At 31.6% G+C, this 72,089-nt stretch overlaps 1 protein-coding gene, 2 long non-coding RNA genes and 1 pseudogene across 4 annotated transcripts; 2 read left to right on the top strand and 2 right to left on the bottom strand.

Moving 5' to 3' along the window:
* The first annotated feature begins 2,417 nt into the window (after window positions 1–2,417).
* Window positions 2,418–3,884, top strand: LOC111288487 (protein EXORDIUM-like 3 pseudogene; annotated as a pseudogene). Its single transcript, XR_016328966.1, has one exon. The product of XR_016328966.1 is annotated as a protein EXORDIUM-like 3 pseudogene (transcript).
* Window positions 3,885–23,541: 19,657 nt separating this feature from the next.
* On the bottom strand, window positions 23,542–26,686 carry LOC111274500 (uncharacterized). Its single transcript, XR_016328967.1, has 2 exons — window positions 26,168–26,686; window positions 23,542–23,753 (listed from the first exon to the last, which is right to left on the bottom strand). It is a non-coding gene; the product is annotated as an uncharacterized LOC111274500 (long non-coding RNA).
* Window positions 26,687–27,963: 1,277 nt separating this feature from the next.
* Window positions 27,964–28,926, top strand: LOC111274509 (uncharacterized). The gene is made up of 3 exons (XR_016328968.1): window positions 27,964–28,310; window positions 28,398–28,547; window positions 28,729–28,926. It is a non-coding gene; the product is annotated as an uncharacterized LOC111274509 (long non-coding RNA).
* A 3,695-nt stretch (window positions 28,927–32,621) lies between these two features.
* Window positions 32,622–34,165, bottom strand: LOC111288499 (MYB-like transcription factor ODO1). Its single transcript, XM_022879408.2, has 2 exons — window positions 33,859–34,165; window positions 32,622–33,253 (listed from the first exon to the last, which is right to left on the bottom strand). The coding sequence occupies exons 1-2, from the start codon at window positions 34,119–34,121 to the stop codon at window positions 32,716–32,718; spliced, it is 801 nt and encodes a 266-aa protein (XP_022735143.1). The 5' UTR covers window positions 34,122–34,165; the 3' UTR covers window positions 32,622–32,715.
* Window positions 34,166–72,089: the final 37,924 nt, after the last annotated feature.

The following is a 72,089-nucleotide window of genomic DNA, read 5'->3' on the forward strand; positions in this document are numbered from 1 at the left end:
ATATAATTTAACTAAGTAATAAAATCTGAATTAAAATTTTAGAATATTTTTCTTAGTACTAAGTCAATATCTTAATTAAACTTAAATTAAATATAAGGCAATCGCTGATACTTTAATAAAGTTTGAAAAAGACATTAACCCTTTATTCTTTAACATAACTTTTTCATTGTTCATCGGGTCTTTGCTTGTATGTTTTTTCTTGTATGAGCTTAACCGGTTCGTATTAACATCATTGGGCCTTTTCTCGTAATTTTTTTTGCTATAACTAGACATGAATAGAGATATAAATGATATATTAATATTTATAAATTATTCAAATTTAATTTGAATAAAATTTAAATTTGATTCGATTATTATCGAGTCGAATTCGAGTTCGAGTAATTCGATTCATTGATTGAATCGAGTTTGAATATTCTTATATCCGATTTGAGTAATTCGTGAGTGTAATTGAGTTTTTATATTTAAATAATTTTTATTATTTTAATTAATAAAATATCTTAAATTTAAGTTTAAGTTCGAGCATAAATAATTGAACTCTTAATAATCGAACTTATTTTTATATATTAATTGAGCTTAATTGAATAAATTTGAGTAGTTCGATTTCGATCATAAATTAAACTCGAATTAAAAAAAATAAAATTCGATCGAATTTAAATCAAATATCAAATTACAAGTTAAGAGTTAAATTTAAACTTAAATTTTTTATTATATTGATTCGACTTAATTCGATTATATTTTTAAACATGAAAAGATTCGAATTAAAAAAAAAAAAAGGCTGCAGCCATGAAACATCCTAGGCGTAATAGGAGCAGTAGTTAATAAATGTCTATAACGCTTTTATTTTAATTTTTCCTATGTTCTTTTTATAGAAATATATTAAAATTTTGTTTGCACGATTTTCGTCCCCATTTGGCCTTTCCCCCAAGACTCTCCATGCACAGTAAGCACTCATTTAAGCAGTGAAAATTCAAGAATGCCCCTCGTTTAAAGGATTGTCATGAAATATATATATATATATATATAGATATATATTATACATGTTAAAGACATAAAAAGGGTCCCAATCGTCGCAATTTGTACAGCGCAAAAGGCCATAAGGGGGGATGTCATAGTAAATTAAACGAAGAGTGTTGAAGGACTAATTATATGGACAGAATTGCCAAGTGGGCTAGACTCTGCTACGCTGGAGCCACAGTTCACATTTCGCTGTTTTTTTTCTTTATTGGGTGAATAAAAATTCGGTGGAAATAAGCTGCTTCAATTCCCAACTAGATTGCAGTGTGTTCGACCTCTGGTTTAAGAAAAAAAAAAAAACCCAACTAGATTATAGTTGTGCAGCTTCCTATCAATTTTATACCTCTTCAATCTTAGAAGTGTACTTTGTGACGTTAGTTGTTAGAATAAACGGTAGATGATAAAATTTACAAATGCTTCAACATTTGAAGGCTAAACATAATAGGCAGAAGGGGTTAAATTTATCTGTCTCTTTTTGTATTAGTATTCTTCATTATAAAACTGATACTCCTAATTGGCCAATAAAAAGCTAATAATTTTAAGTAACTAAAAATGCAAAGGAAGACAATAAAATAACACATGTGATAAATGCTTTGAAAGCATACAAAAACCCATCATATGCATGCAGTTAAATGAGGTTGTTTGCTCATAAATTGCACTCCCAACAACTACAAAGTAGTCATTCATGCAGATTTACGGTTAACATATTAGTTGTGTAAAGCATTACTGCTTTAAATATAGTAAATGCCGCCCTTTCTTCTTTTTTTCTTTTTAACTAAAATGATGTAGTTAAAAAAATAAAAAGTTATCTTCAAAAGTAAATGCATCATAGGTATAGATATAGTAAGATTTCAAGTACTTAAGTAAATTTAATATCACGAAGAGGGAGTTGAGATTATTAAATTAAAAAGTTACACCAAAATGATAAATCCGAATAACCATGTGTCTTCTTTTGGTACACTTGATTTTTGAAAACTAGCAATAATATGTTTGTTCCGCCTTGGGAAAATATGCTCTCATTCTAAAATATTTCAATTTTAAGTTCAATCATCTAATCTAGTAACCAATCACTAATGAATTCACTGAACTAAAGTTAAACTAAAGCCTCTGTTCCATTTTAGCCTCGTGACCAAGCCATAGACAAGGATGCATCTGTGGTTGGTAACTCGATAAAACAGTGTTCATCCCTGGTCCCTCGAAAATCCAAACAACCCATAAAAACTATTTCTCAATCCCCAAACTACACTTACCCGCCATATTTCAATGTGCTATTAGTAACAAAAAGTTGAACAGATCAGATGATGACGACCACCCTCGTGCCCTCACTATGACCCCGCAGGCCCCAGTTTGCCACCCTTACCCCTCTTCCCTCAACTCCCTCCTCTCTTTGGTCTTCAGTCGTCACTTTAAAGAATCTATCTGTCCTCCATTACCCGCAAATCAACAACACCATAAAAATTCGAAAATCCCTTTTCTATTTTTTCCCTTTTCAAAATACCCTCAAGCCCCAAAGACCAATTCAAATCAATGTCTGAATTCCCTCTTTCTCTCTATATATACTCCTAATCGCCACATACACTTAGTTCTCCAGCCTACCCCTTTTTTTTTTTCCACTCTTAGAATCCACTTAGCAAAAATGCATCGGACTCCGGTGCTTCTCGGACTCATCGCAGTGGCTACACTGCAAATAGTGACACCGGTAATCGGATATCGTCCATGGCCCCACTTAAAACCCAACAGTTCTGATTTAATGTTCGGAGGCTCCAAGAAATTTGAGGGCTCATCAGAGTTCGTCCACATGAGATACCACATGGGACCAGTCCTCACTGCCAGCATCACCATCCACACAATCTGGTACGGCCGGTGGCAGAAATCCCAAAAGAAGATCATCCGCGAGTTCATCAACTCAATATCGGCGGTGAATGCCAAGCACCCTTCGGTTGCCGGGTGGTGGAAGACCGTACAGCTTTACACTGACCAAACAGGCTCCAACATCTCCCGGACGGTGAGTTTAGGGGAAGAGAAAAACGATCGTTTTTACTCGCACGGAAAGTCCCTCACACGCTTATCGATACAGTCCGTCATAAAAAGCGCCGTAACAGCGAGTACAAAACCGTTGCCGATAAATGCCAAGAGTGGGCTCTACCTATTGCTCACATCCGATGACGTGCACGTCCAGGATTTTTGCGGCCAAGTTTGTGGGTTCCACTATTTCACGTTCCCATCCATAGTGGGCTACACGCTCCCATACGCATGGGTGGGTAACTCTGCGAAGCTTTGCCCGGGATTATGCGCCTATCCCTTCGCCGTACCGGAATACATGCAGGGGTTGAAGCCATTAAAGTCACCCAACGGTGATGTGGGAATCGACGGGATGATAAGCGTGATCGGACACGAGGTTGCTGAGCTGGCAACCAACCCATTGGTGAACGCTTGGTACGCGGGGCAAGACCCCGTGGCTCCCGTTGAAATAGCGGATTTATGCGAGGGTATTTATGGAACTGGCGGTGGAGGTTCTTACATGGGACAGTTATTGAACGACAAATTTGGTGCCACGTATAACATGAATGGGATCAGACGAAAATACTTAGTTCAGTGGGTTTGGAATCATATTGTGAGTTACTGCACTGGGCCTAATGCGCTTGATTAGTAATTTTTATTTTCATTTTCTGTTAAAAATTTTTGAATTTATGTTTTTGATTTGGTATTTTAACTTGTCTTTTTTGTTGTTGTTGTTTTTTTTTTTTCCCCCTTTGGATATGGGTTTTGGGTGGCTGTTGATGCATATGATTAGTTAAGGTAGTTAAGTTTGTTAAATATGTCCTTTTTTTGTAATAATTATTCATAATATACTTTTTTTGTATACCGAATAGATTGTGCTTCAATTCAATTCCCTCTTTTTCAAGTTTCTTTCATTTCTCCACCCCCAATCTTCCACTTCGCCTGGAAAATTATCATGCCCAATAGAACCCAACTTTTATGGTTAAAGAAAAAACAATATGCACTTGACTATCCAACTTTTTCTTTAATTTTTTTGATAGTAATACATTCTATAACTAAGTTCAATTATTTTATGTACTTATTTTTTTAAATGATATTAAATAAATTTAAAATTTGGTATTTGTAATTTTTTATATAAAAATTGTTAAAAATATATGTATTCAATATATTTTTTTCTAATGTAAATGCTAACACAATTTCCCTGGTTAATTTTCAGCTCATCAAAAATCATTTTTTAATTTGATTCTAGTAAAAGATTTTTACTTGTCAGACAGTAACATTTTGGCTGTGGCAATCTTGAAGTTTCTGAGAGGCAGGGTTTTAAGCACATTTGATAAGCGACATTGCTGTTTTCTCCAGAATATGTGCTGCCCTTTGCCACTGTGCCTACAAAATGACCCACCGTTGTTATTATTTGTTGACCCTTTTCCTAAGGAACTTTATTGGATTTGCGCCGTGAGGCCTACGATGATGTACAGCTCCTTTTTCTTTTCTATTTTTTAAAGTTTTTAAGTGTACTGTATTACTTACGAAGAAGAATTTCTGAACGCCTTTGCTTTTTCAGTTTACGGTCTTGCTTCGATGCATAAAGTGATTGGCGGGGGGGGATTTCTTCTTTTCCCACTGTGTCTTTGTTTGAAATGAGTGACTGACCTATGATTCTAGTATGGCATGGGTGTGCAATGATTGGCTGTTTGGGGTGAAACGTACGTATTGCAGAAAAATGAAAATCGTAAATTCCTACTCGCACTCAATTATCACAAGTTTTCATAAAATGTTATTTCTTTTCTTAATCTATTTTTTAATATTCTAAAATTATCTTTTTTTAAAATATCTAATATTTACTTTTAATATTTTAAAATTTTTATTTTTTATTTTTTACCTTTGAAAATATAAAAAAATTTTAAAATTTAATGTTAAATATATTAAAATCAAAATTTTTTTTTATATTTTATAAAAATTAATAACATTCAAACAATTTAAAACAGTATTTTATTTAACACCCATTTTATGCCTATCCATGAAAACCAATCAAAGGTGGCATGATGCTAGGCAGGATTCCGAGAGTGCTTCACTTTTCTCTTTTTGATAGAGTACCGTATTTTAATTTCAGTGGTCAAAATTTAGTTTATACAAAACTCAAACATAAAAAGTTTTTGTTATTGCTTGAAATAATTAAGGCTATATATTTTATTTCATTGTAATTTATTCATTAAATCTGAAAATAAATGAACAAAAATTTAATTATTAAAATTATTAAAATATCATTTTAAAATATTTATAATTTAATTCATCAAAATAAATTTAGGTAAAAAATCCCTATAAAATAAACCACACATCCAAAAGGTTGTATTGAAATATAAAATATTTGGTAACCTCAATTTTTATTATGTATAATAAAATACAATTTTATATATTATTTCATATAATAAAAAATTTAGAATTTTATTTTCAAGTGAAATTTTTTTTTTATCATTCAGGAAATAAAACTCTACATAAGGAAGAGGGAGGAAAGTTGGAGTTCGAATCTCAATCTTAATATTTTTTTTTAAAATTATTTTGATCACTAAATTAAACAGTTAAATACAAAATTAAAATATTTATCTAAAGGGGCCCTTCTTCATCATTATTCTAACATTGTTTTTAATAATGAAGTCAAATTAAGATAACTTAGGTAAAACCAGCTGGATCTCAAATTGAGTGATATCAAATCTCTTTCAAGTTTCAGTTTTTGAGGAAAGACACGAATTTCACCCTCATTTCTTCAACTTTTTGGAATCACTCAAGAGAGTAGGTAAGAGTGGCTGAAAGTGGAAAAGTAGTAGTGGGCAACGGCGCATGAAGGCTTGATTTTTGACCTAAAACCCCTTAATGCCAATAAAATATGACCCATATATATATATATATATATATATATATAAATGGGATATGGTCTACAACGTTGTCTTGCTCTCCCTTAGCCTATTTTCATTAGGGAAAATTATGAGATAAAAATTGTTTCGGTGTGAACACGAAATTTTTCCTTATATCTTTAAGTCTGGACTTTTTTTTTTTTTTTTTAATAAAAAAATATTTTAGAGTTCCATTAATCTTATTTATTAGGAGCATGACTTGATCACCAAGCATTGCATGCGGCTTTATAATCTCATTCAACATATTTCATATATATTGAAAGGAAAAAAAAGTATACCTAAAGAAACAAGTATGTCTAAAATGGCAAAAAACAGTTAAAAAGAGTCAAATTTTATAAACTCACGAGGATTATCCTATTACACTATTTATGCGTGATATGCAACATGTTAAGGAATAAAGATGACTTTTGTATATGAAAAAGAGTTACATATTATATATATATATATATATATATTTGCATCTGAATGATCAAATCAAATTATCTTTCCATCATTTTGCTGAAGTGGTTGAAACCAGTTTCAAGCAAGTGCGTGGGAATACTCATTTGAAAAGTAAAGATAAGTCAAAAAAATTTAGGAAAAGGAATCACCAATTTAAATTGTTACTTGCATCTCTTTCTTTTCTTTTCTTTTTTTTTAAACCTTTATGGTCAATAACTATATGTTCTACTACTTGATTTGTTCTCCCATGTGGCCCTTGGAGGATGTTGTGGACTGCTTGTATTTCATACTTTTGGCTTTAATAATTTACCCTTTTAAATAATTAAGCTCTAAATACTAAAAAAATGGATAAAGAGTAGGTGCAAATTGATTAGCAATTGAAAGAGGAAGAGGAGCAATAATTAGGAGAAGGGGACCTACAAAGGGATCATGTCATGTCATCCAATTTTCACACAACTTTGGTGAAGTGACACAGTTAGCCTAACACTGCATCGGATTGCGAGCAACTGAAACCAACTGGTACGCGGTGAACGAACGATTTGGTAGTCCAAAAAGGCATGATCTTTTACAATTCAGATGGTTTTGAACATCTTTAGTTAATTGAGCACAAATGGCCATATCGAAACAAACAAGTAAATGTTCTAGTAACGAGTTCATCGATCTAATCTCCAGGTCGTTTATTGGGGGGTAAAAATTAAGCAACAATGCTTACTAGTTTCTGCAACACAATTCAATTTCATTGTGCTTGGGTGCTATCGTATCCATTACATTCTCAATCTGATACGCAATACTTTAAAGCTTCAACTATCGATTTAAGAGCTTAATTGCCCATCTCCAAACCGTCTTACCAGACTTAGTTGATCTTTTATTGTGCATCTCTGTTGCTTGTTGTAGAGTCATCAATCCTTTAATGTCCACCTGCAAACCGTCTGACCAAATTACTTTCCGACTCCTGACTAAAGCACCCTGCTCAACTTCAAAGTCTTTACATTCAACTGAGCCCACATCATATTTCCCCACAATCGTTTAACCGTGTCAAGGACAATTGCAAATTGTGAAAACTAAAATACGTGGACGATGAAGTAAAAAGTATCAGCGGACCGATAGAAACTCTGAAAAGGTTAAGTAATAAAAAAAATATATTTTTGTAATTGTAATGCTACATAATGTGTCAAATAATTTGACAATATCACAGGACAAATCTCAAATGACATGGCAAGCAATGTCATTCAGTTGTTTGTTTTCAATGATTGAGTGATAAAAATATAATTTTTTAAAAAATATTAGTGATTAAATTATGATTTTTTAAAATTGGGTAATTAAAATAAAATGTTACCTAAATTTGGTATGTATACGTGTAATTTACTTTTTTTTTAATATCACATATATAATATCTTTTACTAAATTTTATTTAATTAATATAATAGTTATTTATAAAATATGCTTTAGTGTTAAATCATTTACCAGCAATGTAGGTGTAACAAAGACTAATATTTATTGTCATAATGCATAGATTAGTAGACTTATCGTTAGATATAGATTAAAAGGAGTCGTCACCAATCTTTTTGGTTTATGTGTGATTTGTCACCTATTCAAATATGTCATATTTAAAGAATAGTCTTAATATTGATTTAGGTATCTTTAAATAGTAAATTTTGATCTATGAACCAAATTTTAGGTTCAGGAGTATGGTTATGTGTGATAAAGGTTATAGTACCTTTACAATGCCCATTCAAAGATGGTACCAGTTTGATTTCAAATTATCCAAGCCTTAAATACGTTTATAGTTTACCAAAATATTAAATATTAAAAATTAATCCTAAAATTACTCCAATAGTTTGATAGCAATTTAAGATAATTCTCTCATGTTAGGAGTATTTATGGAGACTAGTGTCTTAACTTGAAAAAGCTCTATCATCATATTTATTTATGTATTTTTGTATAGAAAAATAATTAGTAAAGTCCTCTAATAATTTGGTAAGGTTTATTTTGATGTAGATCTTCTAGTAGTTTGTAAGATTTTATTGTAAAATATTTAAAAATTTCATTTTAGAAAAGAACTTATTAAATTCTTTAATAATTTGGTAAGATTTAACTTAAGATGCAATCCTCCAATAGTTTGGTAGGATAAAATACAAAATCTTTATTAAAAATATTTTTTTTTGAAAATTGATTTACGAAATTCTCTAATAGTTTGATAGATTTTGTATTAAATTCATGAAAAATTCTCTAATAATTTGGTTAGATTTATGAATTTATTTAAAAAGATTTTTTTCATTTTTTATATTATTTTCCAAAAATAAAAAAATAAAAGGAATTTTTACAAAATATTTAATAAATTACTCAATAAAATAAATAATAAAAAATCAGTGAAATAAAATAAATGATAAAAAAACTGCAAATAAAATAAAAAACTTAAAATATAAAATGATAAAAATAAAATTGAAAAATAAAAATAAAATGAAAAAATAATCTGCGATCGGGTCAAATCGTAGCACGGATCGACACGCGGGTTAACGGGTCTAGAACAGATCTGGGCTCTTCAGAACGACATCATTTTGGCACAGTATAAAAGTCACACCCTTCAAACTTTTTTTAGAATCCTTCTATCCCTCTCTCTAACTAAAAATTTCTTTGACTTCTTTTTAAAAAAAACCTAACACCAATAAAAAACTGGACTTAGTCGTCGGTTTTTGGAAAATTGATCAGAATCCTACCAGAAACTTCAAACCTTATTGAAAAATTCAATCGGTAAATTTAAATATTCAAACAGAAACCTAGATTTTTCAAAAAAATTTCAAAAATTCAAACTTCTCCCAGAAACTTCGATCTTTCAAAATTTGAACCCAAAATTTGCAAACCTAAAATCTTAGAAATGTACAATCCAAAATTTTAAACCCAAAATTTTTCCTTTCAAAACCAACTGTCAGAAACCCTAAATCTAGCAATCCACTCTTCCAAAAATTTACCATTCGTGCATTTCTCTATAGTATTATGTCCAATTCATAAGCTGGTTTTGATAGAGAATTTAGCAATTGGACAGAATCAATCCAGGCTTGAATCCTGAGATTGGATTTTATCCACCGTGATATTAGGCCTAGGTCTGGCCAGCTGTTTGATTGATTTGATTTCAGATTAAAAGTCCTTTGATTATGCAAATCGATTTCCTTTTGTTTCAATTGACTCTAGATTCAGTTTCCTTATTCAAACCTAGATTAAGATAAAAAGAAAGAAAATAATAATAATAATAATAATAATAATAATAACATAAAAAAATAACATCGATTGACCCTGACCATAGATAGACGTCTACAACTGCCCCTCTTTGCACATTTCTGTTAGACAGGGATGATGTAAAGACCTAGACATCCACTCTATTTCATCCTAAAAATAAGGGTCAAATTAGTAAGCAAAAATGATCGGGACTGAGCCCTAAGTCAGAAAAATAATTCGGATTGAGTCGAGATTGAATAATCGGGATTGCATCGTAAGTAAAAAAAATGATCCGAGATCAAATATCGAGAATGAATCGTAAGTTAAAAAAATTATTTGGATTAAGTCGAGATTAAACAACTGAGATTGAACTGTAAGTCTAAAAAATTGACCTGGACTGAGTCGAGGTCAAAGCTAGGTGACCGTGGTTAAACCATGATAAAAAAGATGATCTAAACAAAGCTGAGATCAAAACGAATAACCAAGATCGAATCACGAGTCAAAGAAATGATTAGGTCTTGAATCAACATCAATATAAATGATCGGGATTAAACCGTAAGTTAAAAAAATGACCTAAACTAAGCCAAGATCAAAACAAGTGATAATGCAATGATGCACATGCATGCCTTATCTATGATGCAAATGAAATCTCAATTGTGATATTAAAGTTCCAATAACTTTCTTCTGCATTCTTATTTTTGCACACTTCTTGCAAGAAGATTACAAATCATTCTTTGTTACTCAAGCATCCCAATAGGAGCTCTCACAATCAATTACTTATATCATACTCTAAGGACTTCATCTTTGGCCCTCGTCCCTTTTAGTTCTTTTAAAGTAATACATAATCTCTTATGACATTACTCAATTATTAATCATTATCCTAATTTCAAAATATGAGATGCGAATTATGCACTTCTTCTAGTTATGGCAAAGTATAAAAAATGGAAAAGCAAAATTGAAAATGGAACATAAATAGGATGAAATGAATATCATTTATTCAGAAAAGGAATAAGTTACAGATGGTGGAAAAGGAACAAAATAAAAGTGTATAAAGATGGCTATTTGGGATAGCAATGCCCTAAGATGAACAATCAAATAATCATGACAACAAATCTTGGACTTTTTCAAAGACTCAACCATATGATGCCTTAACACTTTAGAGCTTTTTGAAATTCACTGATTTAGGTGTGCCTTTCAAGTGATGCTATATCCTCCTTATTCAAGTCACCTTTGTAGGTTTTCAACTTAGATAATCCACATTTAGTTCAAGCCGCCCTTTTGGGTTTTCAACTTGAACTATTTTTTTTTTCTCAAGCAAAGATTTCTTGATGAGAATTTATGGGATTAGGAAGATCGTCTCCATCCATCTCCGATAGAATTAGAGCTCTTCTTGAAAAGGCTCTTTTCACAACATACGATCTTTCTCAATTTGGAGTCTATTTCATCTATCATGTTGAATTGGGAGACCTCTTTTCAACACCAACTCTTTTTTTTGAAATTGATGAGGTCGAACCTTTTTATCATGAGCTCTTATAATTCTTTTTTGGTATAATTGGCCATGATAGAGTGCTGCTAATCTCTTTTTCTCAATGAAGTTCAGTTGCTCATAGCACTCTTGGGTCTATTCAGCTTTTTCTAACCCCACATTCCTTAAGACCATTAGAGATAAAATTTTTACTTTTACTGGCAATACGACTTTCATCTTGTAAACAAAAAAAAAATAGAGTTACCCTGGTGGAGGTACGTACTAACGTTTGGTAAACATGTAAAGCAAAAGGTAATTTTTTGTGCTAATCTTTATATGTTTCAGTCATCTTTTACATAATCTTTTTGACATTCTTATTTGTAGCATCTACTGTCTTATTCATTTTTGGGTGATATGGAGCTGAATTATGGTGCTTAATTTTAAACTGAGCATATACTTCTTGCATCATTTTACTGTTCAAGTTCTTTGCATTATTTGAGATGATCCTTTATGAGAGTCTATATCTATAAATTATATCTCTCTTAATAAACTTGCAGACTCCTGATCAAGTTACAGTTTTGAAGAAAGCTACTTTGACTCATTTGGTGAAGTAATTAATTATCACAAAAATAAATTTAGTGCCATTTGATGCCTTTAGAATGATAGGACCAATGACATCTATTCCCTACATAGAAAATAACCATGGTGGTGCCCTAACATTTAAAGTAATGGGTGGAGCATGAATCTTGTTGGCATAAATCTGACATTTATGACACTTTTAAGCATAATTAATGCAATCCCTCTCCATTGTTAATAAATAATATTTGGCTTTCATAATTTGTCTTGCCATCATATGTCCATTTGTATGTGCTTCACATATGCTATCATGGACCTCTCTAATGATCTTTTTGGCTTCAGACGCATCTACACAACACAGTAATACTTAATCTCTACTTCTCTTATATAAAACTTTCCCATTTAAAAAGAATCCCATAGCCAATCTCCTTAAGACTTTTTTATCATTCTTTGTTGTTTGATATGGTTGCTACTAATCCTTTAGATATAGCAGATGTCATGATACCAAGAATTTTTATCTTCTTCCTCCTCTAGACTGGCACAATGCATCAACATATTCCTAACATCTAACTTAATGGTTGAATTTTGACAATATTACCAATTCGCACCATTGCAGCCAATGTGGCTAAAGCATCTTTAATCTATTTTTTTATGGGAAAAATGTTCAAATTGGATTGTCTCAAATTGCTTGCAAACTCTAAGATGTATTTATGGTATAAGATGAGTTTTGAGTCCCTTATTTTCCATTCTCTCTTTAATTGATAGATAACAAAAGTTGAATCTTCAAACACCTTTAATACTTCAATTTTTTTTATCTAAAGTAGTGTGCAATCCTATAACATAAACATCGTATTCAACTACATTATTAGTGCAGTTGAAGTTCAATCTTACTATAACAAGTTAGTAATGTTTTGTTAGAGATACTAAAATTACTCTAATCCCATGCTCGATGGCATTAGTTGTCCCATCGAAAAAGATACTTCATGACTTTTTATCATCACTTTCTTATTCTAACCTTGAGATAGCCATTAATTCTTCATCTAAAAAATTAAGTTTCATGGATTCATAATCTCTGGCAGCTTGATCTACAAAAAATTTGATGATGTCATTTTCTTTAATCACATTTTAGCTCACATACACTATATCATACTCTGAAAGCATCACCTGCCATCTAACTATTCTTCTTGATAACGATGGCTTCTCTAAGATATACTTGATTGGGTCAAGTTTGGCTATAAGCCAAGTTGTATGGTAAAGCATATACTGCCTAAATCTTTTAGCTGTCCAAGCCAAATCACAACACATCTTATCTAATGATGAATACTTAGACTCGTATTTTGTAAACTTTTTACTTAAGTAGTAAATAGCTTTTTCTTTTTTTCAGATTCGTTCTACTGTCTTAACACACATTCCATCGATTTTTTATGTACCATTATATACAAAATCAATGGTCTTCTTGAAATAGGTAGTGCTAATATAGAAAGATTTGATAAGTATTACTTAATTTTATCAAAAGCCTTTTAACATTTCTCATTTCATTCATCGAGATTATTCTTTTATAAGAGTTTAAAGATGGGATTGCATTTGAAAGTAAGTAAGGAAGTGAATTAAGAGATATAGTTTAATCTGCCTAAAAAATCTCGAGCCTAATTTGGTGTACTTACGAGGATAAATTTTGAATGACCCAAATTTTATCTGGGTCAACTTTTATTTCCTTTTCACTGACTACAAAACCCAATAGTTTCCTTGATTTGTCTCCAAACGTACATTTAGACAGATTCAACTTGAGCTGAAATTTTCTTAACCTCTCAAATAATTTCTTAAGGTTAGCTACATGGTCATTTTCCTTTCGAGATTTTGTGATCATATCATCTATATACACCTCAACCTTTGTTATATCATATCGTGAAAAAGTGTCACCATAGCCTTTTAATAAGTTGCCCTAGCATTTTTAATCCAAAACGCATAACCTTGTAACAAAAAATTCCCCTCATAGTTATGAAAGTGATATTTTCCATGTCATTTTTAGCTATCTTTATTTGATTATAACCAAAGAAACTATCCATAAAAAAAAAACACTAAATGTTGGGCTGTATTGTCCACCAATGTATCGATATAAGTCAAAGAAAAATTATCTTTCAGGCTAGCCTTGTTCAAATCATGATAATTCACATACATTTATACCTTTCCATCTTTTTTAGGGACAGGTACTATATTAGCCACCCATTTAGAATATTCTGCTACTTGCAGAAAGCCCACATCAAATTGTTTTTTACCTTTTTTAAATCTTTAACAGCATTTCAGGTTTCATTCTTTTCAACTTTTATTGAATCCACTTACATTCTGGCTTCAGGGATAGCCTATGTTCTACTATCTCAGTGCTGAGCTTAGACATATCTTGGTAGAACCAAACAAACATATCTATAAATTTTCAAAGTAGATCATCTAATTATTATCTATCAACCACTGGGAGTGAGGTATTGACCTTAACTTCTTTTCTATTCTCGGCATTCCCCACATCGATCATCTCAGTAATTTTTTGATGAAGCTCAATAGATTTATTTTTTTTGCTCAATTAATCTCATTAAATTTGGAGGCAAAGTGTATTTTTTGAAGTTTCTTTCAGTGTCAAGTTCATCGATATTAATAGAGTTTTCAAAATTAAATCCCTGATCATTTTTATGATTATTTTTATATTCATTTGGGGACCTGAAATTGAGTGAAATAGGAAATATTGGCAAAGTGCTTTGATGAAAAAATGGATTGAATAAAAGACATGGATAAGATGTATGCTCATATCTTTTATTGAAATAATAAAAAATAAAAGGCCCAAACATAAGAGACCATCCACATGCTTATGGGCATAAGCAATTAGGAATTGTAATTACAGTGAAAGAAAATTAAAGATAGTAGGCATCTGAGTGACATTTTAATTCTTCAGCTCATAGTTTAATGGGCATGGGTAAGCCAACACTTCTTCCTTTTGGCTATCTTCGCTTACCATATGAATGGACAATTCAGCAAAAGCTTCTTCTTACCTTGGTTCTTCTTCAGTGTTCTTTTTAGCTCTTGGATACATATATCCTCCAAGAATAAATATTTTATACAAACGGGGAATAAACATCGACCTATTTCCTGCCTTCCACCTATTATCTTGTATTTCTTTCATTTCACAGCCCAAACCTAGTCTTCTGCTATTGGCTTCAATCACTGGTGGTTCTTTTATCCCCCGCAGACTTTTATCCAAAACAAATCTAATATTTCAACCCTTATTAATTATCTAATTGATCATAATTTTATTGAATTGAAATCCTCTACCTACTGCATTGACAAGTTCAACAGATCAATAAGAGCATTCTAATGACTTTTCTATAGCTTCTACATATGAGGCATTTATAGGTTGAATTACCAGCAAATTTTCTTCCCCCGTTACAATCTCCAATTGGCTTTCCACATTAAATTTGATATTTTGATGTAATGAGGAAGGAACAACATTTATCTTATAAATCCATGGTCTCCATAATAAGCAACTATAGGATGGAAAAATATCCATAACTTGAAATTTTATATTGAAAACACAGACTAATTTGCATGGACAATTCAATGTTCCCTAATACTTCACACCTGATCCCATCAAATGCTCGAATCACCATATGGCTACTTTGGATATGGTACATATCAATGGGTAATTTGGTCAGAGTAAAAATAAGCATGACATTAATAGCTAAACTATTATCAATAAAGACCTTGGCTATTATATGGCTTTTACATTTAATAGTGATATGCATAGCCTTAGTAATCCTTTACCCTCGGGTGAAATCTTATCATCATTAAAAGCTATATGATGTGGTACCACTAAACTCCTTGCTAAGTGGTTCATATATTTTACAGACACATTATGTGTCATATAAGTCTGATTCAACACCTTCAGTAAGGCATTGTGATGTAATTCTGAATTCAGTAGAAGTAATAACAAAGAGATTCTAGTTGACATTTTGTTTAACTACTCCCCCATAGAATATTCAATATGCTTCACCAACTTCAAACTCTCACAAGCTTTTTTTTCTGGCACGGACTTTGGGATGTCTTTTTTTAGGATCAATTCAGGTTTGGTCTGCTTTTTCATCACCTTATCCTTCTTTGCTTTCTCTAATGTCTTCGAAGTATAACATCTTTCATTTTTTGTCATGCCACCTACATTGATTATGTTGGCAGTCTCATATTTTGAGATAACATTTTCTTACCCCTAGATTGTTACCTCACAATCATATTTTCATGGTATAACCTTCTCATCTTTGTAGGGGAATAGGCTTGGGACTTTAAAGATTACTGGTTTGGGGAAAAACTTATTCTTAACTGATTTTGGCTTCTCATTACAACGGATGGTGATAGGCTTTGGCACCCATTTATTTGTCATGGTCACTTTAGCATTTTCTAAGGCTTCTACCTCTTACTATAACTCTATCTGGTAGGAATCTATTAACCTTTGCACCTCATTATGAAATTACTTGTAGGTGTTAATAGAGTGCCCTAGAGCTCCGTTGTGATACTTGCATATTTGATTGGGGATATATCTCTCACGATCGGTGTATGAGGCTACTGATTGTATCATCTCAGCCTCATATAGAGCATCATATAATTGATCGAATGACATTTTAATCTTTTTCACTCTTTTTTCATATGACTTCATCCTTATTCAAGGTGTTGATTGCATGATTAGGTGAGGGTTCCCGTTAACATTAAGTGCTATGTTTTCACTAGTATCGAAGCTTATTAGCCATTCTTTAATTAGATTTTGCACCCTATGCTTCAAAGAAGTGTAATTCTCAATAAAATGGCCAACCACCCTATCATAGCAATCATAATAGGTAGTGAAATCATACCATTTGGGATAAAGAGGTTTAAGCTATTTAGTAGGGATGAAGGGCAATCAAATGGTTTTTATAAAGCTCTTGGTAGAGTTCTATATAACTTATGAGAATAGGATCAAATGTAGGTCTTTCCAAGATTCATGATTCTCGTACACCATTTGTTAGGGTAATTGGATGAATAAAAGGCCTTGTTATGGTTGAATAAGAAGGTTATATGGTCGATTGATAGGAAAAAATGGAAGCATAGTTTACAATATGATGATATGTGGGATAGATCGACTGAAGGTAGTTTCTGAATTGTTGTTATTTGAAACTTATAGCTTGAGCTTCATTTTTTTTTCATTTTAGGCACCCTTTTAACGGTAGAAGACTTTTCTCTTTCAAGTTTGCCATTTTTATAGCATTTTCAATTATTTCTCTTGAGATCACCATATCAGTAAAATTTTTAATCGCATTCCCTATCATTTTCTCATAATATGATGACTTTAAAATACTTACAAATAACATCATTATTTTTTCTCTATTAATGGAGGCTGTACTTGAATAGCGACATCTCGACATCTTTGGGCATATTCTTAAAGAACTCTGTTGCTTTTTTCTCCATATCTTGCAACGAAAAATGATCGAGAGCCATATCTATAATGTGATAGTATTGGTTGATGAAAGATCAAGTTAAATCTTTTCATGACCTTATGTGAGTCATATCCAATTGAACATACTACCTTGTAGTAGATCTGGTTAAGCTGTCCTGAAACACATGCATGAGTAATTTCTCATTGCTAATATGTGCTACCATCTTGTGACAATATATTATGACATGTGTTATAGGATATTTAGTACTATCATACTTTTCAAACTTCGATACCTTAAACTTTGATGGTATCATCATATTTGGCACCAAGCAAAGCCCCATAGCATCCATAGATCCATACAAGTCAATACCTTTTACAGCTTGTAATCTTTCTTTAATCATGCTCATTGTTTGATCAGTCTTAGAGTTTTCTAAGGACGCAGCCATATGCAATTTCACTTTTTCTTTTGTTTTTTTTAGATTAAAAATTTAGATTGGCTCGACTACCTTTTCAGTGAAGACAAGATTAGTGTAACTTTGAACATTTGCCTGACTAGGTGCATAGGACATTCTTTGGTAGCTATAACTTGGGAACATGGTTTGCTGTGGCTGAAAGCTCGGAATGGTTTGGGTCTGATGTGGATTGAAACTTGAAAGATATAATGATTCAGTAACTTCATACAAGATATCTTCCTTCATCGCTTTTTCTTTGTTTATTTTTTTCAAAGCCTCAAGAATTTTGCTTAGCTTCCCTTCAATTACCTTTTGCACCTTTTTTAACTTTTCAAAATGGTTTGCATTGTCTTGCTTCATTTTTTTGGCTCTAGCCTAGGTGTTATACGGATGTGGAGCTATTCTTGCACCTTAGTACCATAATTTAAAATTGATAATGATAATATGTTTGACATGAATGAATGTAATGCAATGCTTGAAAAAAAAAAGAAGAAAAATATTTTCTGTTTTAAAGATTTCAACAAAAGTGAACTTTCATTTATTCCATAAAAGTCTGTTTTACATCAAGTTTAAAATTTTTCTTTTGTAAAAGTGCCTAATTTGCTTATGCTAATCCTTAACTTCTTCAATAAAGTTTAGTAATCACTGTCCATACTTTCTTGCTGGCATGACCAAAACTTTCAATATCTCAGCCTTTTCTGCCATTTCTTTCCTTTTAATCACTGCCTTGCTTATCTGGGTTGTAAGATGCATTATGTACATTTGTCTTCCCAACCCTTCTCTTTTGTCGAACTATACCTGATAAGATAATTCTTTCTACTTTTCTTTGAGTGCAATTATATGATTTCTCTGGTCATTCAACTTTTATTTTAGTGTTTGGATGTACTCTCTGAGCATCTCATTTTCATGTTGAGTTTCAACATAATCATTCTCCATTTGGGAGCATTCTCTTTTTAGCTTTTCATTTTCATAAGTCAAATCTGTGTTGTTTATTTCTTTGACTTGCACTTGTATGCACAACCTCTAGTGTTCTTGTTGTAGTTCCACAAGCTCCTTAAAGGCATAATCTCATTCTTTGATAACTTTTTGAGTCTTGTTGTATTCTTTGAAAATTTTGTGGACTTGAATTTTTTTAACTTTTTTGCTTTATCTTTCCACTATTTTTTTTTCTTGAAGCCTTAAAATTTCTTCTTTCGATTTTTTTTCTCAACTTCATGTTCCTTCCTTGTAAGTTCTAACTCTAAAGGTACATTATCCAACTCTTGATTCACTAACTGGAAATAGTCTTTAAACACAGGTGTAACCTTTTTGCTTCTCTTGGCTATCCAAATCAAATACCTTTCAGTGGCTTTATCAGTAAATAATCTAGGGCTTACCCTTATGGGCTTCTTCCATGCTTTGATCATGCCATTAATTTTTTGAAAAATTTTAGGCTCTCTATATACATAGTCAAATTGGTCAAACTTATGTGTCATAGGAGTAAATTGTTTAGCTCCATACTGTATTTTTACCATCAATGGTGTATAACCTATTGACCCTTATAAGCCTAAAAGTGAAACCCCTATCTTATTTTCACATTGATACAACATAGGTTCTCGATTCATCCATAAAGCTAGCCATTTCACCTAACAAACTATGAGCTTCTGTAACAGACATTTCTATTCTTTTCAAGTCTTTGCTTTTGGCCATTCACTCTCATGAAATTTCTTAATTGGATTTCGATTACAAAAATATAGTTTGGAGACAACACTTTTTTTTCATTCAAAATGACTCTTCATCCGTAAATACAATAGTGGTGTACAACTTAAAAAATGAGCCTTATCATTATGTCTACAAAAATTCAGAGATTTGATGGTTATTGCCAATATCGCTGGTGCAAGATTACATCCCCTTTCAATATGTTCAAATAAATTCACCACCTTTATCTCAATGTGGCCTAAGATCCTACGGAAAATGACCATCCGATATATTGCCAAAGCAAACACCTTCATTTCATGATCATCATTTGGATGTTTGACAATAAAGTTTCAAAGAAACTCTCATGGAATACCCTTATGTTTTCTTTTTTTTTCTTGGATATGTGAATCTATGAGCTCTTTTTCCATCCCTAAAATATGCATTAGATTTTTACAATACCCTGATTTTTGCTTCTTTACATACATCATGTCTGGATACTGAAGATGCATACCCACCAAAGTCGAATATTCTATTATTGTTGGCATCAAATTGACCTCATTAAAGATGAAATAATGATAGGAAGGATCCCAAAACTATACCATCACCTTAATGAGTGAGTTTTCAACCTTCACTAATAAAAAATGTGCAATATGCCCTAACCTCTGTCAAAAAGCTCGCTGTCTTGAAGGAACCATGCTATTTAATATATCTAATAGGCTTTTCAAATCATTTTGTTTAAGGAGCAAACAAACTTCGTTTGGCAAAGTAGAGATATAACTGAGTGGTAAACAATCCCCTTTTTCCCACTATTTTTTTTTTACTTTATCTTTCATTTATGGGTGAATTACATTTGAATGACACAAACGATGCGCAAACTTGACGCTTTATGGGTTTCATGAAAACTTTTGTTGAAAATACTTTCAGGGCAAAAACAATATGCAATATGCATGTATGTTTATGAATATGCACAAGAAGAAAAAAAACAAACAAGATAAGAAAACCAGTTAGTCATCTCAATATAAAATAAAAAATAAACATTTCAAAAACAAGTAAAATAACAGCATGACTCTAGATTTTGGATTAACCACAGAGGGTGGAAGGATACAGCTCTATCTATGGGTTAGGCTTTTAAGGTCAATTATATGTGGCTTAGATTAGTTCTAAAAAGGCTCTCAAATTATTTCTTACATCATTATCTATCATAGACTAGTAACACATCTTAATCTTCACCCACCATAGGCTACAAGTGAAAAAGGTTCAATCTGAGTGTGAGAATTTTGCTAGCCCAGATGGCCTATGTACTTGACTTCTTCCTAATGGACAAAGCTTGGGTGTAGAGCTTATGTTATGCACATGTAAATGAATAACAGATATATGAAATAAATAAATAAATAACTAAACACAATATAAGCAAAGAAAAAAAAGAAAAAAGAAAAAAGAAAAAAAAATAAAAATAAAAAATCTCAAGTTTATTAGGCAAGGCTTGGATAATAAAAAATCATTTACTGGCCTGACTCTTAACTTCTCCAGTGAAATTGTCAAACTGTCATAACGTATAAATTCGTAGACCTATCACTAGATATGGATTAAAGGGAGTTGTTACCAATCTTTTTGTTTAGGTGTGATTGATCATCTAATTAAATCTGTCATATTTAAAAAAGAGTCTCAAGATTAACTTAGGATCTTTAAATAGTAAATTTTAATCTACAAAATCAGATTTTAGATTTGAGAGTATAGTTACATGTGAGAAAGGTTATAGCACTCTCATAACGCTAATCTAAATGATGGTGTTAGTTTGATTTCAAATTATCCAAATCTTAAATATGTTTATAGTTTACCAAAATATTTAATATTAAAAATTAATCATAAAATTACTTCAATAATTTAGTAATAATTTAAGATAATTCTCTTACCTCAAGAGTATTCATAGAGACTAATGTCCCACCTTGAAGAGGCTTCGTTATCGGATTTATTTATGTATTTTTATATAGAAAAATAATTAGTAAAGTCCTCTAATAATTTAGTAAGATTTATGTAGATTTCTCAATAGTTTGATGAGATTTTATTGTAAAATATTTAAAAATTTTATTTTTGAGAAAAACTAATTAAATTCTTCAATAGTTTGGTAGGATAAAATATAAAATCTTTATTAAAAATATCTTTTTTGAAAATTTATTTATAAAATTTTTCAATAGTTTAGTAAATTTTGTAAAGTTTAAATTCATGAAAAATTTTCTAGTAGTTTGGTAAGGTTCATGAATTTATTTAAAAAGATTTTTTTTTTTCATTTGTTTTATATTGTTTTTCAAAAATAAAATAATAGAAGGAATTTTTAAAAAATATTTAACAAATTACTCAATAAAATAATTAATAAAAAATTAATAAAATAAAATAAATGATAAAAATAAAATTGGAAAATAAAAATAAAATTAAAAGAAAAAAACCTGCGATCAGGTCAGGTCGTAGTGCGGATTGGCATGCAAGTTAATGGGTCTAAGCGCGGATCTAGGCTCTTCAAAACGACGTCGTTTTGGCATAATATAAAAGCCATGCCCTTCAGGCTTTTCTTAGAATCCTTTTACCCTTTTCTCTTTAGCCCAAAAATTCTCTAACTTTTCTCTAAAATAAATCTAAGAACACCCACTAGAAATTGGACTTGGTCGCCAGTTTCTAAAAAATTGGCTGGGATCCTATTGGAAACTTCAAACCTCACTAGAAAATTTAACTGGCAAATTCAAATGTTTAAACAAAAACCCAGATTTTCTAGAAATCTTCCAAAAATTCAAACTTTTTCCATAAACTTTGATCCTTCAAACATTCAACCAAAAATCTATAAACCTAAAATCTCATAAACGTATAATCTAAAATTTTAAACCCATAACTTTTCCTTCCAAAACCAACTATCAGAAACCCTAAACCTAGCAATCCACTTTTCCAAAAGTTCGTCATTCATGCCTTTCTCTGTAGTATTGCATCCAATTTATAGGCTGCTTTTGATAAAGAATTTAGGAAATGAACAGAACCAGTCCAGACTTGAATTATGGGATTGGATTCTGTCCACTGTGATATTAGACCTAGGTCTGGTAAGTTGTCTGATTGATTTGATTTCAGATTAAAAGTCCTTTGATTATGTAAATCAATTTCCCTTTGTTTCGGTTGACTCTAGATTCAGTTTCCTTATTCAAACCTAGATTAAGAGAAAATGAAAGAAAATAATAATAATAACAACAACAACAACAGCATAAAAAAGACATTGATTGACCCTAGACATAAATGGGTATCTACATATAACTATATATATATATATTTAAGTAGCTTTTAGCTTAGGTTGTATTGTAACTCAATTTGTTGTTATGAGCCATTGCTTTAGATATTTTGTGCAACAGCAGTGGTTGCCCATTTACCAATATTATTGTCTTACCAGGAACACAAAAAAGGACTAAATTTTGTTTCAAATATACAAGCGCACAATTGTATGTCATAGGCTCATGATCATCACTGAATAAAGTCTACCATAATAAAATGTTGTCTGAACCAACTGAATGCATTATGCAGCAGTCTAACCTGTAGATTTTATTGTTTCGAAAGATTTAAAACTTAAAGGTCATGTTTAGTGTATAAGATAATAGATAAGATATAATGCTAATTATTTTATATTATGTTTAGTTTGTGTTTAAAGCAAAAGATAGGATTATAAAAAGGATTAATCATTCTCTTAGTATAGGATGATTCAATCATTCCAAAGTAGAGAGAATTATTTTTAATTCATGAGATTGAACTTACAAGTCTTATTATATCTTTAAAAATTATATCGATAATTTAAATTTTATAAATTTTGAGGAAAGATAATTTTGACCAATAAATAAATTATACTATCTTAATCCTTGCTCACTTCAAATAAAAGATAGGATGATATTATTTAATCTAATCCTATTCATAATATCATCTTATCCCATCCTATCATAATCTTGTATATCAAACACATCCTAAAGATATTAGGACTTAAGCATCTTCATAGCTATGTGCTAGGATCAAAAAACAGGAGAAAGGATAAAAAAGAGCAGTCAATATGAGAAAAAAAAAAGGGGGGGAAGAAGAGAACTTAATAAATGAGTGGGGAAACTATTGCTCTAACCCATCATGGTGAATGTAAATATAAGAAAAGAGAAAACAGAGATCCTTCTTAAGTAGCCGGCATATGGAGTTCAATCATGATGAGACCTAATCAAACAAATGCTAGAGAGTCCATAGACTAACTCATCCAGAACAGTGAGAAACTTCTAATGATTCTAGGTTTTTAAGCTGTACACTAGAAAAGAGGCATTTGCGTATTCAAGAATGGATGTCTGTCAGAAGGGATGATATATTAAGTATTAAAACTCTTAACAGGTATAAAGCTCATTTCTAGATTGACGTCTAGCAATTCTATCATTTATTTCCTAATGTATGGTACCTGATGTTACCTATCAGGCTACCATCAGGAGATTGAGAACTTTACCTATAGTAAGGCATGAGCTTTCATGTGATCAACCCAAGGTGACTTGCATGCAATTGCAATGCTGTAGTCGAAAGACAGATTGAAACTTATCAGTATTTACAATAATATAACAATAGACAACAAATAGCGACTAAAGTCATAGTTAAATTAATAACAGAAAGAATGAAACATGATGTTTTCAAATACTCTTTTAAGAAAGATGGCAGTGGCTGCAAAAGAGTCCACTTAGTCAAAATTTTCATTGAGAAGAAGTAGAGATCTTTTCTCATTGCAAAATAAATCATGCAAAGCCAAACGATGTAAAAATTATATGTAAAATAATAAAAGATAAGAATTAACCAATCAGGCAATATATGCTTTATGGAAATATCAGATTATTCGAATGAACTATTCATTTTTGGTCTTTAAGTTTCTCATTTTGCAGGTACTTCAACACTCCATATGTAACAGTTACAGCAAGGTTTCAAATAGCGTATGTGTAACGGCATTGCAGCTGCTATTTTACGGTTTCGGTAGCCTCCGCCATCGCTACATACCCGAAATTAGGTTATGAATGGAATTCACAATCACAACGGTTGCGTTCCGTTCACAACCCAATTTGGAAGACAAAGATAGCGTGGATGAAACTTGGAAGAGGTTAGAAGATAGATGAAGAATGGGATATGTTTGTCGATTTTTAAAGAAAGAGTTGGGGGAAATTTTGGACACAGGTTGGACGTGGGTTTCTACCTTCCCTTTCTGGTTATCAAAGTTTGGGGGAAATTTTGGGGGAGAGGGGTGCTACACTGGGGGGGACGCGCGGGTTGAGTGAGGTGAGGTAGGGTGGGTAGGTGGGTTTTTATTTATTTAATTTTATAATTAATTTTATTAAAATATAAATTTAAAATTTTGTAATTTTTGAAATTATATATATATATATATATATATATGGATTTTAGATAAAAATTTTTAATAAATTTTTTTTGTATAAGTTAGATAAAAAATAATTAAAAGTAAATATTATAATTTGATTTTGTTATTTATTAATTTATGATTGTGTCTGAAATTTAATAATTTTTTGTTATTTTGGTATTTATATTGTTGTAAATTCTTTTGTTATTAGATTAATTCTTATTAATTTATAACTATAATTGATGAAATTTGAAATTATTATATTTTTAAGTTTATAATTTTATTAAATATGGATGTTTGGTATTTAACGTATTATGTTTAGTTAATATTTTGATTTGTCAAGAATTAATTTTGAATATGAACTTGGCTCAGGTAAAAATCTTGTTGCTAAATCAAATATAAATGTTTTATTATAATTTAAATATTTAGAAAATAAAAAACATAGATGTCATAAATTGTTTTAAAAAAAAACATTAAACAAAAATTTTTATAATTATAATTATAATTATTATATTTTATAACAAATTGTGCAAAATTAAAAAAAATTTATGACCGCAATGACTGTAATAATCTCGATTATATTCGAAAACGTAATAAACACGACGTGATCGAAAATGTGACTACGATCGATATTTAAATCCTTAGTTACAGCGAAAACAAGACAAAAGTTAGAGTGAAACATGGGTACAATTATACAAAGAACTTATCCCACTCCTCTAGTAGGAAGCCTTTAAATATAAAACAGCTAATAAGTTATCTGGTGGTCACAACTCATAGCTTTAAAACACTAACAGAAATCGTTTTCATACTTGGACATGTCCAACTTCATTGAATAGACTTCTTGTTTTTCATTTTGTAATAAATGAAATCACCATCCATTTATCATCAGAGGTTAAAAAGCCTAGGAAAGCAGTTCTGCAGGGTGCAGGCCCCAATTCTCTAATAAAGCAGGGGATTAAAAATTATAAACCTAATACAGGACAGAAAACAAAAAGTAGTGATGAATCTTGCATACATTTTTCTGAAGAACGAAGAACCTAAACATCCTTGTACGGTGTCAAATTCTTAGAAACCAGTAACCCAATTGGAAACAAGCACGTCAGCAGAAAAAAATTGTACCATTGATGTTTCTGGTTCATCATCTAATGGATGATGACATTGATGTGTGTGTGTGTGCGTGTTTTTTTTTTTTTCCTGAATCAAATGTGACCAGAGGCTTACAAATAGTGAATCTGTTATGGAATGATATGCTTCGTTGCCCTTACCTGGACAAGACTGAAGTTGTCTCTTGGTCTAAATAAACATGATGTATAGCAGTTTCGAAGGTTTAATTCAATCTCAAATGTGCTAATTTTGAGTTTTTGATCACAATAATATCCGCAATTGTTGTAATGACTAACGACCCAACAAAACTACTAAAACTTAACTTTCTCAATGTACGAATTTCTTAAACAGAAAGTATTCTTGAAAGCAGGTTCAAATGTCTAACCCAAATTTATACCAAAATGAAATCAATCTCCACAAAACAACTTTTACTAAACAGAAAAAGAAAAAAAGAACTATAGTATTAATTTCTAGACACACCTGAAGCAGCAAGAACAATGCATTCCACAGGAGTGATCCCACCAAGCCCCAACCTCGCCAGTAGAAAAGCGCTCTCATTTTTTCTCTGTTCCTTAGCTTTAGTTTCTCCTTCTTTGCTCACAATCGCAGGTTTCTCAACCGGCGGCCGCTTTATTATCCACGCGCTCTATCTTTTTCCCTTCTGCTCCTGCTTGCTGCTGCTTATGCTTGACTTGCCGGAGGGTGAGGATGAAGATGAGGAGGAACCAAACCCTTGCCCCGGTGAGGCGGGCTTCTTGGGCAAGGAGGTGCGTCCGTCGACGGTGGGCTTCTGGGATTTGATTGAAAGTTTGGGTTTTGGGAAGATGGAGTGGCGGTGATAGAGTCCGTTAGTGAAGAAGATGGAATTTGGATTTGAAGCGCCATTTTCAGTTTTAGTTCGTTAAACTGATGTGATGCCCTTCATCTTGTCTTTCTGGATTTTTAGTTTTATCTCTTGTCTCTCCCTTCAAATTCTAGTATTTATTCTTTCACCCCTATTATTTTCATTTTTTCCCCTGAAAAATTGAAAATTGCGGACAAACCACTTTTCTATTACGGTAACTCAGGAATCATTATTTCTTCTTTTAATTTCAAGAATTATCAATTTGATAGTAATAGATAAAAAAAATCCTAAAATTCATAATTAAATAATTAATATATTGATAAATAATTCTCAAATTTTCGAAATTGTTTTACCATATTTAGGTTATTCTGATGAAAAGCTGGAACTAGTTCTCTTCGCATAGGAAGATTTGAGAAACTCTTTGAAGGAACATCGCTCCAATTTGATGATCAGAGAGCTTGTAAAAGAGGTTATTTTCTATATTTTCTATCTTACATTTTTCCGTATCAAACAAAAATGAAAATGTCAGGCTTCTTTGACTCGTTTTTGTTAAATTATGTCTGAGGATCGTCAGGTGAAAGCTACGGATGTGTTTGTTGAGGAAGAGTTAAGACTACAAAATGCGTCAGATGATTGGAGTTGTCAAGGATGCATTGGAAACGTCATCGTCTTCAGACGGGATTCCGGACATTGTCATGTGGAGGACTGATGTTAAGGTGGGCATGTTTTCTGATTCTGTTAGTATTTGAATTTTTCTTACAGATCATTTAGTGAAACTCTTGCATTATACGTAAGGATAAATTTATTTGGTTTTTCTATTTCTCAAGTTTTCCTTGTATTCTTATAATGTGCTATGCAGAAACTGGAGGTCCTGCCTGCAACATATAATGGACTTTAAAAAACTTAAGTTACCACCAATCTCCCCTCTTCCTCTGGCAAAATTACCTGTTTTAGAAACCGAGTTATACTGGGGTCAAGTTTTTGGTGGTAGTTTGAAAAGCTATTAGTACTTAAATTTCTCCTCAGTTAGACTATTTTTAAATGTTTTCATGCATTAGTGATAGTTTGCAAAGGCATTATGGCTGTGGAACCTAATAATTGAAATATTAATCAGGTGCTCTGCCTACTTTTAGTGATCTTAAGGAATTTATCAAAGAGAAACCAGGCAAATAAAAAAAGAGTTGGAATTTGATGAAAGAGATGCCAGCTGAAGTCATATTGAAGGAGTATTTGTCCAAACCATCAGGAACCAAAATAAACAGTTTGAATGTCAAAATTATCGAGTGAAGGAGACAAGATAAATCTGTTTTTTGTTACGCAAAAATGTGACATTGTGGGTGGTGGTACAAACTCTGTGCTGAATGCATTGGCTGCATACCTGAGATATTTGGAGGGAACAGCTCGAGATGACTGGCAAGAGTATGTGATCGATTTTTACACCACGTAATTCACTTTACTTGTGCCTTGAGATTTTTGTGAGAATGTTTAGGTTTTCATGGTGTTTGAGCTGTTGAGAGATTTTAGGATATGCATAACGAATTTGTCTGAACCTATGCTTTCCTAGGATAGGCTGTCAGTTTCTATTCTATCTTTTACTTTACTTTTTAGACCTGCTTTTTGTATTGGCATCATATCTAGAAGGAGAGTGCATTATGAAGCTATCACATATGAGAAAGAACGAAATGCTGGATTCCTATCTCCGTTTGGATATTCTGCTGCCACTATTGCAGCAGCGGCTGACGCTGTATGCTCCATGGAAGTAATTGCTGCTTTACATTGGTATTTGTACAAATACTTAATTGATTATTCTTCTGAATGGTTTTATTCTTTGTATGATATACTTTGAAAGCTTTTTTCTCTTCTTAGGTCTGATATACAATTTTTAGTGCAAGGCTTCTGAAGCATTGCAGTTGATTTTGGCTGCAGTGCTTTTGGCTTTTGGCTCTAAAAAGTCAACTAAGTAATGAAGGACTGTACTCTGTAAGGATTTGGAGATGGCGTGGACATCTAATTCAGGTTTGCTATTGACAACTAATTCATACCTTTGGCATTTAAATATGTGGTGTAGTTTATTTTGTGATTAATTACTACTGTTAGGATAAGAGATTTTTTGCGTTCTTGATATACTTCAGTACTGTACAGTGTCTGGATTATAGATTTCTGTAACTTACCCTTAAGAACCAACTTTTTTATCCAGTATACAGTAGTTGGCAATGAAAGTCCTGCTACTCTGCTTGTGCATGGTTTTGGTTCCTTTCTTGAGCACTCCGTGACAATATAAATGGCATAGCTGAAAGTGGAAAACGTATCTGGGCAATCACAATGTTAGAATTTGGCAAATCAGAAATAATTGTATGCCGTTTCTATAACTTTTATAGATGAGTTTTTGTATCCCCACACATTCTAAATTAATTTATGGTTTTTTTTCTTTTTAATCTTCAAGCATTATCATATTGGTGCAAGTGGAATTCTAATTTGTCCCAGAGATTGAGGAAATATCGTTGTCTTTGTGGAAAACAAAATAGAAACTGTATAATTCTAATGTTGTATTTAACATCATTTGCGCTGTTATTACTAATGTTGTAGTCAGATGGTAGAATTCAATGGAGTTTTTATTTTCACATAATTTGTCTCAGCTGACTTCCATCAATTACGATATCGTTGTAAAGAGTGCCAAGGGATCAGTAAAGTCCCCCAAACCGTCTGAACCATGACTGTGGTTTAGCAAATATGTGTATCTGATCTCATATTTGTTCCTCTGTTCTCTCATGTGTAAGTTTCATCTTTGACACGAACGCTTTCATCTATGATTCCTTGACGAAGAAATTCTTTGACTTGAGAAGTTCAAGACGTGGTTCATCTGGCTCAACATGGGCTCCAACCGGAAGTGGAGCAGTTGATTTTTCTGATGACAATTTTATGCTGAGGGTGCATGCTAAACTGCTGTCACACTACAGGGATCAGTACAAATGAATTGCAAAATCCTGTGATAGTTCCACCTTCACATCCAATCCTGCACTCACCCTCTCCCATCCCCCCAGCTCCCTCCCCGATCCCCATCTTCACTTTCACCATTTTGTTTTCCTAATGTTATCACATTTTTATGTATGTATTTTTATGCTCAGATAATTAATTAAATCTCCACAAGCTTATGCTGGTAGTTCATTGTTAAATACTAAGCATATCTTGGTTTCTCTAAGTTGCCAGGCCGCAGAAAGCGATAGTGTAAATCTTCGCAAACATTGCAATTGGCTATTGAGACTCGCATGCTTTTGGAAGTGATGCACTAAGCAAGTAAGCATTTCATTACTTTAAAGGACATGACACCAAATTAAACACCCAAAATAGAGCAGTATTAATGTGATTCAGCATTCCACTTGGCCTTGGTTTTAGGGAGCTTCACCCCCACTAGCCAGGATTTATGGTTAATGGGTCTGTGATGCTTCAAGGCACCAAACATTATCAATCATTGCCATATTATAGAAAGTCCAAACACTGAGAATCAAGAGAAAATACATAAACAATGCCCAAAAAAGAAATTCAAGTGGCCATTATGTTATGAATACATCATGACAACGACTCTAGTAATGTGGGTGTACGTGTGTGTGTATATATATGTATAGGTTTTGCTATTCATGATTTTATGCTCAGCTGTGTTTTCTTATCTGTTCTTCTGCTGCGGATCCGTTAGATATTAATGTGGTTTTTGATAGGTTTCCGTCGACCTTTTTATATCCTTGCTTGAAGCAGGCACATCTTTAGTCCACGGAAACGCTGTTTGATCTGTCAAGATTTAGAGGGACCATCTGTAACATTGCCGTTGATGGCTTTTTGGATCTTCAATCTTCATATCCCTCTTTGTTTTGTTTTTATGTTCTAAATAAGTCAAAAGAACACGTTAGTTTAGGTACAGTCAGTATAAAAGTATAAAAGAGAGAATCAAATTAAACCTTTTTTCTGTTTTTTTTTCCTGGAAGAAGTCTAATACGCTCTCTAACTTAACCTTTAACAAACTACTTTATCACCGGATCAAGAATAAAATCAACATATGCATACTAATTAAGGAGGGTTTCAGGGCAACATGATCTTTTACATGTCAGTTTATTCTTACTGCTATCAGATATGTTCTTTTTATCGGGTGTTGTAACCAAACTCTTTTATTTTATTACATAATCCAACTCTATTGGGTCCATGAAACAAAGGTGAATGAGCATTTGGAGCATTTGTAGCCAGTGACAGTACAACTAATATTTTTGTGGATACTTTTAGGTAGCTCTACTTAAGGATGATGTGAACAGTTGCTGAGTTACTTCATGTATGTTAAAATCACCTTTAATTTCTTAGGCCAAAAGCAATGTGCTGGCTTGCGAGATCCCCAAATAGACACTAAAAAACTAGGGGACAATAGCTAGACTTGTTGGACGGGGCCTGAGGCATGCCATGATTCTGATATGTATTTTATTAATCATGATTTCCTTGAACTAAGAATGATCGGCTAATAGAGTTGTCTACTACATTTTTTTATCCCTTTCCCCCTTTATCTACTAAAAGAAGCAATTACCAAATAAAAGTACATAGATTGAGTCTGATTACTATCTGCTTCAAGCTTGCTCGGCAATGGCCAATGATGATGATGGAAGCTTAGTTTTGTAGTGCACATATTTTCAACTTTATTATTATAAATTGTTATCAATGTAATTATTGGAAAGTTGAAACCATATTGATTAATGACATCATTGATGATTTTCTAAGTAAAAGTGACGTTAGTTTCCAAGTAAGAAATTTCAAAACCATTGTTAATTTCAGGATAAAGAATTTCTTAAATTATGGTGATGTTGATGAATTAATACAAATTTTATATTTACTGACAAAACTTTTCAACTATATATAAAGTTAAGGGAAATATCATCAACAAAATTTTGATAATTAATTTTCCTAGTTTATCTTTTTGTCATTTGTCTTTAAATTCATGGCTTTTAGCTTGAATTAAACCCCAAATGATACTCAATGAATTAGACTATAATTTCAGAACGGCAGACAGTGATAACTAAAACAAATATTAGTGGGAAAATATGTATTAAATTATCTTTGTTTGGATGGTAATGTAAGACTTGATTAGTATTAGTCGACCAAAGTAAACGGTGATGTTAAATGTAGGACACTCTTTGACCGTGATCAAGGCCAAGCTCCCACGCCAATTTTTGCGATCAAGATGAACAAAAATTGACCCATCCACTGAGAGAGGAATAAGGTTTATCCATTTGGGTCAAGTAATTTTCACACCATACCATTTAGGTCATGTAATTTCATTTTCAAATAATACAAATTCTATTTTAAGTTAATTTCACTTATAATTATACGACTCTATTAATCTTTGTATAATTATATTATATACGTCTCTGATTCCAGCCACCTACAACTAACTAAGGTTTTGACCTTTTCTTTCAAGTACGTTGGTGTCGTAATACTTTTCTTGACAAAATAAAAATTAAAAAAAAAAAAAAGCAAATCTCATTGTTAGTTTGTTAGCATGAAAGCGGATTTCAAGACTGAGAAATTTTAAATTTCAATCGTAATTTAAAAGATGAAAAATAAAAAAAATTCTTAGCTTCATTTTATAATCGAAAAAGGGCATATGCTATTTATATAATTTTTATTTTTGAATAACCAAAAAAGATGTAATTACATAGCAGAAACCACTACAGTTTCTTTACAGAAAATGCTCTGACTTTTATCATAAAAAAGCTTTCAACCACACAGCTCTTCAAGGGAGTGGGGTGACCATTTGGTGGCACATCTCTTTCTACTATTTAATGCAATCGTAAACCCACAAGGCCACTGCAAGGGCACATCATAAACATCCATGGAAAACAAATTAAAAAGGCTGGAGATCCTTACTGTTTGGTAAAGTGACAGCACACCCACTTAGCCTGGATCCTTTTCAATTAAGGCAGTGGCCGGCTTAAAAAAAAGTTATCTATTTGGATCTTAAAAACATATGGCCTCTGGACTTATTTTTTCTTTTCTTTTCTTTTCCATTTCCCTTGCTGTTCTGAGATCCTAACTGAAGATAAATAATTTAACCGGAAATTAAGCTTAAAGAGTCCATTAATGGAGACCTATTGGATTTTTTTTTTTTTTTTTTTTTACATGAGTGCAAAGAGGCACTTCTATTAGGTGCATGCTAGTACTTGCCAAGGGGATTGATGTCAATTTCACTGAAGCCACCAAATCCGAAACTTTGATGATCATCTCCACTATTTTGATAGTCCAACAACCATGAAAAGGAGTTTTCCTCCGATGAAGAGAACCCAAGTTCACTGTATTCTAGTTCCCTGGAATCTGGGCAAGGGAAGTTCCATGTCAGGTCATTGAGAAATGCCTCTGACCATATTAAGTTTATCAAGGGGTCAACATCACTGCCAGACTCTGATGATGACCTGGATTCATCGGTCGAGAAATTCTCAGTTGGAGGGCTAAATTCATCAGTAGTTGAAGAGACATGGCCACAATCTTTAGGCAACTCTAGTTGTTTAGGATCAAGATTTGGCTGATCATTTGTTTGACAGGTTGCCTCTTGTGGGTTGTCTGGTTTCTGTAAAGGCTCATGTGTAACAGGATCAATTCCCATCTTAATAAGCTTTTTCTTGATATGGGTGTTCCAGTGATTCTTGATCTCGTTATCAGTTCTTCCGGGCAGTCTTGCCGCAATTTTGGACCACCTAAAGAAAATGAAAGCATAAACATCATGTTAATAATAATAAAAAAAATGGCAGTTCTAAACTGTTGCCCCCGCATACTACTAAGACATAAGCATTTTCTATTTTAATTTTTTTATTACATTTCCTTGTACCCATTATATTATTTATTTAGCTTTGGTTTTATTAGAGCCATGCTTTTCTGTCAGTAATTACTAGGAAAAGAACTACATTACTTTCAACTCTTACAGTGGACACTTTTCAATCACAATTCCTACAAGTACCTTCAATTAATCCTTTGATAGCAGGAAAACAATCCTTAAAAAAAAATTCATTCTAATTGAGTTTAGGATGGTACCCTGTTATCAACTACTCTTTTATAACATTTTCTCATCATTCCAAGGACGAACAGGAGAGAAAGAAAATGGAAAACTTCTCTCTAAAAAGAGTTCTATTTCATTTTCCCCTTTGTATGAATTTCTTTGCATCATTTTAGTAGATGCTGCATTATTAGATATAAGACCCCAAAAAGCTGTGTAAAGTGAATTTCTTGTCTTCAAAAATAAGCAAAACCAATATGGAAAAAGGAAGAAAAAATGATGCATGCTTCTAACGGGAAATTAAGTAACCTATTGCCAAGACGGGCATGCAGATCAATAACAAGCTGCTCTTCATCGTCATTGAGGAGGCCTCGTTTCAAGTCCGGCCGGAGGTAATTGGTCCAGCGAAGTCGACAACTCTTGCCGCAACGGCGGAGGCCGGCGAGCTTGGGGACGGCGCGCCAGCAACATTGGCCGTGAGTCAGAATAAAATTGACCAATTTTTTGTCTTCCTCGGCTGTCCAAGGCCCCTTCTTCACGCCTAGTTTGTCACAACAAGGCTGCCTGCCCATAACCAGTAGTTGTTGTTACGCCAATTAACTCCAACAATGCCAAAAGCCCCACTCACCCACCTATATATAGCAATGAATTTCACTTTCCTTTAGGTAAATCAAATGTTACTTTCAGAGGTGTCAGCAGCCTCACGTTTTTATCGTGCGCGTCTGTGTCACGGCCCTAAGAATCAAAGACTAATTAAATTACTATGACCTTTCTTGAATTTTGCAAATGACAGTGATACCTTTTGGTAGGTCTTCTATGAAAATGAAGGTAAAAAATAATGGTTTAACAATAATATTATGCATGACGCTGCTTTATTTATCTATTTTATATTAAATTGAAAACTTGTTCAAGTCTTAAAATCTAATTGAAATTCTAAACCTTTGAAGTAAATATAGAATAAGGATAAGCATATGTTTGATCAATAATCCAAGATGTCTTACTTTTGATTTTCCTATGAAAAATGAGGATCAATGGAGCAGCAAGATGAGGTAGGAAAACTAATGGAAAAAAAAGTAAAAAAATTAAGTGTGTTACGTCATTCATTTTCTTGTATACATTAAAAAAATGTTAAGTGGTATTATTCAAATATGTTAATTTTTAAATATTTTATAATTTTTATATTTAAATTTGATTTTTTCATCTGTAATTTTTATATTTAAATTTGATCTTTTATTTTATTCAATCAACTACCACGTAAGCTATTTACATTATGTCATGTCAACAAAAACTTGTTTTGCCACAGCATGTTTGCTATCACATCAGCAAGATGCCACGTGTATACCACACATGTCAGCAATTAATTAGCCACCTGTTTTGCCACTTGTTTTGTTATTTTTATCTTATAATTTTCTACTATTACTATTAATAGATAATTTTATATTTGGCTTACACATGATGAAAGTATATTAAGTGATGTTATTTTACATATATTAAATAAATTTTATGATTTTATTATTATCAATTGATTTTAAGTTTAATATTTTATAGATTTTATTTAAAAAATATTTTCATATTAATGTGAATCAGTGGTCAATAATCCGTATTTCAATCTTTTTATTATTATTAGATTAAAAATTATCCTTATAAATATTAGTTTTAGAAGTAAATTATATATATTTTTTATTATTGTAATAAATATGTTTCTCTTTTTTATTAAATTGTTGAACATACAAACTAAAGTGGTCAAAACTCAAATAGATTAATCCTTTGGTGAGATTTGAAAGCAAAAGGAAATAAACTAAATGGTAATAGGAGAAAACCATGCTATTTTTTCTTTTTTTTGAGAAAATAGTTGTTATCATTCATTCATTATAAAGATTATCAGCCTGAAGGGCATTACATAAAAACAACGGAGGTTTTTCAATCGAATACATGTCCAAACTAGCATTAAATCCTTAACTAGCTAGGATATGGGTAACCTCATTCCTTTTTCTTCCTATATGCATCACCTCATATGTTGTAAAACTCTTTATTTTGTTCCTTAGCCTTCTTAATGATTGTTTCTATCGAGAACATGTTTGGTTCCATTATTTTGAGTTTTTTCAAGATACCCAATGCATCTCCTTCAAGTGCTATGGACTACAACCCCATTTTTTTAACAAAATATAGAGCCTGCATACTGTTTTTGTATCGATTACAAACGAATCCTCTACTTTATCCATCCTAATAACACATGTTTTTATAAAAAGGCTATGTGAAACATGTATAATAACACCCACTCCTCCCTTTTTTTTTTTCTTCCCATTTAGTGCACCATTAAAGTTTATTTTGAAAATAATTGGCTTTAGGTGGCTTCCATCTATGCTCTGGTATTTCATTTGCTTGTTCCACTCGCTTCTAAGCTTTGTTGAAAACCCATATGTATGATTTAATAAAGTTCACAGCTTGGGTTGTTGTTACTTCCTTCTTATGAACTTCTTTATTTCTATTCGACTAATTAACCCAGCACATGATTGCTAGCTATTATGGCTAGTTTTTAGCCATTGTTTTTATCCAATTCGTCACCCATTCCAATCTCATAGTGTTTTTATCAACATCAATATCCTAGGTGTAGTGGAGTTGATGCCATACCTCTTTTCTTGTCTTACAATATTTCAATGTATGAAATGTTGTTTCTTCACCATTACTACATCCACTACATGTTTTATCCATGTGAATTCTTCTTCACGCAAGACATTGCATAGTTGATAACAACACATATCATGCTCGCCATAAAAATACTTTTATTTTGCTAGGTATGATTGCTATCCATATATTTTTCTATAGCAACATTTTGTCCTTTGTAGCTTGTGCTGTTATTCTTTTCATCATGACACATTAGTTTGTAGCCACTATTGATAGAGTACCTTCCACTCTTATCATAATGCAATATCAACATGTTAGGGTTTCTCCTCTTACTTAATGGTATAGAGCTTATGGTTTCTGCTTCATCCAACTTAAACTTTTTTTGCAGCATTTCCATTTTCCATTGTCTCATGTTTCAATTAATAAACTCTTCCACCAATTCTTTTGCATTCCAGTCCCTTTTTATGGATGAATGAAGAAGTCTTTCTTGAATAGCACCCATTTGTCTTGCTAAGCCCTTATCAGTTTTTCATCTTTAACCTTGCAACTAGTTTTCCATTTTAGTGTTGAGATCAAGTCCTAAATGCTATGCCACATCAAAGATGGATTGCTGTCCTAATTTGCCTTAAGAAATGAAGTCCTAGGAAAATACTTAGCCTTGAAAACTCCATATACCAGAGTTGTTGGATTTGTTAGAAGTCTCCACCTTTGTTTTGCCAACATTGCCTTATTAAAATTTTCCATGTTACAAAAGCCCATCCCTTCCTTATTCTTTGGTATGCATATTTTTTTCTAGTTTATCTAGTGCATTTCTCTTCTTTCATTATTTTGCCTCTATTAGAAGTTGTTTATTATGTCGTTTAGCTTTATGCACAATGTCCTTAAAAGTAAGAAACAACCCATGGTGCAAGTTGGAATCGTATGCATAACTAATTTGAAAAACATTTTTTTACCATCTTATGAGAGCATTTAGCATATCCTTCTAATCAATCAATTTTGTATCCTATCCTTTAGGTTTCTAAAAGCTTTCCTTCTATCCCTACCCACCATAGATGACACACCTAGGTATTTTTTTAGATTTACAGTGGCTCTTATCCCCAAAACCTCATTGACTTTTTCCTTACTTATATCATTTGTATCGGTGTTGAAAAATAAGATCGACTTAGCAAAATTTATATATTGTCCAAAGCTTTCTTCATATCTCCTTAGCACGTTCCTCATCATTTTATTTTCGATCCCGTTTACTTTTACAAATAAGACACTATCATAAGTGAAAATAAATGAATAACTCTAAGTCTAGATCTGCTTATTTGTAAGCCACAAAGCATTCGTTCATTTTGGTATTTATGGAGTAAGGATGATAGCCCCTCTGTACATATTTAAAATAGATAAGGTAAAAATGGTTTATTTGTCGAATACCCCTTTCAGGTTTAAAGGAATTAGTTAGTTCACCATTAACCATTATAGAATAAGACATTGATGTAACGTATCTCATTATTAGATTCACCCAATGCCCGTGAAAACCTAGCCTTGACATCATTTTAGCAAGGAAATTCCTTTCCACCCTATCATACGCTTTGCTCATATCTAATTTAAAAAAAAAAAAACCCATCTCTTCCAGGCTTTCTAGTTTTCATTGTGTGCAATAATTCATAAGCTACCAAGATGTTATCAAATATAACGCACCTAGGAATAAATGCACTTTGAGCTTGGCTAATACAAAAGGATAGTAAGGTTTTTATTTGATTGACAAGCACTTTTACTAGAATTTTGTAGATGACATTACATAAACTAATTGGTTTAAACTGTGTAATACTAGTAGGGTCTTTAACTTTGGGAATAAAAACAATATGTGTGTGATTTATAGCCCACAAATCCTCATCCACATTAAGACATGCAAGGCAAAAACTAATAATATTAACTCTAACAATATTCCAAAATTTTTGGTAAAAAAGACAAGCATACTATCTGGCCAAGGGCCTTTGTAGGGTGCATCTATTTAATAGCATATAGGATTTCCTCAACTTGGAACTTTACTAGGAATGAGTTGTTCATTTCATTTGATATTTATGGTTCCACTACCTTAAGAACATCATTGAAATTTTTGGTCTTGTAGGACTTAAATAGTTTCATGAAGTAACTTGTGGCATTGTTTTTAACATCTTCATCCCTTTCACACCAATCCCCATTTTTGTTTTATAGCCTTTTAATTAAGTTTTTCTTTTTTTGTTGGGACACATGTGCGTGAAAATATGTAATGTTTCTATATAGCTACACCTTTTGTCTAAGCTATTCTTATCTTTTACTGCCAGAATACTTTCTCATTTTTTAGAAGCACATTTAGCTCTTCCCTTATATTCTTTCCCTTTTCAAGAACATCATCAGACACATTTTCCAATTGATGGCTTTGTAGCTCATTTTTTTAGGCGTTGATTTTTTGCCTCAAGCTATTAAATCTCTCTACATGCCATTGTTTTAACAAAACACCTATTCGTTAAATGCTTTCATGTGCCCTACCATCCAATATCCCATACATGCATGTTCAACCATTTCCCTACATTCGATCTTGTTGGCTGACGTAGCTTCGAACCAAAATCTTGATCTTTTTCTTATTTTCTTTATGCTTCCACTGACTTTTATACTCAACTATATGGGTACATGATTAAAAGTTTCAGCCACTAAGTGTTGAATTTTACTATTAAAAAGCCTTTTAATCCATTCCTTGTTTGCCAACCTACAATCTAAACTCTTTTTCACTGAGCTAGCTACTATTTTCTCCGTGTCCATGTGAACCAGGTTATTTTAAATCCTAGATCATCAAGTCCACATTCTTTTAAAGCCTCCTAAAATTTGATCATTTAGCTTTCCCTTTAGAGAAAAACCCTCTATTTCTCGTGGTTTCACATAATTTCGTTAAAATCTCCTATGCATAGCCATGGCAGCACATTTTGATTCTTGAGATTCTTTAACAAAACCTATATTTTATTTTTTCTGCTTGCTACAGATTCTTTACAAATTTTTGTAAGTTTTCAAGATGCTTAATCAGATCCTTTAGTTACTTCCATATCAATATAATGCTTAGAAACCCTAAGAAGCTTCAATTGGGTACCCTCATTCCAGAGCATGGCTTGTCCCCCACTTCTCCTTTCAAAATTGATCCTAAAACACACCTTTATTCCACAGGTCTTTTTTATTCTATCCAATTTTTTTTCATGTAGTTTAGTTTCACTAAAGTAAACTACATAAGGATCTTTCTTTCTTATCAGGTTACGAAAAGCTCTAAATACTCATGGATTCTCAAGCCCACAGTAGTTCTAAACAATGCACTTCACTATCCTTGACATGACTAGTGACTAGTCTCCTCCATTCCCATAGTCAACAAATTATCTTTTCTTAGTTTATTCACCTTATGTTCATCCCCATTTGGTTTCTTAAACTCTTGTTCATGTCCTTGTTTCTTTTTCTTCTTTCCAACATTGGTTTATTTTGCTCATTTTATTTTATTCAAGCCAACTTTTTTAATTTTTTTCTTAGTGAACTCTTATGTGTTTCTACTATTTTCCTTTCCCTAAATATTACTGTCTTTCATATTGTCCTAGTCCCCACCATTTCCCGTCGTTATTTGTATTTGGCCATCTTTCTCAGTTTTATACTTTTCATTCTCACATGCAATGAAAGAATTCATATCACTATTTTCATTATCTCCCTTTGACTCATTGTTCTCGGTTAACTCTTTTGTATTACTTGTTGTGTCCCCACTTAACTTTTTTATTCCCATCATACCTCTATTAGTTACTATCTCTCCCATTTCCTATATCTCATCTAAATCCACCCATATCCCTACATGTAAGGGATTTTCATAACTACCACATAAATCATGGTTATCCTTAGATTCTCTCACATTTGAAAGTTCTATTGATCTCACATTTTGCCATGTTCAACTATTGATTCACTCATTCCAGCAATTGTCCATTCTCTAGTAGATCTTCCATTATCCTTTCCTCAAAATTTTTTCTACTCATCTCCATTTTTGCTCTTGTGTTTGGTGTCTTTTCCTTTCGACAAATGGGCTTCTATTAAAATTTTATCATTTCTTTGATGGCAACATTTGCATCCATTTTCCATACTTCCTACTTTTCTATAGCATATCATCCCATTCATCATCACAAGAGCACTCCATCTCAATGTGCCCCAACATTTTGCATAAATAACAAAATATGGGCAAGTGTTCATATTTCATTCTCCTATATACATCAGCCCCTTTACGTGATCTTGCTATAGAGATAATTTTTTTTAGTGGTTTTAAAATATCAATCTCAACTCTAAGTCTCATAAAACTCCCTCCTTTATAAGTAGTAGTGTGGTTATCCATCTTCAGCAGTTTGCCTAACTTACTGCTTATTCTCTCTACCACCCACTGATTTAACATATTAAGAGCTAGTTTATAAATTCTGACCTAAAACATAGCATAGTTGAAAATATAGTCTGTCAGCTTGATATTTCCATCATAATTTTGAAATAGAATTAGATTTTTATTAAATAACCTGAGCCAACTAACACCCTTTGCTTGTCTTTCTTGTTTGTAAATTTGAATTGAACTTGATTTGAATCAATGTAAGACATTAATACCTTTTTTGATAATCTCTATACCATTTTCAGTGTCCCTACCATAGCATTTTCATTATATGATTTATGTGTCAAAAGTTTTGCTTCAATCTCATCTAATTCTTGTCAACCGTTTGTCTCCACTTGATCCAATTTTTTTTCCATTAAGACAAGGTTTTGCCATACTTTTTATAGGTTTTTCATATCATCTATGGCAGCCAACCTTTTTTGGACTACCTTTTAACTATTGCTGATAAATACCTAAGTGCCACAACTACTATAGAAACTAATCAATCCATAAATACTAGATTAATGATGTCTATCCAATAGCATAAGAATCACGTATAATAACACCCACTCCTCTTTTTTTTTCCTTCCCATTAGTGTACCATCAAAGTTAATTTTGAAATAAATGGCTTTAGGTGGCTTCCATCTATGCTTTGGGTTTTTATTTGCTTGTTCCACTCACTCTTAGGCTTTGTTGAAAACTTATATGTATGATTTAATAAAGTTCATAGCTTAGGTCATTGTTGCTTCCTCCCTATAAACTTTTTTATTTTTATTCGACCAATTAACCCAGCATATGACTGCTAGCTACTATAGCTGGTCTTTAGTCATTAGTTTTATCTAATTCTTCACCTATTCCAATCTTAGGTGTAGTGGAGTTGATGCCATACCCCTTTTACTATCTCATTATCTTTCAGTGTATGAAATATTGCTTCTTTATCGTTACTACATCCACAGCATGTTCCATTCACGTGAATTCTATTTCATGCAAGACATTACATGGTCAATGTGACATACATCATGCTTGCGATAAAAATACTTTTATTTTATTAAGTATGATTACTATCCATATCTTTTCCCATAGCCACTTTTCATCCTTTGTAGCTTATGTTGTTATTCCTTTCATCATGACACATTAGTTTGTAGCCACTATTGATAGAGTACCTTTCACTCTTATCATAATGCTATATTAACACATTAGGGCTTTTCTTCTTATTTAATAATATGAAGCTTATAGTTTCTACTTCATCTAACTTAAACCTCTTCTGCAACATCTTCATTTTCCATTATTCTGTGTTTCGATCAATAAGCTCTTCCACCAATTCTTTTGTATTCCAATCCTTTTTTGGTGAATGAATGATGAAGCTTTTTTTGAACAGCACCCATTTGTCTTGCTAAACCCTTGTTAGTCTTTTATCTTTAACCCTCTACTTGGTTCTCCATTTTAATGTTAAAATTAAGTCCTAAATGTTGTACCATGCTAAGGATGGATTGCTGCCTTAATTTGCCTCAAAGAATGAAGTTCTAGGAAAATACTTTACCTTGAAAACTCCATGTACCAGAGTTGTTAGATTTGTTAAAAGTTTCCACCCATGTTTTGCCAACATTGCCTTATTAAATTTTTCCATGTCACAAAAGCCCATCCCTCATTTATTCTTTGGTATGCATATTTCTTTTTAATTTATCCAGTGGATTTCTCTTTTTTCATTATTTTACCTCTATTAGAAGTTGCTTATGATGTTGTTTAGCTCTATGCACAATGTTTTTAAAAGCAAAAAATAACCTATAATGTAAATTTGAATCGCTTGCATAACTGATTTGAGAAACACTTCCTTGCCACCTTGTGAGAGCATTTAGCATATCCTTTTAATCAATCGATTTTGCATCCTATCTTTTAGGTCTCTAAAAGCTTTCATTCTGTCTTTACCTACCATAGATGACACGTCTAAGTATTTTTTTTTAGATTTATGGTGGTCCCTATCCCCAAAACCTCATTAACTTTTTCCTTACTCGTATCTTTTGTATTGGTGTTGAAAAACAAGACCGACTTAGCAAAATTTATATATTGTCTAGAGCTTTCTTCATATTTCCTTAGCACGTTCCTCATCATTTCACTTTTGATCTCTTTTATTTTTACAAAAAAGACACTATCATCAATGAAAAATAAAACGAGTAATCTATGTCTAGATTTGCTTGCTTGTAAGCCACACAACATTCTTTTATTTTAGTATCTATGAAATTAAGATGATAGCCTTTCTGTACACATTAGAAATAGCTAAGGCAAAAATGGTTTCTTTGTCGAATACCTCTTTCAGGTTTAAAGGAATTAGTTAGTTCACCATTAACCATTATAGAATAGGACATTGATGTAACATACCTCATTATCAAATTCACCCAATGCTCGTGAAAACCCAGCCTTGACATCATTTTAGCAAGGAAATTTTTTTCCACCCTATCATACGCTTTGCTCATATCTAATTTTAAAGAAAAAAAACCCATCTCTTCCAGGTTTCCTAGTTTTCATTGTGTGCAATAATTCATAGGCTACCAAGATGTTATCAAATATAAGGCGCCCAGGAATAAATGCACTTTGAGCTTGGCTAATACAAAAGGATAGTATGGTTTTTAATCGATTGACAATCACTTTTGCTAGAATTTTATAGATGACATTACATAAATAATTGGTTTAAATTATGTAATACTAGTGAGGTTTTTAACTTTGGGAATAAGAACAATGTGTGTGTGATTTATAGCCTTTAAATCCTCATCCCCGTTAAGACATGCAAGGCAAAAATTAATAATATCAACTTTAACAATATGCCAAAATTTTTGGTAGAAAAAGACAAACATATTATCTGGCCAAAGGCCTTTGTAGGGTGTATATATTTAACAACATTTAGGACTTTCTCAACTTTGAACTCTGCTATGAGTGAGTTGTTCATTTTATCTGATGTCCATTGTTCCATTACCTCAAGAACATTATTGAAAGTTTTGGTCTTGTTAGACTTAAATAGTTTCATAAAGTAGCTTGTGGCAATTTTTTTAACATTTTCATTCTTCTCACACCAATCCCCACTTTCATTTTGTAGCCTTTTAATGAAGTTTTTCTTTTTTCGTTAGGACACATGTGTGTGAAAATATGTAGTGTTCTTGTCTAGCTCCACCCTCTGTCTAAGCTATTCTTGCCCTCTGCCACCAAAATACTTTTTCATTTTCTAGAAACACATTTAGCTCTTCCCTTATATTCTTTCCCCTTTAAAAAACATCATCAGACACATTTTCCAATTGATGGCTTTATAGCTTATTTTTCAAGATGTTGATTTTTTGCCTCATGCTATTAAATCTCTCTACATGCTATTGCTTTAACAAGACACCTATTCATTGGATGATTTCACATGCCCCAACATCCAACATCCCACTCATGCATCTCAATCATTCCTCTACATTCAGTTTTGTTGGCCCATGTAGCTTCAAACCAAAATCTTAATTTTTTTTATTTTTTTTATGCTTCCACTTGCTTCTATACTCAATTGTATGGGCACATGGTTCAAAGTTTCAACCACCAAGTGTTGAATTTTACTATCAAAAGGCCTTTTAATCCATTCTTTGTTTGTCACCTTACAGTCTAAACTCTTTTTCACTAAGCTAACTACCATTTTTTTGTGCCTATATGAACCAAGGTCCTTTAAATCCTAGATTATCAAGTCCATATTCCTCTAAGGCCTCTCAAAATTTGATCATTTGGCTTTTCTTTTGGAAACAAACCCTCTATTTTTGGTGGCTCCACATAATTTCATTAAAATCTCCTATGCATAGCCATGGTAACACATTTTGATTCTTGAGATTCTTTAACAGAGCCTATGTTTTGTTTTTTCTGCTTACTACAAATTCCTCATAAATTCCTGTAAGTCTCCAAGATGTTTAATCAGATTCTTGAATTACTTTCATATCAATATGGTGCTTAAAAAAACTAAGAAGCTTTAATTAGGTACCTTTCTTCCAGAGCATGGCTTGTCCCCCACTTTTCCCTTCAAAATTAACCCTAAAACATACTTCCATTCCTCAAGTCCTTTTTATTCTGTCCAATTTCTTTTCTTATAGTTTAGTTTCACTAATGTAAATGACATAGGGATCTTTTTTTCTTATTAGGTTATGAAAAGTTCTAACTACTTGTGGGTTCCTAAACTCATAATAATTCTAAGCAATGCACTTCATTATCCTCGACAGGACTAGTAACTATTCTCTGCCATTCCCATAGTCGACAAACTATCTCTTCTTGGTTTTTTCACTTTATGTTCATCCCCATTTGGTTTTTTAAACTCCTGTTCATGTCCTTGTTTCTTTCCCTCTCCCAACATTGGTTTATTTTGCTCATTTTATTCTGTTCAAGCCAACTTTTTCATTTTTTCCTTAGTGAACTCTCCTGTGTTTCTACTATTTTCCTTTCCCTAAATATTACTATGTCTTTTCTATTGTCCTGGTCCTCACCATTTCCCCTTATTATTTGTAATTGACCATCCTTCCCAATTTCATACTTTTCATTCCACGTGCAATGAAAGAATTTATATCACTATTTTCATTGTCTCCCTTTTACTCATTATTCTTAGTTAATTCTTTTATATTGCCTATCATGTCCCCACTTAACTCTTTTATTCCCATCATACCTCTATTAGTTATTATCTCTTCCATTTCCCCTATCCCATCTAAATCCACCTGTATCCCTACATGTAAGGGATTTTCATAACTACCACGTAAATCATGGTTATCCCTAGATTCTTTCATATTTGAAAGTTCTATTGATATCATATTTTTCCATGTTCAACTTTTGATTCACCTATTTTAACAATTGTTCGTTCTCTAGTGGATCTCCTTTTATTTTTTCCTCAAAATTTTTCTCTACTCATCCCCATTTTTGCTCTTGCGTTTGGTGTCTTTTCCTCTGGACAAATGGGCCTCTATTAAAATTTTTTCATTTTTTCAATGATGACACTCGCATCCAATCTCCATACTAACTACCTTTCTATAGTGTATCATACCCTTCATCGTCACATGAGCACTCCATCCCAATGTGCCCTAACGTCCCGCATAAATAATAAATATAGGCAAGCATTCATATCTTATTCTCTTACATACATCAGCCCCTCTACGTGATCTTGCTATATAGATGATTCTTCTCAGTGGTTTTGAAATATCAATCTCAACTCTAAGTCTAATAAAACTCCCTTATTCATATGTAGTAGTGCAGTTATCGATCTTCAATAGTACGCCTAACTTATTGCCTATTCTTTCTACCACCCATTGATTAAACATATTAAAAGCTAGCTTATAAATTCTCACCCAGAATGTATCACAGTTGAAAACATAGTCTGTTGGCCTAAGATTTCCATCAAAATTTTGAAATAGAATTAGATTTTTATTAAATGACCATAATGAACCAGCTAACACCTTTATCTTTCTTGTTTGCAAATTTGAATTGAACTAGACTTGAATTAATGTAGGACATCAATACCTTTTTTTATAATCCCTATACCACTTTTAGCGCCCCCACCATAGCATTTCTATTATACAATCTATGTGTCAAAAGTTTTGTTTCAATCTCATCCAATTCTTATCAACCATTTGTCTTCACTCGATCTAGTTCTTCTTCCATCAAGACAAGGTTTTGCCATATTCTTTACAGGTTTTTCACATCATTCATGGCAACCAACTTTTTTTGAACTACCCTCTAACTATTATTGACAAATACCCAAGTGCCAAAACTACTATAAAAACTAATCAATCCCCAAAGACTAGGCTAACAATGTTTGTCCTAAAGTAGAAGACTCTATAATTACTAGTAACCATAACAAAACAAATAAAAAAGTAACCATAACAAGCATAAATTTTGAAAACAAAAAATATATAAATTTAGATTTCATGTCTAATTACTAAATAATTGGAACTAAAAAAAAAGAAAATATTATGAATTTCAACATCCTAAGTCAAAGAAAATATTGATAGACCACATTAAAAAAGTTATTTTTCATGATTTGACTTTTATTTATCACTATTGACATCATCTCCTTAATAAAAACATTTCTTTTATGTGAACATAATAACTAATATAACTCATTTGGCTTTCATCAAGCATATATACAATTAAGAGTTTATTTGAAAATAAGATGAAAATTATTTTTATTATGTCATAATTATATTTTATGACTAATTTTTTTAATTATAAAATGATGTTATAGCACCATAACAATCTCTCACCATAATGAGAATCCTAAATCCCAAATAGTCATGCTACTTGCATTTTAATCACAACAAGAAAATGGGGCTTTGACCCCCTTTCTTTCTTTTTTTACTTTCTTTTCCTAGTGTCATGTAAATGTTTTAATGCTTATTTTCCAAAACAATAAAGAAATTAAGTAGGAGTACTAACTTGGAGCGTGTGATGACGCGCGTTAAGGGTAGGAATGTGCGAAAAATTGGACCCCACGGATGAGTTTATGAAAGAAACCTGGGACCTAAACTTGATATGTGTCCCGGGTGTTTGGCTCCTCTTGATGTGTGGGCCCTCTGATTTTGATCTCCCAATCTATTATTTAATTTTGAGTGACCCAATCTTTACAATATTTACACGGAAGCATTTCAGATTTTAAATTCCTTTAAATTAGTATTATTTTTCCCACAACAGTTCCAAACTCTTTACTATTTGCCCTTTATCTTTCTTACTTGAGCATATCATCACCTATTTCGTCAGCAGCACTCCGCCTTTCAACCTTGCCAATACAATTTGTTTTTTCTTTTTTTTTTCAAGAAAACAATTTGCGCAGTTGATTTGCTCCATCTAACTGTTTATATACGCATTTATTTTTATTTGCACGTTTCTAGGAAATGCATAGCATAATTAATAAAGGTATTGTAGATACATGATAGATACATGATTAATGGTAAGTTTTAGACATGAGATATAACGCATTTGGTAACTTGAATTTAAATTTTAAATTTAATATAAATTATGTGATAAATCACATATAAAAATAGTTTTTATAATTGTTTTTAAATTCATGATTTTGTTGGATTTTTATTTAATATTGAATTTGAAATTTATTTTTTTATGCTTTTTAAATATATAAACATATTATATCTTAATTAATTTACACGTGATGCATATATTTTATTATCACAATTTAGATAAAAAAAATATAGCTGGATATGTATTTTAGTCTGAGAATGGAGATATCAAGTAGCAAGTTTAAAACTCTCTGTTTATACCAAATTAAGGAAAAGATGAAGTTTACAGAAATATTGGGTAACAAATTTCAAGTTTAATATAAAAGAAAACGTGGCTTTTTGTCTACATTAATTTTAAAATATGAGTGTTGGAGATGACTGCTCCTAGCATTTCCCTTCCTAGTTACTCAATCGTGTAATAGTTTACCACTGCATGTAAGAGATTGAAAGATTCATAAAACGTTTATAAAATTTTTTTTAAAAAAAAATCTTGGAATCAATTTGCCTTAATTATTGAGAAAAAAATCCATAAAAATGGTATAAATTTGATGATTCTGCAATTAATTATTAAATCCATATTTCTATTCTACTGATCTACACATTGAATACATTAACTCCTATTAACGTTAACTAATTATATTGTTTAACAAAGTTTTTTTCCCCTACTTTCTGCATGCTTTGGTGTTCAACTAGTGTTAGTTTACTATCTCTCCTTCTCCTTCCACAGTTAGTTATGCTCTTTGAATATCGCTATCTCCCCTTGTATATCACTACTATTGTTTTTTATTTACAACAGTGATTGAAACTCAACTTTATGAATGTGAAAATCCATATATTTAACATTAAATTATAAAATTCATATATATATATATATACATACCAATCTTATTTTTTATTTTTTATTATAATTAAAATTAAAATTTGAAATTTTATAATGATTTTATCACTTATGATTTGAAATCACCTTATTTGATTAATAATTATTAATTTTTAAAAATTAAATATCAATATATTTGATATTAATAAAAGTAAAATATTATTTTATTTGAAGTACCCAAATAATGATGTCGTTATAGTTTTATGACTTAACAATTGTAATATTGTATGAAATAACAATTTTTGAAATAGTAGTAATATTTTTTTAACTTCATAATAAGTTATAACTAAATTATTAACTTAATAAATATATTTATAGATAGATAAATTAATTTTTCTAATATAAAATGCATAAAAGATAATTGAATTAGAAAATAAAATTAAATCTATTAAAATTATAATAAAGGAAAATTAAAAAAATTATATTATCTATAAAATTAATAAAAGGTTAAAAAAAGCAAACAATTTATTTTTGAATTTGTTATAATAAATATTATTTTGAAAACATAAAATAATAAAATAGAATATATTTACAAATTTGAAAAAGAGCTAATTTTAAATTAACAAATTAAATGAGTAATATTAATTAAAATTAATTTTACAACTCACTCAATCCGCTAAGATGATAATAGTTTTTTTAAATGAAAATTAAATACTTTCAAAACAATTTAATCATTTTCTACTATAAAAATCATGTATTGTAAAAAAAACTAGGTTTCAATCAAATGTGATGATATAATTATTATATATAAATTGTTATAATTTTTGAAGTAATCCTCTCGTATTAAACACCATCTCAAAAAAAAAAAAAAAAGAATCAACCAAAGAAAAAGAAAAAACAGAGTTGTATTAAGCCATTTGCATCTAGGATTGTGTAGGGGGATGGAGCATTGGTAGGGAAGGTAAAAACATCCGAATTCATCGGGTTTCGATTCGATTTGACTCTTTAAGGTCGATTTTTTAAAAAAAAAAAATCGGATATCAAGTTGAGTATGATAAAAAAAAAATTTCGGGTTCAGGTCGGGGTTGGGTTTTAGGTAAACCCAACCCTACCTGACCCGATATATATAAAAAAAATATTTTTTTAATTTTATATATTTTTATATATTTTAATTTTATATTTATATTTAAAATAATATTTTATTAATTTTAGATCGGATCGAATTTAATTTTATATAATATCGGATCAGATTTGGGTGTTGAAAATAAAAAAATATCGAATCGAATACGAGTTTGAATATTATATATTTAAAATCGAATCGAATTTAAGACGAACAAAAACTCATCCCGATCCGATCCGCTACCATCACTAACCATTGGTATGAAAAGGTTGCAACCAGCAAGACCTTGTTTAAAAGCAACCAACATAAAAAAGAAAAAAGAGGATTAATCATGCAATGATGAAACAGGAAATGACTTTGATTGAATGAGAATATATTCTCGCTTTCAGCATTATGTTTATCCATGGATGACTTTTCGCCTTCCAAGAGCCCAAAAAGGACAAATGGTGAGTGGCGACTCTAAGAAACTGACTTCAGCATACCGAAGCATAGCATCAAGGCTAGCAGCATCCTAGGCCCTAGCTAGGTAGAAAAAGTACGTACAATAATCCATCATTTCTAACAATATCTTTCAAACCAGGTAGTATATACTTAAATTTTTACTGTTCCATGCATATCATATGGACGTATATATATCCATATTCAAATCATTGACTAGCATTGGCCACAGAACTAACTTTTGGCTTATTTATGTTCTAATTTTTTAAATTAAAATTAATTAAATAATTATTATAATTAATCAAATTATAATTACTAAAAATTAATTAACAAATTTAAAAGATAATTAAATAATTAAATTCACATATAATAAAACTTTAATCTAAGATTTTAGAATTCTAAAACTTCTTTTTTGGCATTAAATAAAAAATTCACTGATAAATGTATTTTTATTTCTCCTTTATATCCAATAAAAATTATTTTAATTTAACCATAAGTTTAAACGAAGTGCATGGTTCATCTTTATAAGGCTAGTATAATATTTTATATTTTGCAGTAAAAATATATACAAAATTATTATTATTTTAAAAAAATATATTATTATTTTACACAATATTTTTTAATGGAATTCTATTTCTATTAAAAATATATATTTGATAAGATTTATATAAATAGCTTTAAAATATTTTGGTGCTAAAATTAAATTTTTTATCAGGATTTAAATTTAAGGATTTTTTATATTATTATAACAACTATCAATGAATATATATATATATATGTATCATTACACAAATATATTTAATAGTATTTAAAATATCTAATAATTAATTCAATTATTATATATACATGACAACAATTATAGTCATGGATATATTTGTACCATTCTATGTATGAATAATAAAATTTGGATAAAAATCATAAATTGAATCATAACATATTTTTATATTAAACTAATTAAAAAGAAAAAAACAAATACACCTTCACCAACCACCAAACACCAAACACCAATCACCAATCCCCCTATCCCTTAAAATAAAAAGAAAAAGAATCCATTGACAAATACTAATTACATTGACTCTGCGTCTATATCTTAATCCACGCTTTTCCTTTTTCTTCTTTTCTTTTTCATTCTTTTCACTTTCTAACCCATGGACTGTTTTTGATACGTGCCTAATACCAAACAACTTAGGACAAAAATTATGCTTGATTAATTAATTAGTTAATGACGTAATGTTTGAGTATTAGCATCGTCATATATAAAATTTTTGTGGGAGAACAAAAAACCATTAATCATTAATACGTAGATTTTAAAAAACAATTAAAAAACAAGTAAATTTTTTTAAGTTACAGTTATAATTAAATATGATATATATATATAAAAGAAATTATTAAATAATTAAATAAATAAATAAATAATTTAAAAAATCTAATATAAAATTAAACTTCTTAAGCCACACATCACAAAACTTGAATTTATAACTTCCGAAAGTCGAGGTTTTATTGGCAAAAGCAGGTTAATTCTACTTGAAAAAGTATACAGTTAAAGGCTGTCGGTTTAAACTTCAAATTGGGGGGTGGGGGGGGGGGTGTTCTTAGTTAGTCAACCTTGACATGACCTTTTAAGTGTCGAGGCAGCAAAGTTTGCTTGCCATCTAATGAACGCTACTCCTTTGCATGGCACAGTCAAGGCGATTGAGCAGCCAGGTGCTGCTATGCAGCTGCTTTTGGCGCTTGGCTGCCAGTTTTTGCAACATTTAACTGATTCATAACGGGGCTTTTACCCCGTTGATAGTTTTTTTTGGAAGAGGTTGAAGGAAAAGGGACTCAAACTTGTAATCAAAAAGTTCGGTTAGGGGACAATAAAGTTGATTTTTTAGGACACATTCAGACACTGAAGTTAGTGAGATACTTAGGGTTTTAGGAAGACGGAAGAGGTAAGATATGTGGAAAAAGCTTCAATAAAATAAATGCTTAAGTCTTAAGATCCTACGTATCTAGTCCTACTTCTTATCTTATATATGTGTTGAAGGGCAATGATTTGACTGAGACAGTTGACAATTAATGGTAAATATACGTCGAGTTTAAAAATAGTTTATGAAGGTAATTGCAAGTTATATTTAACGACTTCAAGCATGCGTAGGCCGCATTTAATGGTTTTAGGCAAGTTGGAGGCCAAGTGTTTAGTTCTCAAATGAAGCCTTGATGGGACGTCAATGAGAATGTTGGATGAGCTTTTACTTAACAAGGGCAAACCAGTTCTTGAAGAGAGATAATGTGGCAACTGGGCATGCACTAGTTGGGCACCTAAGCGGGTTGACATATTAATCGAGTAAATGGGTATAACAATTGCCTCCAAGTCTGAGGGGGGTTATAAAGTGACCACCCTCAAACCACTGTCCAAAGTTTGGAAAAATGTGCTTTGGCAGGGAGGAACGTGGGTGGAACATGTCTGTTAGGACAGTACGAGGCACGTGCCAATGTTTCTGAATGGTACTGTTGTTCAAAACACATGGTGAATGAGATTAAAAAGTGGTTAGGCATAGCTAAAGGTTGTAAAATTTTAAAATGAACTGATTTTTTTAAAGGAAAGAATATGTTTATTTTGAAAGAAAATAACTGAAAGGTTAGGTTTTTAGGGGAATTAATTTGGACCATTCGTGAATTAATTGAAGCAATTCAAGATGGTGCCATTTCAAAGGTGTCATTTTAATGCTTCAAACAATTTAGGTTGGTATCGTTTCACTCGTGGTGTTTGGCTTGGTATAAATAGAATACTTAGGAATTTTCATACTACACTTATGCTTTTTGCTTTTAAGAGAGCTTGTGCTGTTGGTGTTTTCTTATTTGTTATTTGTTCTTCAGTCTTTTTATGAAAGTTTTGTTGGTAAATGACCTCTGCTTCTATTTGGTTATTGTCTTTATTTGTTATTGTGAGATAGAGAAATGGCACCAAAAAGGAGAATCGTGATTGAGAGCTCTAGTAATGAGAAAAGGGTTAGGGCATCAACCACCACTGTCGATGGCCAAGGTAATGAGGAAATTACTTAAGAGGCCAAGGGTAGGAAAAGAGTTGCTCAAGGTAAAAGCCATAAGGGCCAACCGAGGCAAGGTAGTGGGACCACAAGAACAATATTGTAATTAAAGAAGTCTAGGCTTCTCTTCTCGATATGATTGCCTTAGTCACCGTAAAAAAAAAAAAAAAGAGAAGAAAGGCAAAGGCAAGAAAGTCATGGTAGAAGAGCCTAAGGACTTGGCTTCAAGAAGATGGCCAACGAATATCTACCTTTGTCACACCACATCGGTGATGGTAAACTTAGTGCTGGATTGTGTGGCCATCAATCCCAACTATCTTATATACATGATTTCTTTACCTCTACGAAGCTTCACCATTAGTCAAGTGGGAGACTTTGAGAGGATGGTAAAGTTCTTCCTCTATAACTTTAGATATAGTTTTCACCTATCCCTGCATCTTTTCTTACATATGGTGCTGGCCATCTTTAATGTTGTGATGTCATATATAGCATTGAATATATGGGTGATCCTTGTCACCTACTTGATTTATTGTAAATTACAAAAATGGGTGTTTTCGGTGAATGTGATCCTGACACTGTATATGTTAAAAAAGATTAATGGTTGGCTCTACTTTTTTTAAACATATGAAAGGTCTTACATAGTGGAGTTATTATCAAATAGCCACTTCCATTATCACTGGCATGTGCTGGCATGCACAAAGATGCTAAATGTGAGGTTTTCATTTAAGATCATATGATCAAATGCCAATGCATTGGCTAAGAAAATCCCTAAGCTTAAAGATGATGAAGCTAAACAAGTTCATGCCTTAAGAGAGATCCAAATTTTTTATCAAGAGGCGGCCATACATGAGAACATTTAAAGCTACTACCTTATCTAATTAGAGGACAAGCAACTAGCTGTTGCTGTCTAAGAAGTGCTAGATGAGGAAAAGGGTGGGAAAAGTTTAGCCAAGAAAAGTAAAGATGTGGCTCCCCAAGGTAAAAGATGTAAGTTTTTCATTTTGTTCATGTGTAGTATATTGCTATTGGTGTAAATTATGATACTGTGATGTTGTATTATCTAACTTGTCTTGTTTACTTATAATTCTTTTATTATTGTTGCAATAAAGAGAGTGATTATAAAAGCCAAAAAAACTTAAGGCCCGCTAGGAGAGTCAACCTATTGAGGGCGTGTAACCAATGCCTAAAGTTGTAAATGGGTCTTGTAAACTTGATGGGGTGGATTTTTTTGAGATAAGAATGCCTCTTAAGGGTTTCAAGGTGAAATCTCTTCAAAACTTGGCTCTGCTAAAGGGAGTCAGGGTTTTTAAAAGGATATACAAGATCTCAATGAGTCGTAACTTAAATGCCCTACTCGCTCTAGCTAGCGATCTTGATGCTAGTAGTTCTGGTGTAAAGCCTACCCTTATGGGCCAGAAGTTAGAGATGCTGTGGCTGTTCCCTCTTCTATTGAGTCTGTTACAATTATGTTAACTAAAGATGCCTCTGCCTCTACCTACATCTGATGGTGGCCCTCCTAATACTACTTGGGAATTTTGTTTTGCTGTGTTTGTACTTTTTATTTATGCATTTTTTACTTTTTTTTTAATGCAAGTACATTCATGAATATCAATGAAAATGAAATTTTTTCTTAGCCACTTGTATTTTCTTTATCCTTGAGGTTCCACTGCTTTATATTGGACTTGGTATGCATATCATTAGGGCTTAACTTTGTGCATACCTATACAAAATGATTAAGTTAAAAACATTAGAACTTGCTTGTAAGTTGGTGCTATAAAAAAAGTGTAGTCTTGGTCATTATCGTGCCTTGAATTTAAATGTTGAACAAGCACTAAATATTTACCAGTACTAATGATTGTAGAGATTGAAAATATTAATGCATGTGCTTGTTTACTTAATTTTGTAAAATCATTAAGTAACTTATGTAATCATCATGAGACAATATGTGCTAGAAAGGTTCATATATTGAAGACTAAGTCATTTCTAGACTTTCAATGATGTATATGCACTTAATTATCTTAATATGTTAAGTAGTTTAAGTACTAGAAAGGTTGTGACTTTTGAGCCTTTCTAAATTTGTGTAATATTTTGCTTACTTAATTCATAAAATGATACCATAATGTTTATAAAATTAAAAGAGATTTTACTTGAAGAACAATGCAGCATGAAAATACTTGAGCGTATTTATAAACATAAACTAACTTGTTAAAATTAACAAGTATATGTACCTTTTATAAGGTAATTTCTTTGTTACGATTTTATCTTAGCGTATGAGCCTCTTTTAGTCATGTTAGTGTAAGAGTTGGTTGAGATAAAGATGGCACTTAAGGCGTATTAGGTGTATTTGTCACGGACCTAAGGGAGAGTCCTGAATCTCACATCGAACATAATAGGAGGGTCACTGGGGTATAAAAGGGTTCACACTATCTTCGCCTTGTGAGGCACCTTTTGTAGGATAAAATCGTGAGGCCAGGGGGGCCAAAGCGGACAATACCTCACAAGGGTGTGAACCGTGACAGTCAGGCTGATCTGGGACGCCGGAAGGGTGAATGTCCGGGTTTCGAAATCGCGCGGGTTCAAAGCTTGAGTCTCGACCCGTGACAAGTGGTATCAGAGCCAGCCCTAAACCGTTCGATCAACGTCGAGCACCTCGAGTGAGGTAGGTAAGGTGGCCAGCCTCCGTGACGAGAGCGTCACGAGGTTGGGTGCGAAAGAATATCACGGACCTAAGGGAGAATCATGAATCCCACATCGAACATAATAGGAGGGTCACTGGGGTATAAAAGGGTTCACACCATCTCCGCCTTGTGAGGCACCTTTTGTAGGACAAAACCGTGAGGCCAGGGGGGCCAAAGCGGACAATACCTCACAAGGGTGTGAACCGTGACAGTCAGGCTGATCTGGGACCCCGAAAGGGTGAATGCTCGGGTTTCAGAGCCGCGCGGGTTCGGAGCTTAAGTCTCGACCCGTGACATATTGACATGGTATCAGTAATGCAATAAAGAAGGCACGCAGGGCACATTGAACTTGTTGGCATTAAAGCTTTAACTCAACAAATGAAACGTGCAAGACACATTGAGCGTGTTGGTGTGGGAGCCTTAACATAATGAATAAGGTGTATAAGGCACATTGGGTATATTAGTGTGGGAGCTTTAATGCAATGGATGAAGCATGTAGGGCACACTAAACATGTTGGTTCCTTAACACAATAAATAAAGCACACAGGGTGCCTCAGTTATTGATGAAGCCTAAGTTGTCTTCTAGTTTACTTCTTTTTTTCATATGAATTTGGCATGAACTTCAAAAAGTTTAATACAGGAAATGAATGAGCATCCCAAAGAAAATAAGTCCAAAAGGGAAAGAAAAAATAGATATCATGGACACAAAGACGTAGTTTATTGATTACAAGTAGTCTTTACCTTCCTAGCTTTGTATATAATTTTGTTTTGGAATTCTTGAATGTAGATTGCTATTTCTTTAAAAGGAATGGCTTTTAATTTTTGAACTTTGTAAATGATAACATTTCAACTAGTTAGATTGAATTTGTAAATATTATTTTTCTAATATATTTTCTAACTCTTGTTTAAGAAAATTTCAAAAAAAAAAAAAATTGATTTGCACTTGTTTGAGAATAAAACCCCATATAAGTAATTTTTAAGATCAAGAAAGAAAATTAGGATAAAAAAAGAAATAAGACGAAAAAAACTTTGAAAAAAAGGGATTTCTCAAAAAGAGAGGAGAAATTCATGTTTTTATGTAAAAAGTGATAAGAGTCTCAAAGGAATCAGTGATTACTATTAAAAATAAACTCATCTAATACATCTACCTTTTTCGAATACTCTCATGTACAAAACCACTCGAATAATTTCACTTATCAACCATAATCCTTTATGAGGCATGAATTTGAATTCATGAACCTTATTTTCACTTGATCTTAATGTTATATAAAAGGATGGTAATTTTTTGCTAAGCAATGAATAGGGCTGTTAATGAACCAAGCTGAATTTTCTCTTGTTTAAGTTCAATTCGATTAATAATAAACGAGTTTATAAATGAACGAGCTCTTAATAAATTGGACAACATATGTTTAAACTCAGTTCAACTATTTTTAACAAGCTTTAGCTGAACACAAGTAAGTTCTAACTTTAAATCCCAGTAAATGAAATTAAAGTTTATTATAGCCCAAAGCCATAGAGCCCACATCAAACTAATGGATTGGCTTGCTGGCTTCTATATCTATACCATTAGCATATGCACAAATGACAAGCAAAGGGTGAAAATTTATAATCTTTATCCATAATTTTTTTTAGTTCTTAAGTGATGTAAGATTCATTTAAATATGCATAGATGTTGGTAGAGGAAGAGTATAGGAATTTATAGGCTTTACCCATCCCTTATTTTGGTTCTTAAGTGATGTGGGATTCATTTAGATATACATAGATGTCCGACAGAGGAAGTGGATAGGAATTTATAGGTTTTACCCATCCTTTGTTTTGGTTGTTAAGCCATGTGGGATTCAAAATGCGTAACAAAAGAAGAGATAGGAATTTATAAACTTTACCCATCCCTTATTTTGGTTGTTAAGCGATAAGGGATTTATTATATGTGCACATATGTGCAGTAAAGGAAAAAGATGAAAACTTATAAACTTTACTCATCCATTGTTTTGGTTTTTATGCTTATGTAGGATTGCTAAAAATAGGTTTATATTCTTTCAAACTTCATTCAAAGTTATTATCCAATCTTTAAGGATATAAAAAGAGTTATTTAGTAATAAAATTTTTAAAAAGTTAAAATTATTTCGATCTTTGTCATATATAATTTTTAATGATATAAATTATATATGATAATTTGTAGATTGATAAAAGATATTAAATTTTAAAATAATCAATGTTTAATGTTTTAAACAAATTATAATCAAATTTGTTCACAAACATTAAACAAGCTTATTCTTGAACATAAGCAAATCAAAAAGATCTCTATTCATATTTGATTTGTTTAACAAATGAGTGTAAAAATGTTGATCAAAATCATTTGTTAAGCTTAATAAATGAATATAAATGAACAAAAATCAAACATGTCCACGAACAATTCGTTGAAAGCTTTGTTTGTTGACACCCCTAGCAATGAATAATGAAACAGTCAATTTCAAAATAAAAAAACAAAATGAGACTTTTTTTAATTTCTAAATGAGTAGGCAAACACGACATTTTTTGAGAATCTGTATGTTGGTAATTTGATATGTCAATACTTTACTATAGTCTTAAATGTGCCAAAACCAAAACATGCAAATTTTATCAAATTACCTCGACCACACAAAGCCCAAATTCTCACCTTATTTTATTCCACGTCTTGAGGCAAATTGGTCAAAGAGTAAAATCATTCATTACTCTTAAGACAACTTAATTTGTGCTACATCTTTCTCTTTTATGGAATGATATAAATAATTTGATACCCTAAATGAGTTTATTAGGGGTAGCATGTTAAAACATGGTATCTTTTAGGAATCATGTTTCGACAAAGTGGAACAAAGTATAAGTTGTGGAATAAAAAAAAAAAGAGATTATGTCATCATGCAATTAAGAAATTTTAAAAAATCCAAACCAAAACTTGAAAAATCTAAAAAACCCTAAATTTTTAGAACAAACTAAAAAGAAAAAACAAAGAACTTGAAATGAAAAAAAAAAAGTCAAGAAAACAAGAAAAATATAAAAAAAAAAAAGGAAAAAATTTTTTTGAAAGAAAAACAAAACCATTTTCCTTAAACTTATATTCGTAAAAAGAGAATTACTCTTCAATTTACGTGATCGTGTTCGAGATGACAAATGATCATCTTTATCATCATTTTTCAAATATAAAAATTATACATTTGTTATCCCTTTAAGTCAAATGAATTCTTTTTAAATAAACTTTCACCAAGGACCATTTCCCATATTCAGAGGTAAAAGAGAATAAGGGATTTATTCAAGAGTAATATAAGATAAAACTCAATCTCAAAAACAAAGAAAGAATATCTTATATTGAGAGGAAAATATTTATTTAATTGAGTTTCAAAGGTTTTGAACTTGTTTCATCACAAGTGGAAAAGAAAAAAGAGAAAAATGAAAAAAGCAAAAAAAAATTTTAAAAATTGAATAATGTGATGGAATGGCAAGAGAAACGACAAATGTCATTTAAAGAAACCATTCACAAGAAATGATATTTCGTTTGATCACCTTAAACACATACATTGGGCTTATTTATCATTTTCTTTTAGATCCTCAAACTTTAGCCTACATTAAAGCTGTGAAAAATTTATTTTGATCAAGTATAGATACTTAAACTAAAGAGCATTTTCCTTGAGAAGTTATTATAACTGATGAAGTTTTTACCCTTTCTTTTTTGTGAAAATTATCCTTTTTGAGCTATACATCCATTTTGAATAATATTAAATTTTTAAGTGCATGACGAAACAATTGAGTAGAATAGAAAAATGCAAGAAAATGAAAGAAGAATGTGGCTTTAGAGTAAAAACTCCACAAAAGGTAGTATAGAGAAAATTAAAAAACTTTAACACTAATTTTGATGCCTAATGAATAAGCCCGTATAAAGCAATTTAGGCTTTTAAAAAATCTAAGAATGTTGATGTCTTGAAAGTTTGAAATCTATTTTGAATTTTGAGCCATCTTCTTTCATTCCTAAATGACATTCCAAAATTTTGAGCTTACCATAGCTGGTCTTGACATTTATCATAATGCCAAACTTGAAAACTAAAAAGATGTCAAAGTTTGATTGCACCTCAAAATGATTTCAAAAATTTTGATTTTTAAAGAATTCATAGATTTAGAAAATTAGTTTTTCATTTGTAAGCCTAGATGAAAGATCATTCATCTTTCTTATCAATGTTGTGAGGCATTCCTTAATGAACTAAAATCTTAATGTGACAAACTGTTCAATGTGTTTGAAAAAGAAAAATTGTCACATCTTTCATCTGTAATAGTGAAAACCAGTTGTCGAGAGACTTGAAAGTAACATTTTTGAAATATTTTATTATCTTTGTTCTTGAAATTTGATTATATGGAGCAATTTTGTTAGTCAATTTTAAGTTATATGTTAGGCATTTTGTAATAGTAAGGAAATCAATTTTGGCATAAAAGAAAGATTATGTTTAATGAGACTTTCATCAATACAAGGTGAGTTTTGATTTACAAAATAAAAATTTTTTCACTAAAAAGCTGGTCTTTTGAAAAAATAAAAATTTTCCTAAGAAAGAAAAAGAAAAATCAACTTTGGTAAAAATAAATGAGATCATTTTTCAATGAAAGGGTGAATAAGTGCATACGATAATGGGGCAAGAAAAAATGTGAAAATGAAACCGTTGCTTTTTGAAATGAAAATATATGTTTCATCAAGATACATTCAGAAAGTAGTGAGTTTATAGTGGTGGTTTGTTTTCTTAAATTTGCCAGAGGGTATAAATTTGGTACTGATAAGATGTATTGTGCATGTTTAGGTTGGAAATTTTGAATAAAAATGAAAATGAAAGGAGAACGGAGAAAAAGATGGGATGAAATGGAATGGAAAGAAAATCTTTTGGAAAGAAAATGAAGAATAATGTTATAAGGTAAAATGAATAATTGAATGATTTGGAATTTAATAGAAAAGAATTTTGCAAACAAAAAAAAGTTTTTTAGCATCTACATCCATGATAAGGAATTTTGTATTTGCATAATCAAGAGGCATAACATTTTCATAATTGGTAAGAATGGTTGTGTTGCATCATTAAAAGGACATCTACATCATTTGCAGTCTATGTATTCATATCATCTAGTGAGCATGTGCATAAAATTTAATGGTTATATTTACATATTTATAGAGTGTATTTGCATTTGTATTTTGGTAAAATCATCTGCATTTGCATCTTCAAAGTAGATATTTGCATTTGCATTATTGTGATAAATCACCATAATTGTTGATTTACAAACATTGGGGAAAAAGTGAAAGAGAAAATGTGTCTCTAGAATTTAAAATGTTCATTAAAAAGAAATTTATGAAAAAAAGGGATTTTAAAGAAAAAAAATGAAAATGAAATTTAATGAATGAAATATTAAGATGATCAAAGATTTGAAAGAAAATTTCTTGATAGAAAAAGTGATAAGCTTTTAAGATAAAAACTTTAGAAATTTTGAATATGAAAAAGTTTCAAACTTGAATAAGAATTATTTTGACTTCAATAATGAGAAGATTTTATAAGTGAAAAATGATGAGATTTTTTTTTAAGTTGTTTAGCATTTGCTCACGATGATCTTTGTTAATATAATATGTTTTAAAGTTATTTAACCTCTGTTTAGAAGGAGATTTTTCAATATAAGATTTTTAAAATTTCAAAGCCTCTGTCTATAAGAAGCCATTTTCAGAAAAGATTTTTGAAGTTTCAAAGCCTCTATTTATGTGGAGTCATTTTCAAATCATATTTTTAAAGTTTCAAACCCTTTGTTTATAAGAAGTCATTTTCAAACCAGATTTTTAAAGTTTTAAAACATCTATTTATGATGAGCTATTATCAAAAAAGATTTTAAAGTTTCAAGGCTCTTTTTAGAAGAATATTTGTAGATATTGAGATTTGTAAGACTTTTGGGTATAACCTCTAAGTCCTTCGAAAAAAAATTAGTAAGTATTCAAAGTAGAATATTTTAAATTTTTAAAGTTTTAAAACCTCTTTTTAGATAAGTATTCGTAGATGTCAAGGTTTGTAAGATCTCTAAGCATAGTCTTTAAGTTCTTCGAACAAGATTCATAAGTCTTTCAAGTATAATATTTTAAATTTTTAAAGTTTTAGGACCTCTTTTTAGAGGACCACTCATAGATATCAATATTTGCAAGACTTTCAGACATAGCCTCTAAGTCATTTGAGCAAGATTTATAAGTCTTCCGAGTAGAATATTTTAAAAATTTGAAGTTTCAAGACCTCTTTTTAGAAGAGCATTCATAAATATCGAGATCTGAAAGACCTTCAAGCATTATTTCTAAGTCTTTCAGGCAAGATTTGTAAGCTTCCAAGCTGAATTTGTTTAGTGTCAAGATTTATAATACCTCCGAGTATAATCTCTAAGTTTTCTGAGCAAGATTCGTAAGTTTTTTTAGCTGAATTTACTTTAATATTGAGATTTATAGGACCTCTGGGAATAGTTTTTGAGTTTTCCAAGCAAGATTCATAAATCTTTCGATCAAAATCAATTAAAATTTGTAAGAGCTTCATGTATAATCTATGAGTTATTATCTTATATTTTTAAAAGTTGTGGGGCTTTTAACGATAGAAGCTTTAAGGTTTACTTCAAAAGTTATGGAGCCTCTAATGAGAGGGGTTTTTTAAAAATTCAAAAAAATTTTAAAAAATAAAAAAACAAAAACAAAAACAAAACAAAATAATTTTTAAAAAATGTCTTTCCAAAAATCATCGAATCATTAACTCTGAAAAAAATTATTGTTTATGTCTTTATCTTATTACTGATTCTCAGTAAGGTGCAAATAGAGACAACTATAGATGCCTAATTTTGTTTAGATCATTTCAAGTTTGTTCAATTTTTAGGTTTGATCTAAACATTTTGATTTAAGCTAACTTAAGTGTTTTAATTTGATTTAATTGAATTAAGCTCATTCAAATTTGTTTTAGAATTAAGTATTTTTGGATCATTTTGCATGAAAGCGCAATAAAAGCCCACATTCAAATTTTAAACCTAAGTGCATTTTGTTAAGAGCTATCAAATAGAAAAAAAAAAGTGTCTACAATAGCTCGATCATAGACCTCTTTTGAAATCCCTTTGTCCTGACACCAGGTAGACTTTGTCATTCTTTCAAATTGCTTACCTAATTTCAACTTTTGTATTTTCCACTATTCTTTACTTTCTAGCACTCATTTCATCATAAACTGGTTACCCTAAAATCAACAGGCAATAATATAAAAAAAATTGAATTCATATGTCTTTTTTCATCTAAGCTCTGATTTTACAATAAAGACACATAACAGAAGATAAGTAAAGGGCCCAAAAAAAAAGCCTTGGGCTAATATGCTTGCTCTCAAAAACCTCCATTTGCTCCATCATTGACCCTAAAACACCCAGAGCCAAAAACCCAATGAAGTACAACTGCCAATCGCCCCTCACTAACTAAAACACCCTATCACCCACCATCAACAAACCATTAACACAACCCTTCTATCATGGCCACCACCACAACTTAACCTAATAGCCACCACCACCCAAACTTAAAAAAGAATTTATTCTTTAAAAATTGAAACAACCCAAAAAAAATTTTTTTCAACCCCAAAACAATATCCACATGAAACCTATCATAACCAAAAACATAAAAAATAAAGAAACCACATTCTTCAAAGGAGAGGAACTTCAGCCAACTAAAACATAGAAAATACAAAAATAAAATGAAAGATTCGATAGTTTGAAGAGATTTTGCAAGCAATGCCATGAAAAAAAAAAAAAAGCACCACGTCGACAGTGGCATAGTGGCCAATGATGAATGGCAAAAATTTTTTAGGCGATCAAAGAAACTGAAAATGAAGGTTAAAGATATGGGAATGACATACTAAAAATGCAAAATGATCGAACAGTAAAAGGAAAAGATTTTGTGGTTTAAAGTTTTGATCACAATTTTCAAACCTAGGCCATTGTGAATAAAAACTAAGCTTGGAAAGGTGATCAGGGAGCTGAGGAGAGCTTATGGTGAAAATATAGGGAGAAAATGGTACCAACCAACGATGGTAAGTATGGCCTGGCTAGCTGTTTGAATCTTGGTGTTTGAAAGGGTTAGCTTCTATTTCTTTTTGGATAAGATAAACTTTTTTTTTCAAAACTAAAAGAGAAATGAGGTGAAAAAAAAAAGGTTTGGCTCTATAATTAAAAAAAAAAAAAAAAAACTAGACAGGTCAATCTTACTCGACATAGCTCGACCTGAATTAGCCTGACTCGAGTTTATTCTCATTTGGACCAAGCCCAATTTGTTTAGAGCTTTTTAACCTAACTTGTGCTCTACATTAAGCCCAAGTTACAGCCTAATTACCTTTCGACCCTTCTTTTGAATTGGATTTTGACCAACTTTGTGGTAAATTTATTTTAGCTTTGTTTACTTAGTTGTTTATTTATTCTTGCATGCATATTTTAGAATAGACACATATTTAAATAGTTTTAATTATTTGTAGTAAAAATAATAAATAATAAAAATACTAATACTTTAGAAAGGATTAAATAATTAGGATTACAAATTTACTTTTACCTAGTATGGTTATTTTTTATTTCATTATAAAAATCTAATAAACCATAAAAAAATAAAAACATAAATTTTTGATGATAGGATTCTGGAAAGTCCGATTAACAATTCTCAAAAACTCCCTAAATGAGAAAAATCTTTGAAAAATTACTAAAATATTACAATATTAAGAAGCTCTTTTTAATATAAAAATTCTTATTTAGTTTTCTTAATTTGAACAATTATCTTAAAAGAAATAAAAATGTGAAATATTTATAAAATATATTGTAAAGAGATAAATCTATTCATGAATAATTATATACTTATATAACTTTTAGGGTGAAATATTAATAATTCAAAAAACAAAAATAAAAACTTTTGATGATGAGATTCTAAAAAAATTCAAGTAATGATTTTTTTAGAAATCTCTAAGTGAGAAGATTTTTCTAAAATACCACCAAAGTATTGAAGCATTTAGAATAAATTTCAATAAATATTTCTCATTTACCCTTTATTTAATAAAAAATAAGAAATGAATTTTTATAAAAAAAATTATTATTTAGATAAACTTTTAGGCATCATATTTTATTGTTTTATTATATGCATTATAAATAATGATTTTAAAAATAAATATGAACAATCGAAAATGAGATTCTTGAGAAGTCTAAGCAGTGATTCTTAATTAGGTGAGAAAATTTCTTCTAATGTTACTAACGTACTTGAACATTTTAAGAATTTTTCAATAACATGGTTCCAATATATTTTTCAAACAAAAATGAAATAATGATTTTTACTAAAAAAATGAGAAAATAAAAAAAAATGAAATGAAATAAAAAACTAAAATTGTGATAAATAAAGGGAATTAAGAAGATCACTTTTAAATATCAAAATTAAATGATAACACAAGATTAATTAGTACCACCTTTGGACGAGCATTTTGGGGTGTTAATACTTCACTATGCATAACCAAACTCCCAAACCTAAATTTGGTTTCGCAAACCAAATAAAAAATTATCTTTTTAATAAGTTTTAATTAATTTTAAAATTTTATTAGAAAGACAAGTTTTTTAAGATGGCCTATCACACTAAACAAAAAAGATTTATGGCAACTCTCCTATTTTGAAATTGTTGAAATTTTTGTCTAGCGGTCCTAAAATAATTATGATAAACTTGGTGATGGCCATTTTGTCAAATGTAATACTTTTTCAAGTGAATGGTGTTCCATGTCCTTGGTATAGGATTGCCCCCCACATCTTTTAATTTGTATGCTCCAAATCCAATAACTGTAAAGATTCTGTTTTTTTCTCCAACTTGCCAACTAGCTTTATAGTTTCTGAATACCAAGTCACCCACTTGAAAATGTCTATGCTTGGTGTGAGAGTTATAGTATTTAGCGACTTGTTGGGCCTCAGCAGCCATCTTGACCTCAACTAAGTCTTTGGTTTCTTGCAACAAATCTAGGTTGGCCCTCAAAGCTTTTTCATTCTAAGTAGGATCAAAATGTGCTAATCTAAGTGCGTTGACGCCCATATTGGCTAATATTACTGCCTCTATCCCATAAATTGATATGAATGGTTCTCTTATTGCTGAGTGGTTTATGGTTCCAATCGCCCAAAATATGTCAAAAGCTTCCTTCCTAAAGCTTCTTTGGTTTTATAAAGCTTCTTCTTCATGGCAATTAAAATCTTTTGATTCATAGATTCTACTCGACCATTAGTCCAAAGGTGGGCCATTAAACTGTGCATAAGAGTTACCTTAAAATTATGGTAGAATCGTTTTAATTTATTCACCTGAAATTGTGACCCATTGTCCACCACGATGGTGTGAGAGAGGCCAAACCTACATATAATGAACTTTTACACAAAGTTTACCATTGCTTTAATTGTAATGGTGGCCATAGATTCTACCTCAACTCATTTGGTGAAGTAATCGCAAGCTACAATCATAAACTTTTTTTAGGCAACCACCATAGGGAATGGGCCCAATATGTCAATGCTCCACTATAAGAATGGCCATGGACTAAAAATTTAGATAAATGCTTCTACTAGTTGCCAAGCAATTTTGGCAAACTTTTAAAACTTGTCACATTTCTTAACCATCTCAATAGCATCTTTCTTTATATTAGGCAAATAGTAGCCTTGCTCAATGCCTTATGCACAAATGTTCACCCACCTATATGGTGATTTCACACCCCTTTTTAGATTTTTCTTAAAACATGCTCTACCTCTTATTAGGACAAACACCTAAGAAGGTATAAAATTTCCCATAATAACGTAAATTGAACTATTATTTTTTACACTTTCTTACACTCTACGAGATAAGAAAGGTGTTCCCTTTTGAAGTAAGCTTTGATAGGGGTCATCCAAATATACCTTTTTTTATACATAAAATGTAAGGGCTTTTAAGTAATAAGGTGTCGGTATATACTCTAAAAAGTTTTTTCCATGCTCCTTAATCTCAATAGAGGCTACTAACTTAGATAACGAGTCAGCCTAGTGTTGTTGGCATGAAAAACCTGCCTTAAGGTTATTATTGTGAAAGGTTGATTGAGTTGGTGGATGATAGCATGGTATTTGGTAAGCATAGGATCTCTAACTTCATACTTGCCATTGATCTGGTAAACAACTAGCTGAAAATCTGTGTACATGATTAAATCCTCATGTTCATATTGGCAACCAATTCTAATTGTACAGCTAATACCCCATACCCAACTGTATCTTTAGAGATAAAAAACCTGAAAAACATGCTATATTGCCACTCTTCTCCATAAGGGCTTAACAATAAAATCCCTACGCCAGAGCCATCTTTTCTTGAGAAACCATCAACATACAACATTAAATTTTATTTTGGTAAGGGGCCTGATACTGAGGGATGTTGGATGATTAGGAGATGGTGTAAGGGTCTTAATTAGTCCATTTGTCTCTTTTGTTTATACTGGTTCTACTTGTTAAGGTTGTGGTAGATGTTGGTGCTTTTTATTTTACTATGATAGTACTTCTATTTCAGGGGTAAAAAAGTATTCAATGATGAAGTCAACTAGAGGCTGGGCTTTAATAGCCTTTCTAAGCTTGTACTCAATGTGAAATTCATTAAGTTCGACACTCTATTTCATCATTCTTCCTTAAGTGTCAATATTATGCAAAACTTTTTGAGTGGTTGGTCTGTTAAGACAATATTGACGTGTGCCTAAAAGTATTGTCTCAGTCCATAGGCCATTGTCACCTGCACAAAAGCAATATTTTCCAACCATATGTAATTAATTTTCTTATTTTGTAATGCTCTACTAGCATAATGCACTGGACTAGACTCTCATTTATTTTATTAACTAGCACTGCAGCCACTGTTTCATTAAATGCTGCTAAATGAACATACAGAGGTTTACCACTTATAAGGCTGAGGAGAAAATGAAGTGAATAAAGGTACTACTTTAGTTATTCGAAGGCTTTCTGGCATAGGTTGTCTTATTTGAACTTGTTTACACTTTGAAGAACTTTGAAAAAAGGTAAACACTTTTTAACCAACTTGGATACAAACTGATTAAGAGCCATTACTCAACTTGTTAATCTCTTCATCTCTTTAATGATTCATGCGTTTCATATCCAAAATGGCTTTTACCTTCTTAAGGTTTGCCTCAATACCCCTGTTAAAAATTATAAACCTAAAAATTTATCTATCTTTACACCAAAAGTACATGTGGCAAGGTTCAACTTCATGTTATATTGTCACAGGATAAAAAACCCCTTTATCAGGTCTTGTACATATTTCAAGAAAAGGCTCTTAACTGGCATATCATCCATATACATCTCCAATGACCAATCAATTTGTTCTTTAAAAATCTTGTCAACTAGCATCTAGTAGGTGCTCTTACATTATTGAGGCTAAAAGGCATGACTATGTAACAACAGAGATCTTCTTTAGTTATAAAATACGTATTTTCCTGGTTGGACCTAGCCAACTTAATCTGGTTATATTTTGGGAATGCATCTTTGAAACTCAAATATTTATGACTAGTAAAAAAGTCAACCAATCAATTAACTGAAGACAAAGGGAAGCTGTTTTTAAGGCATACCTTATTCAAATTTGTGAAATCTACATACATCTGCTATTTTACATTTGTCTTATTCACTATGGCAATGTTGGTGAGCCACTCCGAATATTTTATTTCTATGATATATCCAGCTGCCAATAATTCATCAACTTTCTCTACTTACTTATTTTCGCTAAAAGGCAAAGCATTTTTCTTTAATTTCACTAGCTTAACAATTGGGTCCACATTCAGCTGATGGGTGATAATACTTTCATCGATACCTATAATATATATAGCAGACTAAGCAAACACATCGACATAACACTACAAGAATTCGTGCAATACACCTTTTGCCTTAGGGTCCAACAAAGAGCCCGTTTGGGTGATCAACTCTATATTTGGTAGGCATAACTGAACTTGTATAGTTTGCTTAACAAAGCAAGCCTTAGATTCCTTTATTTCATCGCAAACATCTAAAATGTCTATGCTGAAGGTTTGGCTAAGGTAAGATTTATAGGTGTACTCAAGGTAGGGGTTGGACTATGTTATGGACTTTTTTTATGGTAGAGGTGGTGTCTCTATTGGCTTGTCTACCTTCTGTTAACTCAAGGCTTAACAGATGGCATTGGGTGGTTGTGACTTAGTTGGCTTTCCTGAATCTCACCTCTATTGACATAGAAAACTTGACCTTCAAGCAATAAATAATTGTAACCAACTTAACTTTTTTTATTAGTGGTTTTCTAAAAATAACATTGTATATTAAAGGTTGATCCACTACCATGAAATCAGTCAGTGTTATGAGTCTGTGTTCTTCATGTCCTATAGTTAATGGTAAAGTGATAGATTATTTCACTACGATCAGTTAATTAGCAAAATTAAAGATGAACCCTGATGGCTTCATATCACTATAAAAAAATTCCATCGACCTAAATGTTTGGTATAGTATTACATCGGATGATCCTACTATCTATCAGGATTCTTTGTACTTGGTAATAGGCAATAATCACTAAAACCACTATGGGATCTTTGTTATTATCCACCATAATATCAATATCATATTCTAAGAACTACACTTACCAATATTTCATTTTCTAACTATTGAGAGCCACATCAATAGCCATAACACTACGCAAATGGGATTTATGCTTTGATTTACTGTTAGCGTAGTCTTCTGTTACCTATATAATAACATGGATTATTTCTTCGACTGGGTGTTTGCCAATTGCTTTTGCTTGGTAGGCTTCATTGTCTTAGTGAGATGAACCCTCACCATGTTGGTAGATGAGGTAGAGGATTCTTTTCGTTATCATTATGACAGGTGGGTTAGTTGTTAATAAGGACATACAATTTTTTGATCTCTTTTTAGAAGACTAGGCACTTATCAATGGAGTGCCTCTCAATTGAGTGGTAATTACAGTATCATTTCAATGAAAGTTAATTATCAAATCTTCTGGAGGTGGGCTTCAACTGGTTAGGTTTTTAGTTTAGTCTTTGGGCAAGCTATTGGGTTATAGTATTGAGAGTTCGATTTAAATTTTGGTAGTGGCTATGTTGTGATTATAAGGTACAGCTATCATTACTATACCAATCTCTTTTTTTGGACTAGTTGTAGGCTTGGCAATCACAATGGAATTATTGGCTTGAGGTATCTACTTTTCTACTGTCATCATACGAATGTTCAGAGTGTTATTCATGCCTTTTAGATTTATCTACTGCCTTAATTTTTTTAGCTTAAACAAACTTTTTAACTCTTTCTTAGAACTAGTATAATTACTCAGGCTTATTTTTATCAAAGAATACCTAAGGTGATCATGCCTAACCCAAGAAATGAAAGCTTTGATAGCCCATTAATGTTTAAGTCTTTGATTTTTAGTATGGCTACATTAAACCTCTTCAAGTATTACCACAAGGTTCATTAGGTTTTTAATTTATAGTTAGTAGGCTCACAGAAGAGTATATCACAACCTTACTGCTTAAAAAATGGGCTAAAAATTACATCCTAAAGGTGTTAAAACTATCAATCGTGGCTAAGGCTATGAAATAGAACCATATACAAGCTTTTTCTTACATAGTTATAAGGAAAATCATGCATTTCACTGTGTTAAAGGCATTGTGTAAATCCACGAAAGTTCTAAAATGATCAAAATGGTATTTTGAATCAATGGCCCCATTGTATATCTTTTTAGAGAGTTTTAGGGAATTAGGGATATCGACCTATCTAATGATAGGGGTGAGAGTGTTGTGGTCATCTTCTAGCCATTGAAGGTTTATTATTCTTTTTCTTGAGGTCAGCAAGCTCCTTATGCAAGGCAGTTACTTACGTGGCAAGTTCATTATTAGGGTTAGGGTTTATGTAGGTCTAGTTTTGTATGGTGAGATCATTAAGGTAAACATTATCTTACATAATATAAGGGTAGCTTTCTTCAAGGTGGGTAAAGTTTTATAATTGTTCTCTAAAAGATGATGCAAAACTTTTTCTTAGGTGTGGTCTCTCTTTTGAAAGTTGTTGGGTAGCTTGTTAATATTGTTGAAGTAGCCTTTTTTGGATGGCTACTTGGGCATTCAAAAGCTAGATTTAGGTCATTAATGCCTAGTAAAAGTTTAAGGAAGGTTGTTACATGTTTGGTTGGTATATTAGGATTTGAGGGGCAAAAAGTGAGACATGCATGGTAGATGTTAGAAGGAGAATGTTTTGCCAATTAGTAGCATTAATGGGTTGCAAGGACTAAACTTGTGCAAAAAATGGTTGTGATGTTATGTTTGAGGGTCCAATGGTAGTGGTGTGGACTGATGATGGAGTTAATTTCATATTTAGAGATAAAACTTTATCAAGTTTTGTTAAAATCCAAATGTTGTGCAATCCATTCATTTAATGAAAGTAGGTTACTAGGAATGGAAAGATAGGTTCGTACTTAAGATTCCGTCAAAAAAGGTTTGGTGATAGGATTTGTAAAGGGGTTCATAGCATAGTTGTTGCATTAGAGACAACTGTAGGTGAGGTGTTGCATTTAACTTGAGAGTTACTATTTTAGAAGAGAGGGGATGGTGAGACATGGTTGTCTATTCCCACAATGGCATCAATTTTTAATGGTTTTCTAAGAGTCTTAGTTAGAAGGAGTTGGTGAAAGATTGAAGATGAAGTGGCCTAAACCTGTAGCTAGATAGTATGGTCAAGGAAGGCCGAAGTTGGTTCTCTAAGACGCACTTCGATGCTCAAGTCAATGAGATATTTAAGGTTTTTGGAGAAAAGAAAAGGTGAGGTGTGTAGAGTAAGCTTCAATGGAAGAAATGCTTAAGTTTTAAGGTTTTACGTACCTGGTCCTCCTTCTTACCTTATATATGAGATTAAATGTGGTGACTTGACTAAAACAATTGATAATTGATAATAAATTTATGTAGGTAACTACAACTTGCATTTAATGATCTCAAATAAGTGTGAGCAATATTTAATGGTCCCAAGCAAGTAGGAAGCCAAGTGTTCAGTTCTAAAGTTATACCTTGATGGGACATTAGTGGGGATGATGGGCAAGCCCTTTTTTAGTAAAGAGCGAACCAGTTCTCCAAAAAAAATGACATAGTAACTAGGCATGCACTAGCTAGACTCCCAAGGGAATTGATCATGTTGACTCAATAAATGGACATAACAACTCAGTTTTTGGCTATGGTTTTGATTCATGGTGAATGGATAAACCATAAACTTTAACCTATAGTTAATATAGTATGAAAACTTGTTTTAGGTTTAGAATAATGTTGTGTTGGTACACCAAATTGTTTAAATTTTACCAAAATTTTTGTTCATATTGTAATAAGATGATGTTTACTTGTTAACTGGCAAGCAAGGCTAAAATGAAA

The sequence above is a fragment of the Durio zibethinus genome, chromosome 17 (assembly GCF_047325235.1).
Source record: "Durio zibethinus cultivar Kanyao isolate XHJ-2024 chromosome 17, ASM4732523v1, whole genome shotgun sequence".
Lineage (NCBI taxonomy): Eukaryota > Viridiplantae > Streptophyta > Magnoliopsida > Malvales > Malvaceae > Durio > Durio zibethinus.

What these genes read in the sequence shown, in the direction of transcription:
- LOC111288499 (XM_022879408.2), bottom strand. Translation starts at nt 34,121, where the DNA reads ATGGGCAGGCAGCCTTGTTGTGACAAACTAGGCGTGAAGAAGGGGCCT. An exon ending in CATGCCCGTCTTGGCAATAG is followed by an intron (nt 33,254 to 33,858) that starts GTTACTTAATTT and finishes CATTTTCTTTAG; the next exon opens with GTGGTCCAAAATTGCGGCAA.